At 44.0% G+C, this 72,089-nt stretch overlaps 1 protein-coding gene across 1 annotated transcript; it reads right to left on the reverse strand.

Annotated features, from left to right (window-relative positions):
• Positions 1-4,850: 4,850 nt before the first annotated feature.
• Positions 4,851-26,291, reverse strand: LOC124553468 (speckle-type POZ protein-like). Its single transcript, XM_047127326.1, has 3 exons — positions 26,270-26,291; positions 11,613-12,197; positions 4,851-5,019 (listed from the first exon to the last, which is right to left on the reverse strand). Exons 2-3 carry the CDS (start codon positions 12,176-12,178, stop codon positions 4,851-4,853), a joined length of 735 nt encoding a protein of 244 aa, XP_046983282.1. The 5' UTR covers positions 12,179-12,197; positions 26,270-26,291.
• Positions 26,292-72,089: the final 45,798 nt, after the last annotated feature.

Consider the following 72,089-nt stretch of genomic DNA (forward strand, 5'->3'; position numbering starts at 1 on the left):
GAATAAAGTATTACAGGTCGCTAAAGAATGTAATTCTAAGTTCGAGGGACGATGAAGTAGAATGATTGCAATAAGTTTCAGGTAAATAAATAAAAAGTGATCGTAGGATGCACGCAGTCAGCACATAGAAAAGCCTAAAGATCCTTCTGTGAAATTAAATGCAGGGATGACAACACTAACACCCACCCTTCCAGATGTCAGACTCTCAGATCGGTGCCAAAAGCTGTTATGTCGATGGAGTATGAACCGAAACAGGGCACGTGTAAACGGTAGTTAAAAGTATCACGAGAGCTACTGAGCACGGGAAGAGCGTATCGGTGAGTAACTGCATCCTAGATCTCGCGTGGATGAGAAGGTATAACGTTCAAATACCACTAGTGACAACTGTGTTGGCGCGAAGCTGTTACATGGGACAACATTTTCCTGACGTGTACAAACACTTTTTGGAGTTTGTAGCAATGTTCTTTTGACAGTGCTTCTTTTGCTCCGTTAGTTGAACACCATGCACTTATCATTGGTCTTGTTATGTTGTGTATTATTGATTATTGTTATTGCTGTTATTTCCACATGTGCGATGCAATTCTTTCTTTATTTTTCTGTTCTGGTTGTATATTCTGTGAAACTACTAAAGCACTCTACAGCTTTACTGCTTTCAGTGAAATGAACCGAAAGCGGACTACCAAGAGAACATTGCTGTGAACTCCAAACAGCCATTTTACATGTCATGAGCACGTCCAGTATTAGAATCAGAATATAAGAGAGCTTTGGAAGGCTTAAGATCCAATAACGCAGAACATATCATAATTTCTAAAATCATTGGGAGAAATGGCAACAAAACGACTATTCACGTTGGTGCGTAGAATGTATGTCTCTTAGGACTTCGGAAAAATACCATCAACCCAATACAAAGACTGTTAGAGCTGACAAGTGCGAGAATTACCGCACAATCAGCTCAGCAGCTCATGCAACCAAGTTCCTGACAAGAATAGTGTACAGAAGAATGGAAAAGAAAATTGAGGATGTGCTAGACGACAATTAGTTTGGCTTTAGAAAAGGTAGAGGCACTAGAGAGACAATTTTGACATTGTGGTTGATAATGGAAGCAAGACTAAAGAAAAATCAAAACACGTTCATAGGATTTGATGAGCTGGACAAAGTGTTCGACAATGTAAAGTGGTGCAAGGTGTTCGAAATTCTGAGAAAAATAGGGCTAAGCTATAGCTAGAGATGTGTGGTATACAATATGTACAAGAGCCAAGAAGGAACAATAAGAGTGAACGACCAAGAACAAAGTGCTTGGATTAAAAAGGGTGTAAGGTGGGGATGTAGTCTTCCACCCTACTGTTCAATCTGTGCAAAGAAGAAGAAATGAAATAAAGGAAAGGATTAGGAGTGGAATTAAAATTCAAGATGAAAGGATATCAAGGATATGATATGCTGCTGACATTCCTATCCTGAGTGAAAGTGAATTAGCATCAGGATTGATGGTCATGAAGCAGATGAAGTTAAAGAATTCTGCTACCTGGGCAGCAAAATAACAAAAGACGGATGGACGAAGGAGGACATCAAAAGCAGACTAGCCCTGACCAAGAAAATTATATTGATATAAAACATAGGCCTTAATTTGCGGAAGAAATTTCTAAGAATGTACATATGGAGTACAGGACTGTATGGTAGTGAAACATGGACTGTGGGAAAACTGGAATAGAGAATCTAAGCATTTGAGCTGTGGTGCTACTGGCGAATGTTGAAAATTATGTGGACTGACAAGGTAAGGAATGAAGTCATTCTGTGTAGAATCGGAGAGGAAAGGAATATATGGAAAACACTGACAACGTGAAGGGGCAGAATGATAGCACATCTGCTAAGAAATCGGCGAATGACTTCCATGGTAGCAGAGGGAGTTACAGAGGCCAAGGACTGCAGAGAAAGACAGAGACTGGGATACATACAGCGAATAATTGAGGACATAGGTTGCAAGTGCTACTCTGTCGTGAAGAGGTTGCTGGCACAACAGAGGAATTAGTGATGGACCGCATCAAACCAGTTAGAAGACTGATGACCCCAAAAAAAAAGTGCGTCGTCCCATATAGCACTTTCACACATAATACGGTAAAAATTTAGGGTCGTTGGGTTGTGAACCCATGATCTTTGATACAGGAATCTTAGACTCTATCAACTTCCACATGAAAGCAACATACGTTACATACTCACAGTTAGGCTTGTGAAGTGCTCTGTAGTCCTGGTGTTACTTTTAATAGACGATTATGTACTCTCTGCTGGACAACAGCAGACAGCACGAACTAAACCGCAGTTTTTGTTGATAAGCTATCGACCTGCAACTTTTGGTACTGATCTGAGTGTCTGACATCTGCAGGTTTGGGTGTAAGAGTTAGTAAAGAATTCCGCTACTAAGTGCAGGGGGGGGGGAGAAAGAGAGAGAGAGGGGGGAGGGGGGAGAGAAAGGGATGGCTGACAAAAGAACAATGAGCACCTCCATGAGGGAGGGACTATTGAATGACATGATGGAAGGGAAACTGAAAGTCGAGCTGGAAAACATAGCGGACTGGTCATTAGACACAGAGTTTAACAAAGCTCTGGACGATTTGTGCAAAGAGAAAGCGAATGGTTAAATAACATTCCCTTGCAGTTTATATGATGCTTGCAGGAGGCTGCAATGAAACGACTATTCAAATTCCAGAATGGCAGAAGTGAAGCTGTGAGTACCGGGCGTGAGTCGTGCTTCGGAAGCTCAGATGGTAGAGCACTTGCACGCGAAAGGCAAAGGTGCCGAGTTCGAGTCTCGGTCGGGCACGCAGTTTTAATCTGCCAGGAAGTTTTAACTATTCAAACTATTCAAATTCATCTGTAGAATCTATGGGACTATAGACATAGCAACAAATTTACAGAAAAATATCATCTACACACTCCACATGCGTGTAAGGACCACTAAATGCGAACGATTTCGCACAATCAGCTAATTAGCTTATGAATCCTAATTGCTGACACGATTAATATGTACAAGAAAGTAAGTTTGGATGTAACAAAGGTAAAATCACCAGAGAGATAGATCTAATCTTACACTTCAAAAGGGAAGCAAAGTTTAAAGAAAGTCACGCAGCCTTCATTGCATTAGGCCACCTTTAAAAAGATTGACAAAGTAAAGTAATGCGACATGTGTGAAATCTCAAAAAATACGAGTGAGATATAGAATACAAGCAGATTATATAGATTACTATATGTACAATAATCAACATGGAACAGCAAAAGCTGAAGCAAGGAATACTGTCATTAAAAAGGTGCAAAACAGGGACCCAATTAGTATCGCCAAGGGTTCAGTTTGAACATCAAGGAATCGTTCGTGTAATTTAATAAACTTCCAGAAATTTAATTAAAATTGAGGGTGAAGGCATTTCATTAATAACATTCACTGGTGTTATTACCATGTTCACTGAAAGTGAGAAAGAAGTACCTGAGTGGTTGAATACAATGAACAGTTGGATGAGCACAGAATTATGGTTTAAATTAAAGAAAGACGGAAGTATTGGGGAGTAACTGAAATAACATTAGTGTCAAACTTAATGTCAAAGTTAGGAAGCACAAAGTAAATGAATTGAAGTGATTCTGCTACCTGGGAAGCCAATTTACACTGAGGGACAGAGCGAGATTGTTATACGAAGTAATGTAACAGAGGAAAACAGATCATTCCAGGCAAAACAAGGCTACTGTTGCCAAAGATAGGCCTCAATTTTGTGATGGAATTTCTGAAAATGTACATTTGGAGCACAGTATTGTATGAAAATGAATAATGGATTATGGGAGATACAGGAAGAGAAGTGACTTGGAGCATTCAAATTGGGATGCAATAAAAAGATGTTGAGAATTAGGTGAATTGATAAGAAAGGAACTGTGGAAAGTGGGATATATCTGAAGACATCAGGGAATAATTGCCATGGTAGTGGTGGAAGCAGCAGAGAGTAAAAACTGTAGACAAAGACAAAGATTGTACTACATCCAACAAATAACTGGAGACTTTGGATGCAAATGCTGCTCTGTGGTGAAGAGTCCGACCCTGCACCCCCTCTTCCCAGAAGTAAATGATGGGATCTCAGCCCTCTAAGTGTGTTTACAGACAGAAATGTGATCTACAGTTGGCAGAGTTTCTGCTTTGCATGTCTGTTGTTACTTTGACTACCTGTTATAGCAAAATAAAGTGGTACAATCATGTTGGTCCAAACCCTGAGGAGCTTAAACTTAAGAGACCACCTCTGCCAACTACTGCTTTTGTTTTGATTCTTGAACGGAGTAATTCTTGTTACTTGCACAAGTTTAATTCAGGGGTCTAGGATGCTTTCTTCTCTTTTGTTTCTACCAACGACCCTAAATTGTCTCATAAATAAATCTGTCTTTACTCATCCCCTGCTACTGCATTCCAATACACCATGATTTTTAGATGTTTATGTCTCTTTAAATATAGTGTTACGCATCATGTGCTCTCATAATCCCTCTCTGTGACTGGATTTTCTGTATGTGAAGTCGCCTTACATGCCAGAGTTGTTGTTGGATTGGTTTACTGGTTCTGATGGGAATATATCACTGAAATGTTCACAACAGATCACTGCTTTCCCTACCAAACCATTTTTATTGACCTTTCTCTCATAATACAACTTCCTCATTCTGTGGATACTGCCCCATTATTCAGATGACCATATGTTATGATTTTCTTTTCATTTCATTTTGCTGACCCTCACTGAATGTAGACTGATCCTTTACATTTCCTTTCTCTGTTTTTCTACCTTCTGTACAATGTAGTGCTAATGTGTGTGTGCGTGTGTGTGTAGTGAGGGAACTCACCGCATGCGAGAGACAGTGGCTTCTCCAGGTGGAGGAGATGTGGGAAGTGCAGCTGCAGCAGGTGTCTGGCGGGGTGCGTTGGCAGTGGTGGTGGTGGCGGTGGTGGCGATGGTGGCGGTGGTGGTGGTGGTGGCAGTGGCGGTAGTGGCGGTGACGGCTGGTGTGCTGCACATACAGAGAGAGCAGAGTGTGAGCTGGCTGGCGTATCCATGTGAGGATGTGGGGGTGGCTCACTACAGCCAGCCCTGCTGAGGGACCATGCACACACTGGCAACTGGCAGACGACAGGTGCCGAATGCTGCGACAGCGGTCCAGTTAATACAGATGAATTGCCGTTGAGTTAATGACATTCAGATGCACGCCTGAGCTCCCTACAGCAGTTGATGACAACACCATACAACAGGTAGTTCAAAATCAAGTGCAGGATTAAGGTACATACAGAATTACTGGACAGGTCAGTTCATGTACTATCACCCTCCAAATTATCCAAACGGCCTGAATTCCACTCCACCTGATTTGTATGCACCCACTTAGTGTTACTGTCTTGCCGTCCCTCCACTCTCTTTTCTGGTATGGGCGTTTCACTGTTCAAAATGGTTACTGCACGAGACCACTTGAGAAAACTGATCTGTAAGGCTGTCAGTCCACAATCAGACTAATATCTCAATAGTGTCAATACCAGAAAAAGTGTTATTATTAGATGACAGTCTTTAGCACCTGTAAACTCAAGTTTACTGCAATAAATGACATTTTAGAAACTAACTTTCAACTTGAAATTACGTGACGAAAACGTTTGTTCACACTGACATCCAGGACTCAAATCGAACAACCGTTGTCTCTCTTAACTAAATACCAAAGGTCTTAGATATCGTTTCAGTCACAGGTAAGCAAGCGTGCACGTATCTAAACGCTGAAATCTCGAAGTTTCACTAAGTTTTGGGTTGGATGTCAATTTGAACCCAGCACTTAATACGATTGTTAACTAGGCACAATAACTCGTTATATATCCAAATTTTTCGTTGTTAGCGAGATGACAACCTGAAACGGTGAGGCAAATAATTTTGTTCCTTTACTGGGATTTGAATCAAGTACGTATCATTGTTTTCTAGCCACAAACACACGTTAAACATCTGCTCAGTTGACCTGTAGCGACATGTGTACATGTCTGAACTGGAAATAACGCGACGAAAAGTTCCGTGAGGGGCGGGAATGTAAGCCTGCTCGCAGCATCGTTGCTTACTGCAAACAAGGAGACGTTGATTGTCGAATTCTGTTCCGACAGGTGCTAGGAGTGACATGTTTTAACCTGAAATGATGCCTTGAAAACTTTGGTAAGTGATCAAGTCGAAACCAACACCAACCGTCTTTGATGACAAGACATACGCAGACGATAAAATCACAATTACTTCTGTCTTTTGGTTTGATGTGCACGTACTAGCAATTGAAATGACTCGATGAAAATCTTTGCAGCCAGCCACGATTACGAAAGATGCTAATTACTATGGGCATACTGCTTGGAAGGATTTCTTACTACAGAACACTTTCGTCACACCAGATGCGTGCTATTACATTCTGAGGACACAGATTAACCTTTGATTGTACATTTTTTCTCAGGGCCACAAAATTCCCTTTTATGAAGTTAAAGCCCAGTGGTTGAAATGTCCACCTGACCATCCTGATTTGCGTTCTGCTTTATTTCCTTAAATCGATGAACGCAAATGCTGAGACCTTTCCTTTGAAAGGGAACTGTAGATTTCCTTCCCCGCATTTGGGAGCTGTAGATTCTGCTTTGACTCTAATGGTCTTGCAGTCGATGGCACGTTTGACCCTAAGTTAATCCTTTTTTTCTCCCTCAACATTTCCTATTGAATTCAAGTATTGGACGAAGGTAAAACGGTCGTATTTCATTACATTTGCCAGTAATCGATTGGACCGTACTGGTAAACTGTCACATCAGAGGAATACTATTCGAAATGAGGAAACTGTTTCCTGATGTGAATTCTTCGCTGCACTTACCACATACACTCACAAAATGTTTAATGGACCGTTTTTGAATGTTGAAATAATCATCCTTGTAACCTTCAAATGTACAACATTCAATACATCACTGCAAAAACCACATACACTCACAAAATATTTAATGCACCGTTTTTGAATGTTGAAACAATCATCCTTGTAACCTTCAAATGTACAACATTCAACACATCACTGGAAAAAGCAGTTTATAACTTCAAATAAGGAATGACGACTGATAAATGTACTTATAGCAGCCTGTATTACAACACATCAAGCAAAATCTCTACGACCTTATACATGAACCTACTTGTTTCAGTTAATTGAGCCCTTTCAGGCTATATGCATCAATGTTGAATGCAACACTAGGAAAAGGTATGCACTTCCCTTGCACAGTTGTGTGATATGTTTTTTAGGCCTCCTTCCACTCCCCTACAGCCCTTGGTAAATTTTTCCACACAGAATTTATCCAGGGGGATCCCCTGTGCTGCATTTATTGACGACATGCCTCGTCTTTGCCAAGATCAATGGTGTGAATAATAACAGAATAATAACGAATGACTTCCTCAAAAAACTATTGTATTGGATAAACAAAGCTGCTTTGTAGCTTAATACCACCTCATGGTAAAAAATAAATTACTTTTGAAATTGCAGTGAAAGAACGATGCTTCCAGAATAAAAATGGGCCAAGTGTCTGAACACAATAATGACTATGAATGACTGCCTATGAATGACAGCAAAGGACTTGGAAGAGCAGTTGAACGGAATGGACAGTGTCTTGAAAGGAGGGTATAAGATGAACATCAACAAAAGCAAAACGAGGATAATGGAGTGTAGTCGAATTAAGTCGGGTGATGCTGAGGGAATTAGATTAGGAAATGAGACACTTAAAGTAGTAAAGGAGTTTTGCTATTTGGGGAGCAAAATAACTGATGATGGTCGAAATAGAAAGGATATAAAATGTGGACTGGCAATGGCAAGGAAAGCGTTTCTGAAGAAGAGAAATTTGTTAACATCGAGTATAGATTTAAGTGTCAGGAAGTCATTTCTGAAAGTATTTGTATGGAGTGTAGCGATGTATGGAAGTAAAACGTGGACGATAAATAGTTTAGACAAGAAGATAATAGAAGCCTTCGAAATGTGGTGCTACAGAAGAATGCTGAAGATTAGATGGGTAGATCACGTAACTAATGAGGAGGTATTGAATAGAACTGGGGAGAAGAGGAGCTTGTGCCACAACTTGACCAGAAGAAGGGATCGGTTGGTGGGAGATGTTCTGAGACATCGAGGGATCACCAATTTAGTATTGGAGAGCAGCGTGGAGGGTAAAAATCGTAGAGGGAGACCAAGAGGTGAATACACTAAGCAGATTCAGAAGGATGTAGGCTGCAGTAGGTACTGGCAGATGAAGAAGCTTGCATAGGATAGAGTAGCATGGAGAGCTGCATCAAGCCAGTCTCAGGACTGAAGACCACAACAAACAACATGAATGACATCCTCCTAAACCAAATTCATCTCTTCTTTTAGTAAAAATATAAACCTCTAGCGCAAGAAATTAAGCAGTACGAAATAATTAACTGGTCTTGACACAATGACACACTACTGCAGCAATAAATGCGACAACACTATCCGGAGAAGTTTCTGGAAATGTGATTGATACCAGTCGCCGAGTTTGTTTATTTTGTATGATCCAGTATTAGTGTAACCATAGACTCGTACAAAATCACAGCTGCTCAGCTAGGGGCCAACACTTCCTGCAGAAATTTCTGCATCATTCCATAATGTCAATAGTGTAGCTGACTGTTATGTGATTTCATTTCAGCGATTACAAAATCAAGTCGAAAGTACGCATGCCACTACTGGACCAATCGCCATGTAACGTCACAGCGTACGTATTTCAGCTTGAGATGTTGGAGAGTGTTGGTGATGAGCAGGCAGTTCAACTCGGGTATCCCTTTCCGCTGTTTTCGACCCTTTCTGGACTATACAGTTCCGTCCTTTTGTTGTTTCCCCAGCAATACAAATTCTTCAGCGTTTCCATGAAAGGAGCAGGTGTGGTTTTAAATAGTGGGTGGGTGCAAAAATTTTCATCAGGTGACTTCAAGTCGTTGCATTTGGGCTGCAAATCATCGATGAAAGGCAATAATAATTTTTTACATTTCTACATTCATTGTCAACAATAACGATTCGTGCCGGTTTCGACTCTCAATGAGGCACAGAAGTTTTTAACACATCATTTGAGGTTTATAAATTCAACTTCTAATTACTGGTGAAAAACTATTTGACAGTGAACGTCTCTTCATGTGTCGTCATTGGCAGTGACAGTATGTACGGGTTTAGAATCCCAGTCAGCACAGAACTTTTCCTCGCGTAACTTCTAGTTCAGGCACGAGCATATATCGCTAGTGGTGCAACAAACCAACTGGACAGGCACGGCACTCTTCTGGTTGTGAAGGATATCTTAATTTAATTAACAGGATACTTCGATCATCAAAGCATGTGTTAAAGACTGGGTTTTGGGAGGTACATATAATGAAAAGGTCGACAGCGTGTTTCGAATGAGTACAAGGGGAGGAGGATAAACATGAGGTAATGAGACATCCTCCCCAAAAACTGCAAAAGGACTGTATTATTGAAGTAAAAAATTATTCTGCTTATATGCAACACTTTTATACATCTTATTTTAATTCTTATTAAAATCCTAGGCATCTGTGATGTATAAAATCTGAGTGTGAGAGTAAGTATCATTTTTGAGGGGCAGTGGGGGGAGAAGAGGGGAATCATACAGTAAAAGACCGTGGTAGACCCAGAAAGGAACAGCATATCTCTGTCTGCAACTGACGCCCATAGTGTGTTCAGTATGCGGCGGTGAACTAGGTGAAGATCAGGAATTACAAGGATGTAATATAAATCATCAAGAGAATTTGTAAAATGTACACAAGGATTACTGTCAGTAAAAAGATTACTGTTAACAAAAACTTTCTCAAACTTAAGACCTTGTGTCATTTCCCATAGTGTGAAAAAGGAGTTTGGAGTAATGTAGGAAAATGTATTTAGGTGCGATGTATTAATTTTTTTTTTTCAAGAACGTAACTAATGACTGTAACATGATCGATGTTTCAAACATGAATTTTCATGTTGATGTCTATTGAACAAAAGATAAACACACTGAATGGTTTACAATACAGGCTATAAGTTCATTGCAGTTGGTTGAGGGAATGCAAGTAGCGTCATCTCAAACACAAGGTTACCAGTGTGTCAAATACCACACAAAATATTACCTAAGTATTAGAATCTAGCTGAAAAATAAATGACGGTTTATCAGTGTTAATGGCTACTAGACTTGTATGGACATATGTAACTGTAAGATGGTGCAGAAAAAAGGGAATGTTGGTCTCAGAAACTGTTTCATGTTCAGACTATGAGAGGTGGAATAGCAACAGTAATAGATGGGGTAGATAATTTCATAGGTAGTGCCACAGTGGAATGCAAGTCTGTGGTGTTCACTGGGTGGCTATAGAAATCCATAGAGCAACTGAAACAGGCAGAGAGGTGTGGGGTACCGGTTCATCAAAGACTCAGTAAAGCATGGCACAGAAGGGAATGTATCCAAGTACTGTGTGAGCTTCATGTAGCGGCTGAATAGAGCGAATAAGGAAATGAGGTGGAAAGTCTCAATTTTATGGAACGAACTGGAACCACCATGAGGACTGGTTTTGTGTTCCTGTGAGGTGGTCCCAGGGTGAGAGAGGTGTGAGCAGCCATACACTGGAGCACCAATGCTTACTTCAACAGGTTTTCTGATCATCTTCCATACAAGACCTGACAGTGAACCATTATTCTGTCATATAATGTTCCTTTAGAGAAATTCAAAATCTTCCATGTACTGCCTGGATTTGGAGAGAACAAAGAATTATGTTGGGGAGGTTACTGGCATATGGCTTGCATGAAGAATGAAAGTGACAGAGAACGAAGCTGTAGTAGTGAGGTGTGAACAGCGATTACTCTCATGGTCTGCTTCACTACACAAAGAAAGTTCCACATGTCATCAGCTGTCGAAAACTGTAAACATGTTGCCGCCCTCCTCGAACCGTTGTGCAGTACGCTTCCTTGCTCGAGGTGTCGGCCAGAAGTGACGTACTCGGTCGTCGTCTTCATGCAGCGTGACTCTGTTCAGAGGTGTCTCATTGTGATCAGCCACAGAGGCACTGAACAACTTTAAACGCTGCTCTATGCGAACAGCCTTACAGCGACCCTAAGGGCTGCCGGCTGCAAACTACGCACATCACTGTGTTTGAGGCCGGGTTGGGCAGTACAGCTTTGTGTGCACAGCGGAATGCGTCATGCTGCGCTCACACAGTGAATGTATCCTATTCTCCTGACACTTGATCCCAAAACCTAAAGAACCACTTTTCCTACACGTGTAGTTTGACAGATAAATGTGTACAAATTGGTTGTTTGATGCTTTTTGCTAGAAAACATACCTGTTAATGAAGTGGACTCAGCTTAGGGATTCAGCTAACCTGATAGAAGAGGACAATGATAGCATCGTGAGCTAGCAGGAAATGACGGTCTATGATGGTGTATCTTACAGCAGTGACACATCTAAGGAAATTCAGCAGCAAAAATTATAGTCATGCAAATGCACACACACACACACACACACACACACACACACACACACACACACACACACACACATCCAGAACTGAGAGACACGAATGAGTGGGTTGTCTCGCCCTTACCTGCTTTGTGGTGGTGGATCGTACAGCAACCGGCTCACTTTGACCAAGTCTTTTGGTTGATGAAGCATCGCATCTGTCCACCCCTGAGTGGCCATCACCTCGTGGGTACGTGCCTTAATAAATTCGATGGCGGTTCGCCTGAGGTCACTGCAGGAGTGGCGGACTGCGAGGACGGCTGCGGCCGCCGCCGTCTCAACGGTCAGCTGAGCGGCCACCTGCCGCTCGCACTCTGCCTTCAGCCGCGACACCCCGTACTTATCCGCTGCTGCCAGCAGCTGGGGGGCCATGCCGGGCAGCTGGGGGGCCCGCAGGGTGTACAGGTAGGAGACCAGCTGCCTCAGCACCGGGCCCCCCACGTCCGGGATGCTCACCGCGCCGCTGCTGGCCTCGAGGGTGTCGTGGCCGAACATGGCGGCGAACACAGGGCTCCTGTCCGCCAGGACGGCCCTGTGCGCCAACAGTCGCGTGTCGCCTGCCTCGAGTATCACCACGGCGTCGTCCCCGGCGTCCAGGAGGTCCCCCAGGTCCACGGCTGCCGTCTCCGTGATGTCCTTAACCACTTCCATTGCGGACGATTCTGAAACACTGCATCACCGGGCAGCCCTTTCAGCTTACAGGTGACTACTGATACTTCTCGAGTGACGGTTCATAAAAAGTGGTCCATCACCAGCCAGTGGCAGTATCGTCACATCTTTGCTGTGTTAGACTGATGCCATTGGTGAATACCTGCATATCTTTAATAATACCTTTTTAAATAGTTACGGTTTTCTTTCAGCACATTTTATTTGCGCGACAAGCTCCAGAAGGGGGGAGGCTTCATTTCCATAATTTTTTCTACAGCGACATTTTATTTGAACTGGCAATTGTTCGAAGTGGACATCTACCAAAATACTAAGAAGGTTGTACAGAACTATAGCAGTACTTTATTCAACGAGATATTCTGTTCACTTCTTTCCTTCAAGGAAACAACATTATTTTATGGCTGGAATCTATATTATTCGTCATTGAACCAACAATTGTGCATGTAGCCTTGTACGAGTTGTTTCACACAGGTCTACTACAACCTGGAGGGTGCTTCTGGGAAACATTGCCTATGGGAAGCAGGCCTACTCAGCCTGCAACTCATTCTCAACACTTCTCAAATAGTCCAACAGGACAACATCCGACGACCACACGCAGCACGATATGTCAGAGCCAGCTGCAGCGCATATACTTTCCCTTCAACTAACACGTATACTATTATTTTGTAGCAGAAGTCACTGAACCTCCGCATTGCAGATGGTACTGATAATAGTAGATAACCACTCGATGATACAGTTTCTGGACAACGAGGTCTAATTTTCGCTGAAGAATTTCTCAGTTCGTCCTTACACTGACTGTGTAGACTGTGTGCATTAGATGCCGAGACTGGACCTTTGAATAAAATGGGATATCACTATCTGCTTATTGGATTCACGTTGTTTCATTAGTAACAGTCGCTGAAGAATCCATTTTAAAACAGCAATTCAGAATAGTTCTGTAGAAGTCGAGAATCAACATGAGCCATGTACTGACAATGTTCCTGCTCATCTTCTCGGTGTGGGAGCAATGAATGTGAAAGGTTGGCTGTATACTCTTATGTGCTGAACAAGTGAACGAGGGAAACCGTCCACGAATCTTGAAAGAGACATTTGAATTTTCATCCACAGAAAGAAGAATGACTTAAAAAGAGAGAAAGTACTGAACATTTAAGGTAGTTGTCCAGCGGAAATAGTAACTTTATTTCCTCAAAAAGGTCAAGCCACATTTTAAGAAACTCAGTCTGGATTTATAAAAAAGTGCGGGGCTGGTGGCGGTTACATGGACCGCACACACGCACACACGCACACACACACACACCACGCTGCCATCACACTGCTCCAGTGACAGCCGAGTACCTCCAGACTGGAGAACAGCAGCCGCCACGTACACACGCAGGGGCCGCCAGAAGCGGCCACGCCCTTAACACAGCCGAAAGTGTTCATCCGCTACTGTTTAAACGTCGACGGACACGGAAAACTAGACAGAGGAGGTGCGACCAATACAGGAAGACTGCCGTCAAAGCGTCACAGAGGCACCACATCATCAGGGTACAAGAAGCTATGCGGCTGTCAATCTGCAGATTTGTTCAGGTAGATGAACAAATGTCAACTTGACAGGGGATGGTGATAAATACCTTATGTCGGTAGTTCTGCCAACTTGACTACACGATCACTGGAAAGAAAAGTGTGTGAATTTTACCCACGCAACCGCATGTCTTTGTGCCTTTGGTTTAAAACGTCGACCTGGTAACCACCTCCTATAGCTGCAGACAAAACAGAATCTCAGGAGGAATGTTAGTTCTCTTACCTGTTGAGACATAAAGGGCTCCTAGAAACCATAACTGGCGAATCTGCCCATGGGGAAAGGACCAGAGGAACACAGCGGTTGGAATGAGAGAGACATGGAGACTGGAGATCGACTGTCAAACAATCTCTGGACTGCACATTACACACACATACACACACACACATACATTAAATGGACGCTGCTTTCATCTTGCAAAATTTTACTCCTTGTTCTCCATGTGGGTAATTACCATAACAGCAAAAAAATTATAAACATAGGAAACTGTTTCTGTCTCAGTGTCAGATCACATGTTCTTCAAGACACTCATAAGGAACTTGCAAACTTGCAACCGATGATAATTTTCTGTCTCAGTATCTCACAGTTTGAAGTGACGGGCTATGCCTGTTCAGGAACTCCACTGCTGTAACGCAGGACCCAGTTCATCGACTGGACGTTAGAATATGTGGTTTAGTTTACTGGAGGTACCATTAGCTCTATTAGCATGGGACCTTGGCGTTTAATGCCATGTTGCACTAATTTCCAATTAAGATAATTGTGTCGCATAGACATAATACACAAACGAAAGTAGTTCTGAGAGATGACTAGCAGGCATTGCACCAGTTTATAACTTTGCTGTCCATCTCGTGTGACTTCCTTCACAGAGCCAAAGTCATGCTACCTGAGGGGTTTGTTTATGTCTGACATTTTCTTTTTTTTTTTCAGGACTTCGATCTAGGACTGTGATTACACCAAGACAACCCACATATGTATCTGGAACACTGGAATGTTTGCAATTGGGTAAACTGACAGAGTGATTGTGAGCTGTCTTATCGATTTGGTGTCACTTTTCGACTGTTCTACAGTGTGAGTCATTCTACAGTCCAGACTTATTTCGACAATGTGTGTAAGGCACAGTATCTAAATCAAGCATGTTTTTCTCGGGAATCCTTAAAACAATTATGCAATTGAAAAAGTTCTGTGTTTGCAGCATATGTAAGACGCTGAGACTATCACTGATTAATATCACCCCAGCCCGTATAAATCGTCAACTGTAAAACGATAAAGGTATGTAATTTTATATACAAATTTCTCGCGCATGCCTTACAATCAATTCCAGGAAATTTATGAGAATGTGCTGAAAAGCAAGACCTCCGAATTTTTTCATCTGTTCTCAACATCAGCTGAGGTATGACACGACAAAGATGTTGCTCGGTCGACTTTCCCGCCTCGCTGAGGAATGTTACAACTTGAGAACTTTTAACACTGCAGCACGTCAGCAATCGTGAACGATTTAATGATTATAAAGAATGCACCTCGAAGGCAAATACACTCCTGGAAATTGAAATAAGAACACCGTGAATTCATTGTCCCAGGAAGGGCAAACTTTATTGACACATTCCTGGGGTCATATACATCACATGATCACACTGACAGAACCACAGGCACATAGACACAGGCAACAGAGCATGCACAATGTCGGCACTAGTACAGTGTATATCCACCTTTCGCAGCAATGCAGGCTGCTATTCTCCCATGGAGACGATCGTAGAGATGCTGGATGTAGTCCTGTGGAACGGCTAGCCATGCCATTTCCACCTGGCGCCTCAGTTGGACCAGCGTTCGTGCTGGACGTGCAGACCGCGTGAGACGACGCTTCATCCAGTCCCAAACATGCTCAATGGGGGACAGATCCGGAGATCTTGCTGGCCAGGGTAGTTGACTTACACCTTCTAGAGCACGTTGGGTGGCACGGGATACATGCGGACGTGCATTGTCCTGTTGGAACAGCAAGTTCCCTTGCCGGTCTAGGAATGGTAGAACGATGGGTTCGATGACAGTTTGGGTGTACCGTGCACTATTCAGTGTCCCCTCGACGATCACCAGTGGTGTACGGCCAGTGTAGGAGATCGCTCCCCACACCATGATGCCGGGTATTGGCCCTGTGTGCCTCGGTCGTATGCAGTCCTGATTGTGGCGCTCACCTGCACGGCGCCAAACACGCATACGACCATCATTGGCACCAAGGCAGAAGCGACTCTCATCGCTGAAGACGACACGTCTCCATTCGTCCCTCCATTCACGCCTGTCGCGACACCACTGGAGGCGGGCTGCACGACGTTGGGGCGTGAGCGGAAGACGGCCTAACGGTGTGCGGGACCGTAGCACAGCTTCATGGAGACGGTTGCGAATGGTCCTGCCGATACCCCAGGAGCAACAGTGTCCCTAATTTGCTGGGAAGTGGCGGTGCGGTCCCCTACGGCACTGCGTAGGATCCTACGGTCTTGGCGTGCATACGTGCGTCGCTGCGGTCCGGTCCCAGGTCGACGGGCACGTGCACCTTCCGCCGACCACTGGCGACAACAATGATGTACTGTGGAGACCTCACGCCCCACGTGTTGAGCAATTCGGCGGTACGTCCACCCGGCCTCCCGCATGCCCACTATACGCCTTCGCTCAAAGTCCATCAACTGCACATACGGTTCACGTCCACGCTGTCGCGGCATGCTACCAGTGTTAAAGACTGCGATGGAGCTCCGTATGCCACGGCAAACTGGCTGACACTGACGGCGGCGGTGCAGAAATGCTGCGCAGCTAGCGCCATTCGACGGCCAACACCGCGGTTCCTGGTGTGTCCGCTGTGCCGTGCGTGTGATCATTGCTTGTACAGCCCTCTCGCAGTGTCCGGAGCAAGTATGGTGGGTCTGACACACCGGTGTCAATGTGTTCTTTTTTCCATTTCCAGGAGTGTAGAATCCGGTTTCTGTTTGCAATCGAGGCGGATTCTTTATAATCACTGAACGTTACAGGCCTCTGGCGCTAGAGGGCTCTGACTTGCAGCGTGTGACACGGCGCAGTGCAGCCTAGCTATGTTAGTGCCTGAGAGGCGGTGTGCTGTGGTTCAGTGTCTGACTGCAGGAGAGTCTGCCCACACGCGGAGCGAGCTCTCCTTCAGAGTGGCGACGCCAGACCTCACACGAGCCATGCCACGAGTTCACTCCGTACAGTCCCGACTTGGCGCCATCCGATTTTCAGCTGTTGGCGAAATTTAAAGAAACGGCGTCAAGATCTTTGCTCTGATAGTGGTGTCTGGTGTTGAGGTTGGGTCATCAGCGCCCGTGCAAAGTCCCAATATTTCACACAGTCCAATTCCTGTACTCAGCCGCTATCACGAATGATGTTGATTATGAAGTGACGAGGACAACACGAACACGATGTCCCCAGGCAGAGGAAATTCCCAACCCGGTCGGGAATCGAGCCCGGGTCCCCGTGATCCAGAGGCAGCAACGCTAGCCACTAGACCACGAGGTGTGGACTCTGGCAGTGGTGAGGCAGTGCGTGGAGAGGTGAGGCTGTGGGTTCGTCAACAGACTCTAACATTCTGCAGTGACGGCATCGAGAAACTGGTCTCTTGTTGGGAGAAATGTGTTCATCACAAGGGTGGCCTGGTTGACTAATAGATACGTAGACATGCATATAGATATGTAGAATGTTAATAAAGTTGTGATTTACTTAAAGCGCCTTAAGAGTTTTCAGATAAAAAAATTCTGAGGCATTACCTTTTGGCTAGCACTAATATTCGCAATCTCAAATTTTACTTTCCCATTCGTTTTCATGCGTCTTATTAAGGTATTAATAAATACAATGTCTGGAGTATTATCGCGGTCTATTTGCAGTGTAAGTGACATACAAAATCAACAAAACTAAAAACACTGCAAGTAGAGACTCGACACCAGGACCTTCGGATTATCGCTCTGATCTCTTTCTAGTGCGCCAACCGCCGGCTGGGAATTTTGCTGACATAAATGACTCACTCCTCGTCCGACCCGCGCCATAAAACCTAACGTCTGCTAAACGCTTGACGTTCTGCAGCCCCCATTTACGTCACTTTCACTTGCGGCCGAGTCCGGCAGAGACTACACATGTGGAGCGAGTCGGTGTCGACGGGCAGGCGAGCCGCCCTCGTGAGCGTGGGGTAGAGCCCTGTATGAGAGTGTTTTTTTTCCTTTATTGTTATTTTGACACCTGATACAGGTAGGCTAGCAGCGGCATACTACGCCGCTCTTCGGCCACACATATGACTAATGATACAAAAGGAGACAATTGCAGAACAGACATGGTGGATATAAAAAAGTAGACATACAAAATTAAAACACACGGAGCCGTACACGGCCACAGTGTTCAAAATAAAAATGTTCAGAAACGTGGACACGCACAGAGAAGACAGAGATGACACACGCGAAGTATGGAGCACAAACGATGAAACACTGGCATCGATCTCCGGCCCGCGAAAGTTCTCTATACGTGAACGGGTCTGGGGAGCTGCCAAAAAGGGGAAAAGGCGGGGGAGGAGGGAGAGGGGAGGGTGTAGATGCCAGTGGCAGAGGAGATGGGAGGGGGAGGAAACAAGGTAGGGAGGTAGGGGAGGCCCGGGGGAGAGGAGGGAGGGAGGGAGGAAGGGAGAGAGTGTGCCCTTGGGGAAAAAGCACGGGGGGGGGGGGGGGGGGAGTGGGCTCTGAGCACTTTGGGACTTAACACCTGAGGCCATCAGTCCCCTAGAACTTTGAACTACTTAAACCTAATTAACCTAAGGACATCACACACATCCATGCCCGACGGAGGATTCGAACCTGCGACCGTAACAGTATCGGGGTTCCAGACTGAAGCGCCTAGAACCGCTCGGCCACCCCGGCGTGCGGGGGTGGGGGGAGGATGGGAATTTTCAAAGTTGGTAGGAGGGGTAGATGGAGGGGAGGAAGGCATCATCAGGGAGGGGGAGTCGGTGGAAGCCACCTTGGGTATGCGATAGAGCGCCACCAACCTTTTATGTGCGGATTGCCGACAAATGGCGGCTGCTATTGGTCGGATGAGGCGAGCGGAGGGAGGCAGCCATTTTGAGCCTAAGCAATATGTGAGCGTAAGTGGCAAATCTGAATTAACTAGCCGATATTTTAGTATTTGCAGGTGTTGGAAATATATATACTCTTTGTGTATCAAATTAAGATCTTAACGTGGCATTTTCCACTGTTCTATAGTGAAAACGCCGCAATCCTGTGCTGTAAATTCTTATACGAAACCAGTCCGAGGTAGCAAGCTTTTCCACATTCCACAGGGCGCGAAAACAATGCGAAAAGACGCGAACTGTGGCTACGCCGTATTGGAAGAAAAGATACATTTCCATACGAAACAGCTAAATTGTGTGAGATAAGGAAACTTATCTTAGCAGCAGATAATTATGTGAATCACATATTACAAAGCACAATGGAAGAGTGCAAGTATACCTCAGCCGCCGGCATGGTAACTCAGTGTGTTCGGTCAGAGGGTTAGCTCCCCTCTGTAACAAGAAAAAACTGAGTTGATGGGTCAACGGTGAACATAAACGGGTGTTTTAGGACGTCCGCCCCGAACAGATGCACCGAACGAAGACGAACAAAAGAAAAAAGAGATTTAGTTAAAAAAAAGTCGGTATAGCATTTGATTTATGATGTGTGGTTCCTGGGTTCAGTTCCACCTAAAAACCAAAAATTTTTTTCACTTTATACATTTTTGTTGTAATAGTTATGTAGAAATAGCTCTAAATGCATTAAAAAAGTTATTGATAGTATTAATAAAGCTACATCCACATCATTTTTACAATAATGCCTACGATCACCATTGAATAAGAGACAGAACCTGAAAATCAAATCTTCAAATACGGATGTACTTCATGTATATGAAATTTGAAAAGGTTTATTTTGTTAGTTATTCATAGTGCCATCTTTACTTCTTTACAGGTATTACTTTTGAACTTTATTTAACAGTGTAATTTGGATTGTCATTATTAGCTTCACTTCACACCTGATCAGTTTGAAGCAAATCGTAAGGATGGTGTTAAAAACTGAAACCTAATGCGGTACCCACTATATTTAGCCATCGTCCTCAAATTAAGGGACGAAAGGCACCAAAGGACAGGGGTGTGCAAAGGGAACCTGAGTGCACTTACACTAGACAGAGAGAGCCAGGTACTGTTTAAATATATGTAACTAAAGACAGACTTATCTATCTTATTCACTACTAACTTTTTATGAAACTTAAATTTCTCGCGTTGTCGTTCGACAAAACATTTTTTTCTTTTCAGGCAATGAGCAAGTTTGCGCACTTCCTCAAGACGTTTTGCCGGATGTTCACAGTTCTGACGTCGGATTACCTCCTGAGAATGACACTGAAACGGAACTTGAAAGATTGAAAAGGAAAATCCACTTATTGCAGAAGCAACTACACAGTGCGAATGGTAAAATTGATACAATGGCGGCATCTGTGAAACTTTTTTTAAACGACGATCATATCTCGGCACTGCAGAAAAAAACTATGCGAGGGACAAAGTCACCACCGGAAGCTATTAAGAAGGCTTTCATAATTCGATTAGCTTGTGGATGCGTTGGATATAATGCGGTAAGAGAACTGGGACAACCATTACCAAGCGAACGAACTCTACAAAGGAAACTTGAGTCTCTGGCATTCAGCCCAGGTATTTTGGAGGATTTCGTATCCGCTCTTAAAGTGAAGGTAGACACCACGAATCCTTTTGAAAGACATGTTGCAATAATGATGGATGAGATGAGTCTCACGCCAGGCCTAAATTACGTCGTTTCATCGAAATTCGTAATTGGCTATCCAACACTTCCAGCAGCTAATGGTTCGTATGAAAAACATGCTTGTCACGTCTTGGTATTTATGCTTGGTAGTCTAAGTACCCAATGGAAACAAATAATTGGTTACCATTTCACCGGGAACTCAATTTCAGATAAAGAACTAAAGTCTTTCCTGTGGCAATTAATTGTGAAGTGTGAAGCGATTGGTCTGATGGTAGAAGTTATTGTATCAGGTGTGGGTGGACAAAATCAGGCAGTGTGGGGTGAATGTGGTATTATTGCTGGCCGTCATAATGAAACAAAGAATTTCTGCCAACACACCATTTACTCCAGAGCGGAATCTGTACTTCATGCCTGACGTAGCTCATATCTTGAAGAATGTGAGGAACACCTAACTAATTCCGACCACATTATCCTACCACGGCAAGCAATTGCAGACAATAATTTGACGGGACCGGTGGTCTCGATTGACCCTATCAAGAAACTGTACGAGTTTGACAAGGAAAAGTAATTAAATATTGTTAGGGATTTAAAAGATAGTCATAAGGCCACGGCATTATGATAAAATTAAGGTTGGTCCTGCTTACGCACTTTTAAATCACAGCGTTGCAGCATCGTTACATTATGCAATAGAGGAACATGTACTTAAAGATTCTGCCACATTAACCGCGTTTTTCATAGCCACAATTTTCCGTTGGTTTAAATTAATGACCTCAAGGAACAGGAAAACTGCCATGAGTAGAACCGTTGAGGACATACACAATGATGTCGTACAGTTCCTTAAGAGTGTCATCTCGCTGTTTGAAAATTTGAAACAGGGGTATCTGGAAACCTGTACAATCTGGAGTTATTCTAGCAACATGCACAGCTATTAATGTCCAGGATTATCTTCTGAACGAAAAACGTTTCCAGTGTGTTGTGCAGGCTGTCACAGGATGCTCTGGACAACCTCTTCAGTATGGTTCGAGCCAGTAATCCTGTTCCAGATTGTCTCAGTTTCAAGATGATACTGCGGCTTATTGCTGTGTCACAGTATTTTCGTCCCAGTCGCCATGGAAGTTATCAGACAGAAGATGGTGAATTTTTTGTCGACTACTTGGAACACAGACGGACGTACGACGAAGCAGAAGGCACAGACGATGCAGGCTTGCTTGCAAGTGCGAATTCAGACGTAAGCGATGTTGGAGAAATGCCACCTGAGGAAGCACAGTCTCTACATTATTTAGCAGGCAGAACAACAAAGCAAGTGCAGAAGAAGTATTTGCTTTGCGAAGCGTGCCGAGATTCACTTTCACCAAAGGAGAAGTCTGAGTGTGAAGCAGTACGAAGACTCACTGAACTAAAAAATTACACAACTCAAGACAGCTTGGAATGCATTTCCCAAGAAATATTTCGCATTATTGAGATGACAGATAAAGTCTTTCGTGTGGATGAAAAACTGTTCCTGGAATCTAAATTATCTCACCAAGCACTGGAGGCAGTTGCACAGAAGTCATTCGAGGAACTCGTTGAGAATATTCCTTCCTCTCACAGTGTCGTGGACAGAGTTGTAGATGAATTTCTGAAGACTCGAATTTACGTTCTTCGGAGGAAATATAACTGCCAAGTACTGAAGGAAGCCACAGCAAAGTGCAGTATTGGTATGAGAAATGCGGCAAAGGTATTTGAAGAAGAAGCAATTTATTGTCTTTCACATGTTTTAGCTAAATTGATGCACCGGTAATTTGTAATTTTGTGTATTTTTTATTTTTAATTACAAATAACTACCATCATTTGTAACAAACAAGCATTAAAAAAGGAAATATGCAAATCGAAGTATGCATTTGTAATTTAATATGTACTGTAAGTACCTTGACTGGACTCTATCGTTGAAGCATGTAATACTTTTCACAAAGCTCAGCGTGAGAAAAAAATTACTGCTAGCTATATTTATAAGCGTCTATATCTCACAGGGGAACCTCCCCATCGCACCCCCCTCAGATTTAGTTATAAGTTGGCACAGTGGATAGGCCTTGAAAAACTGAACACAGATCAATCGAGAAAACAGGTAGAAGTTGTGTGGAACTATGAAAAAAATAAGCAAAATATACAAAGTGAGTAGTGCATGGGCAAGGTAGGCAACAGCAAGGATAGTCTGAGCCCAGGAGCGCCGTGGTCGTGTGGTTAGCGTGACAAACTGCGGAACGAGAGGTTCTTAGTTCATGTCTTCCCTCGAGTGAAAAGTTTACTTTCTTTATTTTCGCAAAGTTATGATCTGTCCGTTCGTTCATTGACGTCTCTGTTCACTGTAATAAGTTTAGTGTCTGTGTTTTGCGACCGCACCGCAAAACCGTCCGATTAGTAGACGAAAGGACGTGCCTCTCCAATGGGAACCGAAAACATTTGATCGCTAGGTCATAGGTCAACCGATTCCTCCACAGGAAAACACGTCTTATTTATTCTATACGACACTGGTGACGGCATGTGCGTCACATGATAGCAATATGTTGTCGACCCACCTAACTTGCACACTTTGCGAATGGGTAGAAAGATTCTTCTACCTTGCCCGATTTAGGTTTTCATGTGGATGTGATAATCACTTCCAAAAAAGTGATGAAAACATGAGAGTGTGTCACATAAACTGCAACAAATGAATGCAACACTTTCACAGTCGCACAGTTTTCTCTGTGCTCTGTCAAAACATATGTTTTTAACGTTTTCAAATTTTTCCGTGTGTAGACCGTCAAATCCTGCATATGTCCAAGCAAAACTGAACATGTCCTGGAATTTTGGAGAGCGAAGTTGATTATGTGTGAGTGCCTGAACTCTGATAATTGTCTGAAAATAAAAAATTAAAGTTTTCACTCGAGGGAAGACTTGAACCAAGGACCTCTCGTTCCGCAGTTGCTCACGCTAACCACGGGACCACTGCGCTCCTGAGATCGCATTATCCTTGATGTTGCCTACCTTGCGCATGGACTACTCAGTTTGTATATTTTGCTTGTTTTTTCATAGTTGCACAAACATCTTCCTGTTTTCTCGATTGATGTGTGTTCAGTTTTTCAAGGCCTATCCACTGTGCCAACTTATAACTAAATCTGAGGGGGGTGCGATGGGGAGGTTCCCTTCTCAGTGACAGAGTACCAAATTTTCAGTAAATTTCACAGCAGACGCCGAGTTATCAAGGATGTAACGATTAATAACGACAGTTATTTGTTCACTTAACGCACTGTCGTATTCAGGCGAACTTTACAGTTCCGTCCACAGGGCTGCCATTGCGCAGTAGGCCCAAAACGGCGGCGGCCGGCATGTTGGCCCTACTCTCCCGTGTAGAGGGCTCCAGCGTGGCGCTGGCTGGCGCGAATGCCGGACATTTGCCACGCCGGACATTTGCCACACTCGCCCCTTCGCCAGGTAGCGAACCCTCAGGTAAGGGACGCCCTTCCTCGCACTTCTTCTGTCCGCTTTCAAACCGCCGTCTCCACATCTTACTCGATACAACCAGGCCGTAAGGGACCTTCTTCTTCGACATCTTGGCCAAATACAGAGCTTCTTTTACGAAATCGGAATATTTATAACTTAACTTTTGGGAAACGAAAGCAATACCGAGGATAGTGTCAGTATGTAATTACTTCTGCCAAGTATAAATATAGATCCCTCGCCCGTACGGTAGCTTCCTTTCACGCTTACTGATCGCGATAGAAACAGTCCATCGGCAGGGGAGCAACAAGAAAGGAACGATGTAAAGCGAATGCGAATTTATGCTAATCATTTCTTTTTGATCACTGCATTTGTGCCTACTTTAATTATTACAACTGCACGCCCAAAAGACAATAAGTAAAGAAGAAATGGGTATGTGAATGTGGGAAAAGAAGAACGACATACTCCATATTAATTTACTCTCTAAAACGCGATATCCCTTGCGGTGAAACATTAGTTAATAAAGTGTAGCGGGACAATGTTCAAAACATGACTGAAAATACGTTCACTAAATCGAGATGAGAACATCTATGATTGGCATGTCATATAAAGCCGACGTACATTTTTAAAATGTTAGAAATAAGGAAATGAGCCGGCCGGTGTGGCCGAGCGGTTCTAGGTGCGTCAGTCTGGAACCGCGAGACCGCTACGATCGCAGGTTCGAATCCTGCCTCGGGCATGGATGTGTGTGATGTCCTCAGGTTGGTTAGGTTTAAGTAGTTCTAAGTTCTAGGGGACTGATGACCTCAGATGTTAAGTCCCATAGTGCTCAGAGCCATTTGAACCATTTTTGAAGGAAATGAAGTAATACAGAACGCTATGCTTGTAACGTACATTGTTGTTCTACATTCTTTAGCTCTGGTATTTACAGGGTCACAGAGAAGCATCCTAGGTTTTCGAGGGAAAAGCTGTAATGGTAATGATCTCCACTAGAACAGAAACAAGAAGCACAACTTAAGGAAAAATAATGTAATGTGTGTTCCAGCTCACAAGCGACATTGAAGCAGGTAGTTCCTGTGACTTAGTATGGACAGAGGTTATATTCGACAATCGGAATAAATGAATAACTGGCTCCTTTTACTGACCGCCGGTCTCAGATGAAACAGTTGCTGAAGAGTTCAAAGAAAACTTGAGTCTCACCACAAACAGGTACGCTACTCATACAATTATAGTTGGCAGTGACTTCAATCTACCTTCCGTATGTTGACAAAAATACATTTCCAGACCACATTGTAGATATAAAACAACTTCCGTAATTGTTCTAAATGCTTTTTTAAAATTATTTTGAACAATTAGTTCACGAGGCCATTCAAATTGTAAATGGTTACGAAAACACACTTGAACTCTTAGCCACAAATAATCCCGAGCATCACGACGGATACAGGAATTAGTGAACACACTGTCGTAGCGAGGCTCAATTCCGTAACAAAGAAATTCACCAAAACTAAACGCGAGATATATCTATTTATAAAAGCAACTAAACATTCGGTTGACTTCTTAGAGACAGTCTCCAATCCTTCCAAACTATGTAAGTGAAGACCATATATGGCTGAAGTTGGAAAAAATAGTATCAACAGCAGTCGAGAGATTCATACCAAATAAATTAATAAGAGACGGAATTGATCCCACATGGTACACAAAACACGACAGAATGCTGCTCCAGGAGCACCGAAAAAGGCAAGCATAATTTAAACGAACGCAAAATCACCCAGATTCGCGAAGTTTTGCTGAGGCTCGAAATTTGGTGTCCATTTCAATGCGAGATGCATTTAATAGTTTGCACAACGAAACTCTCTCTAGAAATGTGGCGGAAATTACCAACAGATTCTGGTTCTGTGGTAAGTAAACCAGCGGAAAGGGTCAGTAGGCGATGGGGAGGAGGAGGAGGGGGAGACAAGAGACCAAAACCTTCGGAGCAGGTAAAATCGAGGCAAATGTCCGCCGTGGCAAACGTCCGCACACCGGCAGGCGCACCGCCGCGCGGGATTAGCCGAGCGGTCTGAGACGCTGCAGTCGTGGACTGTGCGGCTGGTCCCGGCGGATGTTCGAATTCTCCCTCGAGCGTGGGTGTGTGTGTTTGTCCTTAGGATAATTTAGGTGAAGTAGAGTGTAAGCTTATGGACTGACGACCTTAGCCGTTAAGTCCTGTAAGATTTGACACACATTTGGACATTTCTGCAGACGCGCGGCCGGCTGGCAGGCGGCAGCAGCGGCGCTACTCACCCTGCAGGCGGGGCGGAGCAGAGCGACGCGGAGCGAGGCGAGGCAGCGCAGCCGGCGGCAGCCGCTCTTATACACCTGCCGCGTGACGTCACGCCGGCCGGCTTATCTGCCGCGGGAGCACGCTTGCGCAATCCGCCCTTCGGATCCCAGAGGCACGTTCCATTCCCACGGGTTGTGATATGTCGCAATACACTCGATAACTGGATTAAACTCGACACGCTCGAGATTGAAAATTTTGTTTCGGTTTCAGTTTGAACGACGTCAAACAGAACCGTTCGGCACTCGATGTAGAAAATGGTTCAAATGGTTCTGACCACTATGGGACTTAACTTCTGAGGTCATCAGTCCACTAGAACTTAGAACTACTTAAACCTGACCGACCTAAGGACATCACACACATCCATGCCCGAGGCAGGATTCGAACCTGCGACCGGAGGAGTCGCGCAGTTCCTGACTGTAGCGTCTAGAACCGCTCAGCCATTCCGGCCGGAGACTAGATGTAGAATGGCCACAGTTGTATCACAAATGATTGTGAGTAAGTTCTGTCTGATTCCAGTGAGTATCATGCCACGAAACGGACTCCTCAAATATATTATAGTTTTTTTTACATAAGATTGAATATTTTAACACTGCCTGCTGATGGAATTTCTACAGCTGGAAGAACAGCGATTAAGGACACTTCTTGTGGATCTACTGCGTAATAACGAGGATACACGATTAAAGTTTGTAGGTGATTTGGGGTGTACAGGGCGCCACATTCAGTACACGGAGCTGCCACCTCTGCCGTCAGCAGTCGCTCTACTGTGGCTGGCCAGCAAGCTGAACCCAGCTCAGGCGGCAGGTGCAGCACGTGCCTCCAGCCAGAGGCCGCCGCAGTGGCTGCCAGGTGGTGGCGTCCCAGCCTCACAGCAACCTTATGGTACCTGGTGGACGATACATTGTCAATCACTAACCATTCCCCTCTTCCCGTTCCACTCGGGAATGCTTCAAGGGAGCAATGGCTGTGAGTAGGCCTCCATGCGTGTTCGACTCTCTCCAATTCTGCCTTCACAGTCTTTTGCGAGATGACTGTTTGTACATTCTAGGGACTTCGACAGTAAACCACACAGTGCTGTGGAGTGCGTCTCTTGCAGCGTCTGCCAGCACACCTGCCTGAGCGTCTCCGTGATGCTTGCGTAACGGAACGCGCTGCTCTTCTTTGGATCTCCGTTAATTCCTCTATCAATCCTATCTGCTCCGGATGCCAGACTGACGAGCAATAGTCAAGTATTGGTCGAACGGGTGTTTTGTGGGCTGCCTCCTTTGTGGGTGGACTACACTTCCAGACAGTCCTTCCAATTACCTTGTATGGCTTTTACCTGCCATTAGTTTCAGATCGCTCTGTACACACACATGTAGATATTTTATGGATGTAATTGCTTCCACTGGTTGTACTGCAATCCTACAATCATCCAGTAGTCAGTCATTATGGCTATTTATGCGTAATAAATTCCATCTGCTTATCTTGAGGGTCAATGGCCACTCCCTGCAAGCAAGTGTCGTTCCTCTGTCTCTTGAACAGAACAAAACAGCAATTACAACCCAAAGTAGCAGAATATCGAGCAGGATTTAGATCAAACAGATCACGTCTGGAGCAAATTTTCAACCTCAAAACCATACTCAAAAAGCGGAGTCTCAGACAAAAAGTGTAGTAAGCCCATTTGTATATTTCAAACAGCATACAATTCAGGAGACACGCCCTCAGTACTCCAGATTTTACAAGAGAGGCGATTAGATCCCAAAACACGAGAAATCATAAAACAAATACTCATTGGCACGAAATCTAAAGTAACATATATGTGGGAGATCTCAGAACGTTTCGACATTCAAACAGGTGTTCAACGTAGTTCTGGACAAAGTTATGGAAGAATGCGAGAAAGAACTCAAGAAATGTGGGGTTTGGAAGCCAATACGACTGGGCGTTGCCAAAGACAATGTCTACATACCAGATCTCGCATTTGCGGAATACCTGGCAATACTAACAGAGAATAAGCAGAGGGCAGTGAAACAGCTGGAAATACTCAAAGAATGTGCAGAAAAAGTAGGTTTACAAGTTTCATTTAAGAAAACTGAATTCTTTTGTTGAAAAACAGAAATTGCAAGCATGAAACAAAATTTTGTAAAATTAACAGGGCTCGAAATTGTAAATACCTTAGAAAATTCATTGAACCGACAGGTGTTGAAACAGTTCACATCAACATCGCCTCAACAAAATTAAGAAAGGATTAGGGTTAATCCAAAACCTCTGCAACTAAAAATCAATGTCAAGATGGGCAAAAATTCGACACTACAATACTGTCATAAAACCAGCAAACCGCTATGCAAGCGAAACACTAACTCTTAACAGGAAACAACAACTTGAAGACATCAGAAAAGAAAAGAGAAAGACAATCAGCAAAATTCTACCAGGAAGACGTAACAAAGGCGGTTACATGCTACAATCGATTAATACAACAGAAAAGTTTTCAAACATCGAAAATTATATTAGCAGAAGGCGAATGAAATTTTTTGGTCATCTCAGCCGAGTACCAGAAAATCGATTGACGAAGAGAATAATAGACTATGTAGCCACACAAGAATTCCGCACCTCGGCTAGATGAAATTCGAAAGGACCTAAATAATGGAAACATAAGACTAGCTGACTTCAAGAAAGAGACACTTTCAGACACAAAGAAGACAAATAGGAAGTTACATCAGAGAAACCAAAAGAAAAATAATACAGACCAAAGGGATCGGATGAGCGTGAACACGTCTTTTCGGAAAGAATGAATGCGTATTGGAAGAACAAGAAGAACTCAAAGAATAATTGATCGAGTTATTTGCTCAACGTTTTCCATTTCTGAAGAGAATCCTCCCAATAACAACACTATATATATATATTGTGATAAAAAAAATCGGAGTATAATGATCCATAGTGGCCGGAGTGGCCGAGCGGTTCTAGGCGCTACAGTCTGGAACCGCGCGACTGCTACGGTCGCAGGTTCGAATCCTGCCTCAGGCACGGATGTGTGTGATGTCCTTAGGTTAGTTAGGTTTAAGTAGTTCTAAGTTCTAGGGGACTGATGACCTCAGCAGTTAAGTCCCATAGTGCTCAGAGCCAATTGGAACGACCTCACGAAACAAATAGCAGGAAAAGCAGACGCCAAGCCGCGCGGGATTAGCCGAGCGGTCTGAGGCGTTGCAGTCAAGGACTGTGCCGCTGGCTCCGGCGGAGGTTCGAGTCCTCCCTCGGGCATGGGTGTGTGTGTGTTTGTCCTTAGGACAATTTAGGTTAAGTAGAGCGTAAGCTTAGGGACTGATGACTTTAGCAGTTAAGTCCCATATGATTTCACACATATTTGAACATTTTTTGAACAGCAGACGGCAGATAGAGAGGAAGAATCTTAAGGAAGTGTAACTCATACACGAAGAACCAGGCTTATAAGGCGCTTGTTTGGCCCATTGTTGAGTGTTGTTAGTCTGCTGCGCTTACGAGGTAGGTCTGAGAGACGAGAGAGGAAGTATGCAACGAACAGCGGTGTGTTTCGCCACGTGATGGTTTAGTCGGCGCCAGAGAGCTACAGATGTCATCAACAGACTCCAGGGGCAGACGCTACAGGAGAGGTGCTGTCTATCTCGCAGATGTTTACTACTGACATGTCGAGAGAGTACTTTCTGCGAAGAGTAGGACAACACCTCACTGCCTGTCACGTAGATCTCGCGATATCAGCGCGCGCGAAAATTCTGGAAATCAGAGCCAGTGCATGTGTTAGCCACGACCGCTCTTCCCATGCGGCATCCGCGACTGGTAGAGGGGAGGGGCGGGTCAGTTCGTGCGTCCAGAAATACTCTCCAGTGCACGGAGTCACGTGGCTTGCGAACTAGTGATGTACGCGCAGTTTTATAATGTATCTCTGCACGTACTATCGCATCTCATGCAAACGTGGAATTCAGCAACAGGCTAACATGACACTCTTTATCTAATTACTAGATATTATTATTGCATTGATACCTATGTAAAGAGAGGTTTCTGTTTGCAAATGAAGCGAAAAAATACGGTCACATTTGTTCCAGGTTTCCTTGCAGTCATCCTGAAGTTGCCCTTTCCTGTAGGTCACTTCATCGTCTGAGAATGCAGCCGGTGCTCTCCGCTAGAGTGTTTAGTGTGTCGAGAATATCAGCGACCTATTGTGTTTTCTTGGGGAGGACATGTGGACACTGTAGTTTCTATAGAGTTTCCGTCTTCAGCACATCGTGCTCTGTTCAGCAAGTCGAAAATTCTCCGAGACAGGCCCATGCCTGAGAAGATACACCTTACGTATTACCTTCTGATAATAAACAACCTACAATAAGCTACCTTTTTTTTTTTTTTTTTTGGTCATCAGTCTACTGAGTGGTTTGATGCGGCCCGCCACGAATTCCTCTCCTGTGCTATCCTCTTTGTCTCAGAGTAGCACTTGCAACCTACGTCCTCAATTATTTGCTTGACGTATTCCAATCTCTGTCTTCCTCTACAGTTCTTGCCCTCTATGGCTCCCTCTAGTACCATGGAAGTCATTCCCTCATGTCTTACCCAATGTCCAATCATCCTGTCCCTTCTCCTTATCACTGTTTTCCACATTGCTTTCCTCTCCGATTCTGCGTACAACCTCCTCATTCTTTACCTTATCAGTCCACCTAATTTTCAACATTCGTCTATAGCACCACATCTCAAATGCTTCGATTCTCTTCTGTTCTGGTTTTCCCACAGTCCATGTTTCTCTACCATACAATGCTGTACTCCAGACGTACATCCCCAGAAATTTCTTCCTCAAATTAAGGCCGGTATTTGATATTAGTAGACTTCTCTTGGCCAGGAATGCCTTTTTTGCCATAGCGAGTCTGCTTTTGATGTCCTCTTTGCTCCGTCCGTCATTGGTTATTTTACTGCCTAGGTAGCAGAATTCCTTAACTTCATTGACTTCGTGACCATCAATCCTGATGTTAAGCTACCCTAGCTAATACATTTCTGTAGTGTAACAAGGTGTACACGTTGACCTGCGTGTGTTATTAGCCACCCGTCGTGTGTGGTACAAGGGGACGATGTCTCACGTGACTGTTACTCTGTTGACGTTTGCCATATCTCAGAGGGGGATTTAGTCCCGCCGGAGGGTCTCCACGTCAGACTGCAGACTCCCTTGCAGAGCCTCCCCCCCGCCTCCAGTCCCCTTACCCCATATCCCACCCCCTCCCGCCCCCCAAAGCCAGGCTGCTCCACACGCAGCCCTCCTGCTCACACACACCCCTCAGCTGCTCCGTCTCCCAAACCACCCGAAATGGAGCCGTTTCTCTCCAGTTGGCCCCTCACTATTCCCGAACGGCACAGAATTGCAAATTACCAGCCCCATTGCGCAAGTGTCGATATCCGATAACGGCGACTCACTTATCAGCTTATCACAGGTCTGCAGTGTTGACTGCCAGGTGCCCACTCACGTTTCCAGATAAGTGCCGGCCGCTCAGCTTGAGATCAAGGTCTCTGCGACCTGCAAAGAATGCGCCTCTCTTTACGTATAAACAGCGTAGAACGTTTTCACACAAAGTTCGACATCTTATGTATTTACCAATTTATTGTCGCATGTCATCCCACCCACCTATCGCAGCCCTAGAGCACCTCTCGTTTCTAGGAAAGCGAAATGTCGGAAGACTTCCACTGGCCGTTCCCACGTTGGAGGTGCGAGACTGAATACGCGCCGGCCGGACTGGCCGAGCGGTTCTAGGCGCTACGGTCTGGAACCGCGAGACCGCTATGGTAGCAGGTTCGAATCCTGCCTCGGGCATGGACGTGTGTGATGTCCTTAGGTTAGGTAGGTTTAAGTAGTTCTAAGTTCTAGGGGACTAATGGCCTCAGAAGTTAAGTCCCATGGTGCTCACAGCCATTTGAACCATTTTCTCTAATAACTTTAAATTCGCTCCTCGAAGTGATCGAGAGGCAAAATTCGGAATGAAAAATGCTTGAAAGTGCTATGGATTCCCGTGTCTATCCGCTATGTAGCTCACAGCATACACCTACATCTACACAGATACTCCGCAAGCCAACGTACGGTGCGTGGCGGAGGGTACTATGTACCACTACTTGTCGTTTCCTTTCCAGTTCCACTCGCACAGAGAGAGAGGGAAACACAACTGCCTGTATGCCTCCGTGTGAGCCCTGACTTCTCGTAATTTATCTTTGTGGTCCTTAAGGGCAGTGTGTACTGGTGGCTCTAGAATCGATCGGCAGGCAGCTTCAAATACCGGTCCTCCAAATAGTATTTCTCGAAAATAACGTCGCTTTCCCTCCTGGGATTCCCATTTGTGTCCCCAGAGCATCTCCGTAACACGTGTAGTTCGAACCTAGCGGTAACAAACCTAGCAGCCCGCCTCTGAATTGCTTCGTTGTCTTCTTTCAGTCCAACCTGGTACGGATCCCAAACCCTCCAGCAGTACACAAGTGTAGGTCGCACCAGCGTCCTATTTACGACGTTGACTGTGGGTACTCAAGTCTTCACGTCTCAAAATCCAGTCGCGAAAACCCAGACAGAGGGTTTTTGTCTTCCTTTCTGACGTCTTCACAGTAACTACACAGGCCGTGAGTCTGGGTCTCGATGCTTTCGACACGGCACGCAGAATGAAACAGCCGTGCGAGGCAGGACACATTTGTATATATCATGCAAGAACTGTCAAATATAAACGTACCTCAGCGGGCCGTACATTTATTACAAATTAGAGCATTTCGAGAAATTTCGCTTTAGTATAGAGGGTGGTCCAATGATAGTGACCGAGCCAAATATCTCACGAAATACGCATCAAACGAAAAAACTACAAAGAAGGAAACTCGTGTAGCTTGAAGGCGGAAACCAGTTGGTGCTATGGTTGGCCCGCTAGATGGCGCTGCCATATGTCAAACGGATATCAACAGCGTTTTTTTAAAATAGGAACCCCCTTTTTTATTACATCTTCGTGTAGTACGTAAAGAAATATGAATGTTTTAGTTGGACCACTTTTTTCGCTCTGTGATAGGTAGCGCTCTAATAGTCACAAACGTATAAGTGGTATCACGTAACATTCCGCCAGTGCGGACGGTATTTGGTTCGTCATACATTACACTTGTTAAAATTGACCGTTTATCAATTGCGGAAAAGGGTAATACGGTGTTGATGTATGGCTATTGTGAGCAAAATGCCCAACGGGCGTGTGCTATGTATGCTGCTCGCTATCCTGGACATCATCCAGGTGTCCGGACCATTTCACCGGATAGTTACGTTATTTAAGGAAACAGGAAGTGTTCAGCCACATGTGAAACGTCCACCACGACCTGCAACAAATGATGATGCCTAAGTAGGTGTTTTAGCTGTTGTCGCGGCTAATCCGCACATCAGTAGCAGACAAATTGCGCGAGAATCGGGAATCTCAAAAACGTCGGCGTTGAGAATGCTACATCAACATCGATTGCAACCGTACCATATTTCTATGCACCAGGAATGGCATGGCGACGACTTTGAACGTCGTGTACAGTTCTGCCACTGGGCACAAGAGAAATTACAGGACGATGACAGAATTTTTGCACGTGTTCTATTTAGCGACGAAGCGTCATTTACCGACAGCGGTAACGTAAACCGGCATAATATGCACTATTCGGCAACAGAAAATCCACGATGGCTGCGACAAGTGGAACGGCAGCGACCTTGGCGGGTTAATGTATGGTGCAGCATTATGGGAGGAAGGATAATTGGCCCCCACTTTATCGATGGCAATCTAAATGGTGCAGTGTATGCTGATTTCCTATGTAATGTTCTACCGATGTTACTACAAGATGTTTCACTGTGTGACAGAATGGCGATGTACTTCCAACTTGATGTATGTCCGGCACATAGCTCGCATGCGGTTGAAGCGGTACTGATTAGCATATTTCATGACAGGTGGATTGATCGTCGAAGCACGTTCACCGGGTCTGACGTCCCCGGATTTCTTTCTGTGGGGGAAGTTGGAGGATATTTGCTATCGTGATCCACCGAAAACTCCTGACAATATGCGTCAGGGCATTGTCAATGCACGTGCGAACATTACGGAAGGATAACTACTCGCTGTTGCGAGGAATGTCGTTACACGTATTGCCAAATGCATTGAGGTTGACGGACATCATTTTGAGAATCTATTGCATTAATGTGGTATTTAAAAGTCATCAAGCTGTAACATCATGCGTTCTCAGAAATGATCACAAAGGTACATGTATCACATAGGAACAATCGAAATAAAATGTTCAAACGTACCTACGTCCGCTATTTTAATTTAAAAAGCCTACCTGTTACCAACTGTTCGTCTAAAATTGTGAGCCATATGTTTGTGACTATTACAGCGCCACCTATGACAAAGCGAAAAAAGTGGTCCAACTAAAACATTCATATTTGTTTACGTACTACACGAATATGTAATAAAAATGGGGGTTTCCATGCGCAGTTGATATCCGTTTGACCTATGCCAGCGCCATCTAGCGGGCCAACCATAGCGCCTTCTGGTTTCCCCCTTCAAGCTAGAGGAGTTTCATTCTTTGTAGTTTTTTCGTTTGATGCTTACTGCGTAAGGTATTTGGCCCGGTCACTATATCAATGGACCACTCTGTATATATAGCAGTCCCTGTGTGTGCGTACCGCCTGCAACGGAGAAGAGCGTTCGGCGAGTGGGAACTGTGAGCGGCCCAGCTGAGAACTGACGGCTGCCGGCTACGGGCCAGGAGAGTCCCCCCGTGGGTGACGCGGGGGGCAGCCCCCCCCCACCGTGTCGCTCAGGGGGGATGCTAAGTTCACCCAACCTGGATACGATGTGACGTCATTACGACGTATATACGCTTTAGTCGATTAACACACCTATCGACTTTTACGAACGTTCCAGATTCTAAACTGTCGTCAGCTAGTGGTTTGTTTTGACACGTGCGATTCTGAAAACAGCTCAGTGTGGCAGCGTATATGTGTTCCGCCAAAATAAAATTAAAAGAGCTGGATATTAATAGAAATATTCCCTGGCCGTGGCCTTGAAAACACCATGGACAACACGTTTCGTAAAAAAGTGAAGTCTTCTTATGTCCCGACCAGATTAGATTGTGTGATTGTTGTATTGATTGCTTACGCCGAAAATAATATTTATTTATCATCAACATTTTAGTATGGTTTCATACAATTGGTCTTGTCAGTACATATTAGATTGTAGCAGCATACTCTTGCTGACCTTTTTTCCTTGATTTATATAGCTGAAAGATAACTCGTGCAAGTTTGTTAGCTAACTAATTTACATGTCCTTCCCAAGAGAGTCTTTTATCAACCATAATTCCAAGTAATTTTACACTTGGACTGCAGAGACAGGTACCTTAGTGTCCAGTAATGACTGGTGTGTAGAATGATTGAATTTCGAACTTAAAAAGAAAAATATGAGGCATTGTTGAAGAAAAATCGTCGACCGGAGATGAAATACGAGGGGAAGTGGATTTCTCAATGTAATCTTAACCAAAGGTTAGTGTCTAGTACTGATTGACGTAAGAAATGATTGAATGCAGTGTCAAAGCATTCCATGGTGGTATGATAAACCAGACATACTGTATATTATGTCATGTATACAGCCACAATAGTTTTAGCATGTACCTGGCCATGTCAATGTGGTTTATGTCAGAAGTATAATTTTCTAAGACAAGATTATGCAAAATACGAATTGCATCACAACATGGGCGGATAGCCACAATAATTAGAGACGAAGAAATGAAAAACATCGCACAGGACACAAACACAGTACAATACACGATTTAAACGCAAGGAACGCAAAACACATCTAAACGAATGGCGCAAAGCACAGCGCTACCCTGTCACAACCTCTCGAAAGTTCACAAAAGTCGACATACGGTTTCTATCGTTCTAGACCAGGCAGCTCAAGCACGAAGTCACGCGCCGGCCGCGGCGGTCTAGCGGTTCTAGGCGCTCAGTCCGGAACCGCGCGACTGCTACGGTCGCAGGTTCGAATCCTGCCTCGGGCATGGATGTGTGTGATGTCCTTAGGTTAGTTAGGTTTAAGTAGTTCTAAGTTCTAGGGGACTGATGACCTCAGCAGTTAAGTCCCATAGTGCTCAGAGCCGCCACGAAGTCACGCTTCCACGTCCTCCAGCTCAGCTACGCTACGGGGAACTAAAGAACTGGTAATTTGATTACATTTTTCGGTAAGGAACGAACAGCAGTATACGATGAACGTAAATCAAAAGATATTGACTACCTTATTGCTGAACTGACTGCCATTAATTTTGCGAAAGATGTCGGCTTGTAACGCTTAAAAGAATTAAATACGCCATGCTATCACTTTGCAGTATGCCATTCGTTTTTGTTTTGCATTATACCTTACAGTCGTCAGTTACATAAATAGCTTAGAATAAAACCAAATTTTTATTTAAATAAATAACCAGAGTATTTCACATACTGGGCTTCGTTAATCATAAGTGATAATTGCGTAAACTACTTTCCATCACAATTCTTAAGCAACCTCCGATCCCAACTTTGATTCCGATAAAACCACCTGCGCCATTTATCGGCAGTGAGCTGCCGGCTGCTGGTTACGGAAGCGGCAAACGGCCAGTGGCTGTGAGCTGCGGTCGCTTCTCAGGGAGCGGTCCCCGGTTTGAATCCCACTGTGGCCACTTGTTACCTCGTTATTCTTTTTCCCCGTATCTTCGAGTTACACGTAGGAGGCATATTAACTTCAAAGAGCTAGCTAGTACTGATACTTCAACGACTTAATTCACGACTTTAAAAATTTTTGTTTTTCGTTTGATTTTGATTTGTTTAAAATCGCGCCTCATACTCATTCAACGTCATTTGCTACACAAAAAAAAATTACAATCAAACACGCTTACACAGCTAAAGAGTTTACAGCGCACAGAAGCTTCGGCAAACTTTTCCACGTGCTGCTGTCCTTGTAGCGCGAGCAAAGGTCCCTTAAGATAAAATTCCACCTTCCTGGTACTCGACATACTTGATCGATGGCCCGATAGAGTTGGCGAGCACTTGTTCTGATTGCCACAGAGAGCTGACACAAGTCACGTACAAACACTCCAGAGATGTGACGTGTACTAGGTAAATGCGTGGGAAGTCCTGGGAATAGCGTCGTATTTGTTGTACTTTAAACGAGCCAAGCGTTGAACACAGGCAACAACGCAACACTTGGTCGAGCTACGGGCCACTCATGACACTGCAATAGAAATATTTCGAGCTTGTATGAGCTACACGATTTCTTCTGTTTGTTGTGACCTGCACCAGAGTTGATGAAAAGGAAACGAGAAATGGCAGAAAATGTTTTGGCGAGCTCGCAGCAGTTCGATTTGTTGTCGAGCAATTTGTGAATAACTGCAAAGAATCGTATCGTCCAAGTGAAGTTCAGAGAAAACTGTGGGTTCATTCAGTACCGGCCGAACTCGCCTGCCAAGTGTGCCCTGAAGGTGTTTGTTTGCTTTCCGTGACGCAAAATCCTTTTACACAGGTAACGTGGGAAGGTATTGCGTATGCAGTGAGGACAGTACATTAAGGCAGGTACACAGAAATAAAGTGTACATGCATAGTTGGAAAACGTAATACAAAAAACAGATATTTCTCTTGTGAAAACTTTTACTCTAGTGCTGATTGTTTGCTGAAGCAGAAACTGACATTCAAAGTATCTGTGAATAAGAGCAAGCAAAGCTGTCCGGTTCTCCGCTTTTGGATTTCGAAATGTTATTGTTGTTGCATCCTATTTACCAAAGGATGGGAAGTGGGTTTTGCTGCTATCAACAATGTAGAGTGACGTATTTTGGATCGAGAAACACGCAGAAGTCGGACTTAATAAATTTTTTTAATACCGCCAAAGGTACCCTGGACACAGTTCTCCAGAAGCCAGTAATTATTCCATTTCCAGAAGAACCAGAAGATGGCCCTCATTTGTTTTTTCCAGATATTGAACACAGCAGGAATCAGTGATCAGGTCACATACAGTTTTCCACGTCCAGGTGTCACTCACAATTCTGAAAACCTCTGAGTTTGCGATTACTGGAGCTCAGTCTACCCTGAAGAGCCTAAATCACATGCCTACCTAGGAGTGTAAAGGAATCCTTAAGGTTTTTCACATACAAAAGAAATGTTATGTCCGTTGAAGAAACACCACGAAAAGTCAAGGTCCGGTGCTACCTTTGTGGAAGGATGAAGATTAGGGTAACGACCGTTACAGGTATTGAACGCTGGCGCAAATAAGAAGCACATTCGTTTGAAAGATTCACTGGTGAGAAGCTGGTAGCCAGTTCGTATATGGGTAGAAGTTGTTGAAGGTTTTATTCGTACGTGTGATTATTATGTGAAATTTTAATGAAATCAATCCTATGGATTATTTCACCGTAGATGGGGGTGGCGCTTGATATCATGGTGTGTTGTGGAAATGTGCATTCAATTTCACTGAATCGATGAAGGAGTACGAATTGTGGACTACTTCAACAGACTACTTCAATCTGAGACGCGAAATTTAGTCAATTTATTACGTCTTTAATTGGTAAATACGTTGTTCGACGTAGTTTTAAGATATTGCTCTGACATATTTGTGCACGTTTAGTTTAGGATGCCAAATACGCACAGCATATACTGACCCCGCCAACGCACAGAATGTTACACTTCTTATTTTGTTATATTTTGCTGATTACTAAGTGGCTGTATTCGTTAAGCTGTTGTAATTCGCGGTGCTGCTTCGATTACCTCGTTCTCTTCCTGAAACACAAGTTTCGACACGGCAGTGCTGTTGAGACGTGTGACGCGACGTTCCTTCGGAGGTGCGCGCCACTCCAGACGAACGGCCACAGCGGAGGCGCAATGGAATACACGGAGGGTACCCGCAGCTGCCGCTACGGAACACTCGTCAGCTGTGTAATAAGACTGACGACAGTGAGGATATCTGTTGCACCGGGACTCGAACCCGGGTCCGCAGCTTTACACCAGCGCCGCCGCTTTGGCCGCCCGCGCGCTGCCCACGGCCACACTCGAACTTCCGTATCATACGTCGTCGTTCCTGCGCCACAACCTGTGCTGGTAGACACGTTACATAAGTTTCCCACACAGTAGGGGAGAGGGACGTTTTAATCGAAAGTCGCTGCCTGGTGTTGGCGTGTGAATGCGATCCTGCAGCGGCTGTGTTTCCGAGGAGAACGGCGCAACGTTCTCTTTGACGTACGTGCGTCTCCCAAGGAACATTCGCTCTTCTTAACCGCACAGGCGTGTATGTATCTGCAACTGTTGTAATATTTTACGGCACGAAGAGGATGAGAATGATGTAGTCAGAATTGCAGTGTTATTTAAGCATCAAAAGATGTAAATTAGGCTGGCGAGACTGCGAAACTCGTTACGTGATGTACAAGTTGAACTTTTCACCGAGGATCGAAGCGGGACTATAAAAGGGCGGCAGCCGTCCTGCTGAAGGGCAGTGTTAGACTGTGCAGGGCAGCGCTGGTCAGAAACAGTTTCAGCCTCGAGAAGTAATTATTTCAGCAGCAGTTATTTCGTAGGATGTAATTATCGCCCACTTGACCAGGAATATCTCTGGTTAAAGGACGTACACTGTTTAAAATAAACTTCGTTGTATTTTTAATACTTTATTTACACAGCACAAATAAATAAAACTTTAACTGCAGTTTCAGTGAAAACGGCAGAAATCAAATCAGTAAACGTAAATTAGCAACAAAAGCACCAACCAGCAAGCGAGCAACAAAAGAGATCTAACAATGTCGTGTAGTAGACTACATAGACCGAAATAATCTACAGCACAACATTCTTTTATTCCTTTACTTGCTACTCTTAGAGATCACTTTGTGTTTAAATAATACTGAACCTAAAAAATAATAAAGGCACTTTAAAATATGTCACCTACAACTGACGGAAAACGAGAGGGACTACACATCTTGCAGGTTCCCGTAAGAGTTCCAGCCTGGTGTGTATTCGGACTGAAGACATCACTGGCCGTTTCGCCTTAACTGCGTATATGTGGTGTCTGTTCTTTCGGAAAACGTGTCCTGGCAAGCAGGAGACTTTGGTTCGAATATCTGCGCGGTAAAAATTTTGAACATTCTACATTGATTTAAATCAATGCCCACTCGCAGACAATACTTGCAGTTCATTTGTGGGTTTCTAAATGTAGTTGTCCTATTATTGAAGTAAGATCCAGTTGCTAAAAGCATGTTATTCGAGGCAATTATACAAAGTAAAAAGAAAAAAAGAAAAGTATTACCTTTTGGTCAAAACTCATTATAAATAAATTAATAAATATATATGCACTTCAAGTTAAAGAATAGATCGTGAAGTAAATTCAGACAGCGAAATGTTTCAGCTTCAATGCGGGTTCTTGCCAAGATGTTGGCGTTGTTGATCAGTCTGTAACCTGCGTGCGCTATGTTAGCAATGGAATCCCACAAGAACGAGCGATCAGTGTGGTTCCTGTTCGGAAACCGATAGCAGAAGCTTACCGAGTTCTTGTAACTTACGAATCAGCCCAGTTAGGCTTAAATTTTCCAGATCTAATTAGCGTATCTTTTGATGGTGCTCTAAAGATGACATCAAGTATACTGGTCTTCAGCGGCACTGAAGGAAGAAGTATCAGAATTAATTTTCGCGCCTTGTTGGGCGCATGTTTTAAATTTAGTGCTGGGAGGCGTGACTGAAAGCTGCGCTGAAGCAAAGAGTGTGTTTCGGTCCTTGAAGTCTACCAGTGTATTTATGCACGAATTATTTAAGCGCACATCTGTATGGGTGGACAAAATTTTGGAATTAACAACTGGTCAACAAAAACTGAGACGATTACAGAACATCGGAAAACGGGACTGTCGGCTCAATACAGAGCCTTGGCCACTATTAAGGAGGAAACTCGACACGTCGCGTTGGTAAAAAAACTTTTAAGTGTCACCTTCGAGAATGGAGTTCGAGTTAAAGATTTCGTTGCAAGCGCAGGCGTTGATGAATTCATTTTTGAAATCGGAAACCATCCTGACAACCTTTACATTCAACAAAATTTTTGAAATACCAACCCCGGTAAGCCAGTATCCCCAAACCGCAACAGTAGATTATCGTAAAGTTTGGGGTCTTATCAGATGTTTGGAGATAAGTTTAAAGAAACCAATTAGATAATTTTGACGACGTTTCCAGAGCTCCAACTCTGTTTGTATCCCAGTTCAAGGATTAATGCAAGCAAAAAATACTGATATCGACAAACGGAGCACGCTGCCATTACGAAGAATATCTTAAAAATCCAAAAACCACGGTGAGTTATGCTAGGACGAAGTGGCATTACTGTCTGCGGACCCAAAGAGATTCTATTCCGTTTCCGTCTACAGAGTCATTATTAACGCAGATTTAGTTAAATCAGATGCAAAGTTCAGTTGCAACTAACATTTAATGAAGACGCTCGCGTTTTTGTACCCGAAAAACTTCGATCAAATTAACAAAAATGGTTTTCCTAATGCCGCATTACAGTCTCTCGCATCAGCTGCAAATGCCGATCGAGAATTTCTGTGAAACGAATTATAATATTTCGCCAAAAGTTTTAATGAATCGTCTGAAACTCTTTGGGGTCAACTCGTTCCGCCCATGCAACAAACCGTGAATGGTTCATATTCTCAGAGGAACAAGACGCCGATCGAAAACGGCTTGGGCCAAACTGCAAAGGACGCCATTTGCTTTTCCCGAAGAGGTTCTGACGCCTGGCGAAGTTGCGTACGACGTGCATGTAAACTTTTGCCACAGTATGACACAGCACAGCGGTACGTTGTCCAACCTGTACGTTGCTTTACTGTGTAATACTGACAATTTCGTTGACGCAAGTGACTTCCGAAAGTCGATTTTCAGTGCACCGAAGCGCTTTAAGACAAGATTTAAGTCTTCACTGGGCCGAGAACTGCTGAATTCGTTGATTATTTGAAACACAGAATTAGATCTGATCAAGGATAATGGGAATCGAATCTTTCAGGATGGAGTTGTTGACAGCTTAGCTGAAACTTCTGCTCTTTTAAAAACAATTTTTTTGATTAGGTAGCTTTTCAGTTGTTAGAAGTAATTGGAAGTATATTTACGTAATAATACATATAAATCACTGAAAGTTAATATTTAGCACATGTTGTTATTATCCGATAGTATCGCACCTACCCTTATCGCAGGCTTGCGGGGAATCACCCAGGTCCTTCCAGCCCAGGATGTGATGACCAACAAGACAAAAAGAAAGATCTAAATGTGGTATGTAAGTCATTATCCAGCAATACAGATCTAATATTGTGGTAACTGCAGTGCGCCATGCAGTAAACAAGACTACATTACCGTATAACCGTCTGTGCACCACTAAGTGAGGTTGCATTGCGATGATTGTGTGGCAATAACAGTACGGTATTTCTTGATCTCAAGTTAGCGACGTACAAGTTTTACTTTCCGACCCTGAGAACCTTTTTCAACAGTGGATGCTATGAAATAATACTCATGAACATAACTGAAGCCCTACCGTGGGACGTAATATTTGCTTCACACAGAAAGGAATGAAATTAAAAAAGTAAAGTTTCTCAAACTTGAAAATAAATCGATGCGTGAGACCACCAAATTTGCCGAGGTGCAAGAGGTGGTTATAAATTTTAATGAATTGCTTTTAATAGCTGATTTCACATTTAAATGAGGGGATTGTTTATGTGGTCCAATATATTGAGGGTTATACAGATCTGAGTTAATGTGATGGAGCAAAGTTATTTGCACTTAAATTCAGCCTAATGAATAAATTAGTTATGTGGACGAAAATACGTTGTTATTACATGCGGCCGATGACAACATAATGTCGTTAAGTAATGCGGCGCGTCGCACTGGAGAGAGAATTTCCAGTTGAGGACGAGATTAGTAATATCGATGGGTGTGTTGATCTAAACACTGCAGATCAAGATAGTGGCCGGGGCTTCAGTGTCTGGAGAAAAGAGAGAACTGTAGTGAACGTAGTGAAGCCTAAAGAATTCTGCCACAGGGAGACAATTTTTAGTGCCTATAGTGCTGGGATGACAGTATAGCCGTGAGCGACGAGCACAGGAAGATGGGGGTGAGTGTAATATGGAGGGCGGCGAGAGGCAGCGGCTGCGGGAGGCACACCTCACTGCAGGCAACGTGCAGTGAAGACAAAGAAGGGAAGGGAGCGTCATTCGTGTCACGAAATTAATCTGCTTACGATTCCGGGATTCGGAAAAAACATATCGCAGAAAAACTGCTGATATTCGTAAGTCATGTATGGTTAAGGTGGCCTTTCGATCGAATATCTTACAGAAGCAACAACTTTAATAAACGACGGGTATACCAGACTTGATGTTAAGCTTTCTGAAACGTTGCTTTTTGGAATATTTAATAGACTATGCACCAATTTCTTAATTAAGGCTAAAATACACTAAGAATTTATTTTTTCAATCTAAGTAAATGTGTAAAGTAAAAAAAAGTTCACGATTTAATGTAAGGAACGTATTTTTTTTGCTGTTCTGGTAGACAAAGTTCCAGAGAAATGTTTATCTATCGAAACTGTAAAGCAAGTTGAAGGAACTGGCCGTAATTTGTTTTTGGATTACATGAAAGCAGGGCCGCGCGGGATTAGCCGAGCGGTCTGAGGCGCTGCAGTCGTGGACTGTGCGGCTGGTCCCGGCGGAGGTTCGACTCCTCCCCCGGGCATGGGTGTGTGTGTTTTGTCCTTAGGATAATTTAGGTTAAGAAGTGTGTAAGCTTAGGGACTGATGACCTTAGCAGTTAAGTCCCATAAGATTTGACACACATTTGAACATAAAAGCAGGATCTGTGAGCCCTCTATCTCTCTCGTTGGATTTCGATGGCTGTTTCGAAAATGTAAGTGTCGCTCTGTAACGTTTCGCAAATAATTACGCTAAATTAATTTCAAAAGCCGTGTTTTAATTAAGACTGTACTTGCCTTTATCATTAATTCCACTTATCAAATTATTATGCCACATTTTAGAAATCTGTGTTCTGTCGGCAACTACTTTAGAAAATTTTTATTTCAGCGTCCCAGAAATCTCTTTTACCGGTCTTACCTGTCTTTCAGTGTAATTACGCAAACTGCGTAATTTTTAGATCGATCACTGGCCCCTAAACAATGCCGTCGGTCAACGATCTCGTCGGTCTGATGCTGGTTGGCGGAATGTATAATTCCGTTATCCACAAGTAAAAATTTTCTATGCACCATTTTATCATTTTAGAAGCTTGCCACCAGTAAAAGCAATAAACTTAATATTACATTCTTTTTTAAATGCCAGTAATATTAAAATTCGATGCTGAGTTCGTTCCAGAGCCTGGGAGAACCTTTTAAAACATACACGACAAGCTTCAAGGAGCTCTCTAATTACGAGAAGTTATACGTCGCGAAACACGCGTACACAATAGGTCATCCTCTCCGAGGAATCGAAGAAAAGTTTAACAGATTTAAGGGTGGGACGTAACAGGTGGAGGGAGCAGATGTAGGAGGAATTAAAAGACTGCGAACCAGAGCAGGCGGTTTGACGACGTGCTGAATGGACAAACGGAGAACTGCGGCGACAGACTGCCGCACAGCTGTGCTGGTGTACCACGGGTACTCTGAAGTCTGGTGGCAGGTGGCTGACGTCTGCTGAGAGGGAGTTGGAGAGTGGACAGTAGGGCTGGCCAAACACGACACTCGCGCTTTGTCGATAGTCTGCAGAGAATGGTGCGACATGGAGAGCCACCCAGTGGCCACGTGACATCTGACCGGTACCGTACGAGTGTAAGCATTAGGAGAGAAACTCCGAACTGTATGAGCTTGTAACCTCCCCACAAAACTCCATTATTTCACTTTGTAACCTCCCTACAAAATTCATTGCCATTTTTACCTCCCCACAAAATTTCGTTACCATTTTAGTGTAACCTCAAAACAGAAAAATTCCTAAACCTCTGAATTAAATTGTCGCTCACTTATAACCTTTCAATAATTGACTGTGAATTTAACGTGGTAAATTTTGGACTCAGCAGTGCTGCGTCATGGCCCTGAAAGATCATTCTGAATAAAAAGAGAAAAATTCTTACCTCAATGAAGTCGCCGGATAACGCATATATATCTGCTCTTACAATAAATTTTTTTTAGCACAGCCCTGTGCAATGCTGGCCGATAGATTTGTCATTTATGAAAGGAAGCAACTGATTTTTCTTTTGCAACAATCGGAATGATCATGGATTGGAGAAATTAGTAAATTCTTTAAATTGAAATGAATGCTTGTTAAAAATTACTTTATATGAGAAAGATTATTATTAGGACATTTTTTAAAACATTTACATGGGACTTGAGATAACATCAGTACATATGCGCGAGACTGCTTTTTACCTTATACAATAATACTCATGCTCCGGCATCGCTGCACCGCGACCGGCCCAGCCAACACGATACACCAGACCAGACCAGAGCAGAGCAGACTGCAGACTAGCCACTAGCAACAACTTACAGCTACAGCTACACAGTTCCTATTCAGTCAACACTGCTCTCTGGTCGGCGATTCTCTTATACCTTGCATATCGCAGGCAGCGCACGAGCAATACATCGAAATTACATCTGCCCGGACCTCTTACAAGCTGTACGGCCACGACAAACTGACGCTCCGCTAGAAGATTTGACAGTTGCATTCTGGCCGAGCGGTTCCAGGCGCTTCAGTCGGGAACCGCGTCACCGCTACGGTCGCAAGTTCGAATCTTGCCTCGGACAAGGATGTGTGTGATGTCCTTAGGTTAGTTAGGTTTAAGTAGTTCTAAGTTCTAGGGGACTGATGGCCTCAGATGTCAAGTCCCATAGTGCTCAGAGCCATTTGAACCATTTTTGACAATTGCATGAAAGACACCAGGAAACAGTACCAAATGCTCCCGCCACAGAAACTGCTATTTTGTCTACACAAATCCGCAGTAAAAATTGTCGTAGTATATGTCTGGAAATATAAGCATTTATGTAAACTTGAGACGAAAGCGTCGCCATCTTTATTAATAGAAGATTTCATTAGCCCAAAGAATAAATTGTGTTTTCGACGTTTATTTCTAAGATTGTTTATGTCCATCAAATAATTTTAGCCGCGACACTTATGACATTTGAAGGTGGCTTAGCAAATGATAACGCTATTCGGCGTCAAATAAAGTTTTATCGGAGAGCACGGCCTACACAGCAATGAGGAGTGTCTCCTTACTGGTTTGACGGGAATCGTTCTGGTCGACACGCCGCCAGCTTCATGAAGTGACCTAAACCGCTTCCAGAAGGTCGCTGTCGAGAGAGTGACATCCACGAAGAACGTGAAGGCCACTCATGACGTCAGACTGCCACCCCGTGACGTGAATGTACTGTCTTCTGCATGACAAGGCCTTCACATTTAGTAATGACGCCATCTTCTGAGAGCTGCAGAAACCAAACTACTGTGTCCAGGGGCTTACTGACCTTACCGTGCCACTGGCCTGAGTATTTTCCATGTTTTCCACCATTAACATGATTTTCACTATTTTTTTGTGCTTTAAATGGTATCCCATGACAACACTCAGTTCTTAAGTAAGATGAAAACAATTATTTGGTCATGTTTTGGAGTTTATGGAGTGATGCTAGTTGCAGAATTTTAATGATGAACGTTATCGGAGAAAACTGGATGGAACGCCTTTTTGTTGGAGCTGAAGACAGTGTACGTGGTTCAGTGCCAGGTGGTTCTTTCTCCCTGTACGCACACTACGTGTCCACCTAAGCTGCGGCCCTCTGCCCCTGTGGCTGTGTCCAGACAAGCATCCAGCAGCTCGCGGTGGCGAAGACTCTCTGCCGCTCTGGTGTCGAGGGGATGTTTACACGAAATGAGAATAAATGAATTGACGCTGCTATTGTAACGTGGCTGCGTCAACAGCACCCTCCCTACTGCACCACCTCGCCATAACTGATTATCCAACTGTGTTTCAGTTTAATCTTGTATCTCGAGTACTAAACGATAACATGTCAGGCCCGAGATCAAAGTGTTAATCGCTATGGATTTTCATACTGATCCATTTTATATCTTGTTTACTTGTTCACGTACAGCAGAAATATGGCAGATGTCTTAACACAAAACACACTGCAGGACGATGACGTGAACTCAGGGTGTGGCCACATCCGAAGCGATCTTGAGGAGGTGGTCTTCTGAAACACGAAGATGCTGCGTACACAACACCACCCAACACCCCTCTTCCGAGAGGCACTAGAACAGTAGAGGTGGTCCAGTGGTGTGCAAGAAAACAGTGCGAGCCTTTACACTGCAAATGTCGCACCGCTTACCGCTTTTACTGACAGCAGAGATGAGTAAGACACTGGCGCCCTCCGAACAAAGAACGAATAATTGAAAAAGCGTCATGCCCATAACTATGTCGGCAAATATAACCGGATTGGTTCTACATTTGGCTCTCTCAGAGGGGCTGCCAAGGGTGTGCTAACAATGAAAAACAGAGTGTGCGGTTCCCCACGACGTGATGTCCTATGTCGGCAGTTTATGCCGCTGAAGTGCATCTGAGTTTCTGCATCTGTGTGACACAGTAATGAATTAAGGTGCATTGCCGTGCTGGAAGAACAGAAGAACATGTCCCATTGAACTTCTGATAAGTGCTGCAGAAACAGCAGGATTAATTTTCCACGGTTTAGTATTGCCTCATCAAACACCAGATGTTTCCACAGCTTACGTTTCGCCGAAACATGGTACCCAACTGGTGATGCTTGTCGCTGCACAGGAGAACTGGGGCGTGCGTAAGAGTGTGGCGCTGTGTAACCCGGCCAGAGACTGAGTGGGCGTTGTCCACCTGGGAGAACACGCCGAGTTCATGAAGTGCTGGCGGCCTCAGGACAAGTGGGTGTGTTCTACTCACTGTACAGCTCCCCGAGGGCAGTAACGTTTAGGTTAAGACTGTGCGTGGGTGCTGTCACTGCCCTGCAAGCTGAGCAGCGTCTGGCCACTTCATGATGCCTAACGAGAAAAGTGATTAAAGGAGCAGAGTTCTACTGGAAAACACGTACCCTAACCACACGACTGTAGTTGGTAGTGACTTCAATTTACCCTAGATATGTTGGCGAAAGTACATGTTTAAATCCGGAGGTAAACACAGAACATCACCCGATATTGTGCTAAACGCATTCTCTTAAAATTAATTCGAACAATTACTTCATACGCCCACTCTAATGGTACACAGTTGTGCTAATACACTTGGCCTCTTAGCAACAAATAATCCAGAGATATTAATGAGCATCAAAACTGATACTGGGATTAGGTAAAAGAAGGTTGTCATAGCGACACTGAATATCGTAGCTCCGAAGTCGCCCAAAATAAACGGAAAACATATCTATTCTGCTTGATTGAGAGACAATCTCCATTCTTCCAAATTAATATTGCAAGTGTAGTTCAGATGTGCCTTGAATTCAAAGAAATAGTGTAGCCAGAAATTGAGAGATTTGTACCAAATAAATTAACAAAAGGCGGAACTGGGATCGCCAAACGTACGCAAAACAGATCGGAAGACTGTCGCAGAAACAACGAAAAAAGCAGGTCATATTTAAACGAATGCAAAATTGCCAAGATTGGCGATCTTTTGCAGAAGCTCGAAATTTAGCACGATCTTCAGTGTGAAATCTAAAGGCCGTAAATTCAACTAAATACGTAGGACTTGCAGTTATGAACAACTTAAATTGGAAAGAACACACGAAAAACATTGTGGGGAAACCAAACCAAATAGTGTGTTTTACTGGCAGAAAACTTGGAAGATGCAACAGACCTACTAGAGACACTGCCCACACTACGCTTGTGCGTCCTCTTTTGGAGCACCGCTGCTCAGTGTGGGATCGATAGCAGGTAGGATTAACGGAGGACGTAGAAAAAGTTCAGAGAAGAGCAGCACGTTTTTTACTGCCGAGAAACAGGGCAAAGATTGTCGTGCGTGTGATACAGGATTTGGAGTGGACGTCATTAAGTTTCTTGTCAACAAAGTTGAAATTCCAGAATGAGATTTTCGCTCTGCAGTGGAGTGTGCGCTGATATGAAACTTCCTGGCAAATTAAAACTGTGTGCCCGACCGAGACTCGAACTCGGGACCATTGCCTTTTGCGTGCAAGTGCTCTACCATCTGAGCTACCGAAGCACGACTCACGCCCGGTACTCACAGCTATTACTTCTGCCAGTACCTCGTCTCCTACCTTCCAAACTTTACAGAAGCTGCGACGTTCTGGTAGAAGTAAAGCTGTGAGTACCGGGCGTGAGTCGTGCTTCGGTAGCTCAGATGGTAGAGCACTTGCCCGCGAAAGGCAAAGGTCCCGAGTTCGAGTCTCGGTCGGGCACACAGTGTTAATCTGCCAGAAAGTTTCAAAGTTGAAATTACTAATCGATTCCAGTAAAGACGCGTTCACTACTTGCAGTAATTTCTTGCCTAGCTTCTAATCGCTAAAGCCGAAGAACACGAATCGGGAGCGGCGCTGTTGCTCGCCGCCGTCGATAGATGGCAGGTCTGTACGCTGCCTTGGAAAGTGCGGTCCTCGTCTTCTCCCGCCTTTGCCGCCGTCAGCCGTTTGTTGACGGATGTCGTCAAGTCACGCGATGTTGCTTTGTGGCCGTAGAGTACTATCCCCTGTAACTTGTGAGCAACCAGCGGCGGAATTTCATATAGGCCCAATAGGCGCGGGCCTAGGGGAGGCACCTTAAAAGGGGCGCCATTTTTTGCTCTGTACTCATTTTAACCTTTTACGTTTCAAAATCACTGCACTTACAAACGACAATAATCTTCAATCTCGTTAAACAACTTGCCAGTTTCAATAAGCCTTAAGAACGAAATTAGACACCACAAGCTTGGAAATATACTTAGTGAACTTGTTGACTGAAGGGAAATTTGACATTGGTTTTCTGTATGGTAACATCTTCATGATTGTTCAAAATGTACACATGAATAAAAGCATTGCATCACCCCAGTTCCCAGAAATGCTGAAGATAGACGTTGACTGTGGATGTTGTATCACAGGCACAGTGCACAGAGATGTCACTAAACCCGCCCATAAGATGTAAACAGCCATGCATGAGCAGCGCCTATTGGACGAAGGGGGTCCGACAGCCCATTGGTTTCAGTCATTCCACCAGGAAGGAGGTACACGGTTCGAGTTGTCTGCAGCTATGCCTAGATGGTCAATACCGCGGATCGGTCGCGTCCGCATTCTTACTTTGTGCCAGGAAGGGCTCTCAGCGAGGGAAGTGTCCAGTTATCTTGGAGTGAACCAAAGCGATGTTGTTCAGACATGGAGGAGATACAGGTAGACAGAAACTGTCGATGAAATGCCTCGCTCAGGCCGCCCGAGGGCTACTACTGCAATGGATGACCGCTGCCTACGGATTATGGCTCGGAGGAACCATGACAACAACGCCACTATGTTGAATAATGCTTTTCGTGCAGCCACAGGCTGTAGTGTTACGACTCAAACTGTGCGCAATAGGCAGCTTGATGCGCAAATTCACTACCGACGCCCATCTTTGCAAGCATGACACCATGCAGCGCGGTACAGATGGACCCAACAACATGACGAGTGGTCAACTCGGGGCTGGCATCACATTCTCTTCACCGATGAGTTTCGCGTATGCCTTCAACTGGACAATCGTTGGAGACATATCTGGAGGCAACCCGGCCAGGCTGAACGCCTGACCAGCGAGTGCAGCAAGGTAGAGGTTCCCTGGTGTTTTGGGGTGGCATTATGTGGGGCCGACGTACGCCACTGGTGGTTATGGAAGGCGCCGTAACGGATGTACGATACGAGAATTCCACCGTCCGACGGATAGTGCAAGCATATCAGCAGCATATTGGCGAAGCATTCGTCTTCGTGGACGACAATTCGCGCCCCATGGTGCGCATCTTGAGAATGGCTTCCTTCAGAATAATAACATCCTTCGACTATAGTGGCCACAGTGTTCTCCAGATATGAATATCGAACGTGCCTGGGATAGACTGAAAAGGGCTGTATATGAATGACGTGACCCACCAACCACTCTGAGGAATCTATGCCAAATCGCCGCTGAGGAGTGGGACAATCTGGACCGACAGTGCCTTGATGAACTTGTGGATAGTAAGCCACGACGAATACAGGCGTGCATCAGTGAAGGAGGACGTGCTACCGGGCATTAGATGTACCGGTGTGTACAGCAGTCTGGACCACCAGCTCTGAAGTGTCACTGTATGGTGGTACAGCACCCAATGTGTGATTTTCAAAAGCAATAAAGAGGGTGGAAATTATGTTTATGTTGATGTCTATTCTAATTTTCTATACAGGATCAGGAACTCACTGAACCGGGCTGATACAAAACTTTTTTTTATGTATTTATTTTGGAGTAAGCTGTCAGGATGGCAATCTACAATACAATGTTTGAAACGTTATTATTCCGAGAATGCTGTCAGATTCTGCTTAACCCTACCATATTTTCCACATGAAAATAATGAGACCTCTGAAAGGCTGTGATAAGGTAACCAGCAGTTTCTTAAATACAGAAACATGTGTGGGCCTCAGTATGTAAAACCTGACTCTACTTCAATTCCTTGTGGAAATTGCGGGGAAGTATCAAGTCAGCTCTCCATTACTGTAATAAATGTGAAAGCTCTGTGGTCTTCAGTATCTGGGCTTTGATTTAATGGCACCCGTTTGAAAAAACATGTTTATTTATTCATTTAACCTGGCAACATGTTGATAATGGGAATGTTTTACATTATTAAACACATGTTTATACGGAAAGAACATAACAGAATATCAAATAATGTGTGAAATACACTTCACAACAGTTTAAAAATTTTATTTATTTATTTACTTAGTTACTTTTGGCAGAAAAAGAAGAAGAAACCAACTTTCGTTTGTCTCGTGCAGCCTGCACGATATCAAAATTCCCATTCTGTACAATCAAATGGGACATGAGACTGAAAATTTTATATTGAACATCTTAAGTAAGCTTTTTGTCCGCAGCTCGTGGTCGTGCGGTAGCGGTGGTGGTGGTGGTTAGTGTTTAACGTCCCGTCGACAACGAGGTCATTAGAGACGGAGCGCCAGCTCGGGTTAGGGAAGGATGGGGAAGGAAATCGGCCGTGCCCTTTCAAAGGAACCATCCCGGCATTTGCCTGAAGCGATTTAGGGAAATCACGGAAAACCTAAATGAGGATGGCCGGAGACGGGATTGAACCGTCGTCCTCTCGAATGCGAGTCCAGTGTGCTAACCACTGCGCCACCTCGCTCGGTCGTGCGGTAGCGTTCTCGCTTCCCATGCCCGGGTTCCCGGGTTCGATTTCCGGCGGGGCCATGGATTTTCTCTGCTTCGTGATGACTGGGTGTTGTGTGATGTCTTAGGTTAGTTAGGTTTAAGTAGTTCTAAGTTCTATGGGACTGATGACCATAGATGTTAAGTCCCATAGTGCTCAGAGCCATTCTTTGAACTAAGCTTTTATAACGTAAGGTGCATTTGCGTGTAGATATAACAGCAGTGTTCACACAAATTACCACACATCACATCAACTGCCCACAAGACAATATAAACTTTATGGTCTGTTTTCTCTGCCCCCAGAAACCGTAAAATGTTGTAAGAACAAGTGGGATAAGAGTCGACCCAGCACGTCTGACTGCAAGGAATTGCAAAAATTATTTGCTTTTTAAATTAGAACGACAGTGTAGAGAATATTCAGAACATATTTGCATCCCAGCTAAAATGCCGGCCACGTAGGAAACAGAAGCCAAAGGAGGGACTGCCCCGTTTTGTTTTTCCTTACGAGACGAATTCCAGTCGGCAGGTGTGCTTCTGCTGCTCACTGACAACAGAGAAAGAGGCGACAATGAAATTAAATCATTCTGCATTGTCGTTCTTTCATAGCACAGTTACGTTGAGTAATCCGAGTTGGTCAGTTCATCGCTCCGTGTTTAGAGTAAAAAGCTTTGTGCTCGTGTGCGGTGTAGTACGAGTGGAACCGAACACAGTCTTTCTTTCTTTCCCTTACAATTGTTTTTCCTTTGTTTTGACCGTTGGTTGACAATTTCGAAAGTGACTTAACATGAATAACAGTGATGAAAGCAAACGTTCAAAATTAAGTGGGGCGGCATTTCGGAAATTATGGAAGCCTTCTCCCTCACAACCTAAGCAAAGTGAACCACTTTGCGTCTCACCCCTCTGACATCTTCACCATCCCAGATGACCCCCATTCTGGTTACTCCTTATTCCTGATAGTCCACAAGAGTACCAATGCTTCCCTCCCACTATCACTCCTAATTACCAGTAACTTGACAACATCCCACCGCAGAACTCAGTACTCCAATAGCAACACAAGACATTCAACAGATGTTCCATGATAAACGCACTGTGGATCCTGAGCACTACTGCATCTCCTAAGACACTTAAGAGAAATCCCTCTCTCCTTCCTTGAAACATGTATAATCATTCACAAAGGTTTCTATCCTGGAATCCTCCTCTTCCTCAAACCTAATATACATGCCACTGACACCTCCTCCTACTGTCTCATCAGCCTCACATCCATGTTGAGCAGGGTCCTTGAGTTCGTTCAATCTTCACATATCCGTAAACACCTACCCGTACCTGTCCATCAGTGTGGCGTCCGTCCCAACGATTCTTTCAATAACCAACTCCTGTACCTTAATCATCTGCTCTCCCATCAGATCAACAATCACAGATCCGCCATTTTTGTCTCCCTAAATCTTAAGAATGCTTATGACCTTGTATGGCATTCCCATAAATTTTGTCCACCTCATCGCCTACTTTCTCTCTAAAAGCCAATCTTATGTATCCATCAAAAATGTTCATTCCCATATCTTCCATCCCATTGCAGGTGTGCCCCAAGGTTCTGTCAGCTCTCCTGTATGTTCTCTACACTGCCGACATGTCAAAGCTCCTGCCCCCCTCCCCCATTCTGTTCATCCTTCATTATGCCGATGACACTGCCTTCCTTGTCCTCTATGCTAACCTCTAGAAATTCTAGCGATCCCTCCAGCTCCATCTCAACCAGTCCATGTCCTCGTACTACCAGTGGCTCCTCAAGTCACAGGCAATAATTGTAGGCTGGACCAGCTGCAGCTTCCCTTCCTACAACTTTTACTCTACCATTTACAACTGTATTATACAGATAAATAACATGCTAAAATACCTCAGACTGACACTTTATCATAGGCTAACATGCAAGCCCCATCTGCTAACCATTCAACAGAAAGCTCACAATAGACTGAAATTACTAGAACTACTAACCAGCAAAACATGGGGGCTGCACGCTTCCACAAATCTCCAGACTTGACCTGACTCATCCTCTGCTACACAAATTTGGAATGGACTCTCCCTCCTTTTATCGTACCCTATAGATCCTCTACCAACATATAACTGTGACGTGCGTGGCTCATGTTCCTGCCATCATCTATTTTACATCCTGTTTTTTTTTTAACGGACTTCCACCTCACTACATTAATTTAAATTACTACTGTCACTGAGTTGCTGCTTTGCCTGACCATTAGGGGCGCTAGCAGCGCATATCGATATATCCCCTCTCGTAGTATATTTGCACGACTGCTATTTGTTCCCGGTCGTTGTCTGTCCTAGGGGACTTCGGACAGCCAGTTCGGGTGGCGACTTCGGCTGTCAGTCAGTTGGAACATGTCTGGACTGGAGTCCGGACCTGCCAGTCGGGAGTTCCAATGCGGCACTGGTGCAGTCGGGTTGGAGCAGCAGTGAGGTCTGCGTCGACATGCCGCCACGCATCACTTGAGCCAGCCCGCAGTCTTGGTGGATCCTCGGCCGGTCGCCATACTGGACGATGCATTTTGGCTCGCCGATCGTTCATGAGTCGGCTGTGTGTGTGAGTGTGTGCATCGGTTACCGATTTGTCTTCGTGCGTGCTTAGTTACTGTTGTGCATTATTCAGGACTTCATGCAAGTATTTGTCAGCTTTTGTGTGTACTTGGCGTTATTTCCACTGACGACGATTTTATTTGTTGTCGTGATTCTGAGGCGAGTAGGTCCGTTGTTGCGGACGAGGGAAGTTCTCCACGGGTTGCGGTCAGCTGGGGCCGCTGACAGTCCCTGCACAGTGTCGGAGCATGTGTGGAGCTGTCCAATCGCTACGAGCTTCGTGGTTCGCCGACCCCGGATGTCAAACTTGAGTGGTGGTTTCAACTACCGAAGCCATTCATGTTGTGGTGGTTCACTTCGGTGGTTTACTGTTGGGGAGGTTTTCTGGTGAGCAACACTGAGTGGTTCTACTGCTGGGATTTAGCCGCCATGCAGTGCAATTAACTACGTATTTTGGTCGACTACAATTTGAGTGCAGCAGTGGAATTTTCTGTCTTGTGGCCGTTAGAGTTCTGCTTACCTGCGCTGGGCACTGACGTAAATTCAGGTAGTGTTCTCTTGAGCGAAGTTAACTATCACCATGTTTCAAATTCAAGTGTACCAGCGGAATTTTCTGCCTAGTGGCTGTTAGTGTTCTGTGTACCTGCCCTGGCCACTAACGTAATTTCAAATGGTTCAAATGGCTCTGAGGACTATGGGACTCAACTTCTGTTGTTAGTCCCCTAGAACTTAGAACTAGTTAAACCTAACTAAGCTAAGGACATCACACACATCCATGCCCGAAGCAGGATTCGAACCTGCGACCGTAGCGGTCTTGCGGTTCCAGACTGCAGCGCCTTTAACCGTACGGCCACTTCGGCCGGCAACATAATTTCAGGCAGCGTCCTTTCCTCACCTGTTGTCGCTCTCCAACATTTTGTGTAGTCCTGACAGCTAATACGTACTCTATTGTGGATTATCACGTTTGTAAGATTGCCGGTTTGAGTTCTCATGTACTGATTGACGGGAAGCCAGTCGTTATGTCACCAAGCGAGATGGCGCAGTGGTTAGACACTGGACTCGCATTCGAGAGGACGACGGTTCAATCCCGCGTCCGACCATCCTGATTTAGGTTTTCCGTGATTTCCCTAAATCACTCCAGGCAAATACCGGGATGGTTCCTCTGAAAGGGCACGGCCGACTTCCTTCCCCATCCTTCCCTATTCCGATGAGACCGATGACCTCGCTGTCTGGTCTCCTTCCCCAAAACAACCCAACCCAACCCAGTCGTTGTGTCGGTCGGTCTGTCGCTGTCCTCTGGTTGGGCTCTCCACCTGTCTCACCTAAGTGAACGAGGGCAGACCGACCTCCCTGGAGGCCTTCCGAGTGCTACCGGTGTTTAATTATCTGTTGTCAGCTATTTTAAATTTTAGGTTTATGGTTATTTGTTACGTTTCTTTAACATTTTGCAAATTAATTTTTAAATTTATCTTTCAAGCTTAAACAATGCGGCCTTCTGCGTTTAAAGATTATGGTAATATATTTTAAAATTTTGAAGTTTGTGGCCCTCAGCCACTGGTATTGCACCTTGCATATGTTGTTTCTTTAAATTATTTTATTGCTATCTTAATTGGATTTTTATCTTGTTTATTTTTAAGATTTCTTATTGTTAAACACGCTGGCCTTCTGCCTTTCAGTGTCTATGGTAATATATTCTGAAGTTGTGAGATTTAATTGTGGCCCTCAGCCATTTGTGGTGCACCTTGTATATGTTGCCTTTTGGGTTCTGAATTATTTTATTGCTATCTTAATTGAATTTTGATTTTTTTTTAAGATTTCTTGTTGGCCTCCTGCCTTTAAAGGTCTATGGTAATATATTCTAGAAGTTTGGAAATTGATTGTGGCCCTCAGCCATTTGTATTGCACTTTGTGTATGTTGTTTTTGAATTATTTTAGTACTATCTTAATTGGATTTGTTTATATTGTTAAGATTTCTTGTTGGAGGCCTTCAGCCATCAAAGAGTTGCTAAATTTAAAAAAATGACAATTAGGAGTAGAAACTGACTTCAACCCTTGGCCCTTTCCACAATCCTAATACCGGTTCTGCCCAGCGGGTTTAGTGTGCGTTTCAGTAACATTTCGCTCCCTCCTATTCCATCCTGAACATCTCCGAATATCCTACATTGCCCACCAACTTGATTCTACTCATCCCTTAGTTCCCCACCCCCCGCAATTCTCACTGCTACTGGTTCTCTGCCGCAGCTCTACCACCACGTTCCCCCAACACTACACCTTCACACTCTCCACATCCTCTCCCAATGGAACTTTAATCGCCTTCCCTTAACTGACCATGAAGTCTGCCCTGATATACACCCATCCTATCAGATTTAACAGAACCCACTCCGCCAACTGCAGCCAGTACTCCCTTCCTCTCCAGTCACTTCCTAAGCCTTAGTCTGGAATGGCATTCGTCTTCACTCTCCTGAATTGCTCCTTTATTCATCTCCCCACACAGACACACTCTTAAGCACTACCTCAACTTCTACATCCCCATGATGCGCCTCTTCCTGGCCCACTCATTACTTCACACTGGCTTTTTACTTCTTTTAACTTATGCTCCTGTCCCTTCGTCTTTTACCTTTCGTGAAACACTCTGTTACCATTTCAGCTGTGTCAGTCTTTTAATGAATCAGCTAATATGCCTTTTACATTTTAAATTATGTAACTAAATCTATGTCTTCTTATTATGTCAAACATTTATTTTGTGAACTGCCATGTCCAATTTTATACTGTTTTACATTTTTGCTGTCATGGCTGAAGATCGGCAACTTTTATCCACTGACAGCCGACCCCCCCCCCCCCCCCCCTTCCCACAAACCATATCCGGTGAGGAAAATGCAACGACAATAAAAAAGAAGAAGAAGAGGAAGAAGGAAGAAAAGCCTACTGTCACATTGCATGTGTATCATTTGCCATGAAAATGATACTGATCAAAGCAATGGAACTTCGTGGATACATATATTACCTTATTTTCTTACAACTTCAGATACTGTTGAGAATTATTTCCCTCGAGCAGTCATCCACACACCTTGGCTATATGTACTGCCCACATCAAATACATTTCCTTTACGTAAATTTCTGGACAACATCGTTGTATGGAGTTAAACAGCGATTAATTTTCTTATAATCAATTATTCAAAATGACAGTCACAATCACATTATTTATTTTGCCGCCAACCGGTTTCAACCCGCGATGGGGTCATCTTCAGGGCAATTTACACCATTTGGTCGCTCGTTTGAGTCGTCATCCTGGCTGTGCGCAGTTGGTAACTATCTAGCTAAAGAGAATGCACAGTTTGCCTCACAGCAGGGAGCAGGCGACGGTAATTTCCACCATTCTGATACAGTACTGTCACCAAATGTGTGCATTTTGCACCTCATAGCTATCCTTTGCGACGGTAGAAATGACACACAGAAGTAAAATGAGTTCGTGAATATGCAGTGCAGATACATTCGCGTTCAGATTTTGAGCTCATTCGTAAGACATTTACTGTCACATTGCAAAGATCAGAAGTAGCTGCAATGGGCAAGAAATCTGATGATGAAAACTATACTGCGTATGAGTCAAGAAACGACAAACAATAAAAAAAATATCACTTTCGATACTCAGGATTTATTTTATCGATTGTTCAGAACACACGATTATGTATGCTTGCTTCTCTCCAGACTCGTAGTGGCGCCGCGCTATGCAGTTGTAGGGCCAGGCGAACAGTAACTCGCAGGAGGTGGCGTGGAGTTGGCTCTGTAGCTCGCGCGTGCCCTCTGTTGGCTGCAATGACTACTATGTGGGCCGGCCGCTCGCCACTGTCGGCAGCTGCTGCCATCTTGCGTCAATGTCCTACACTACGTGGAGACGACGAAGTGTAGATTCCCCGGCATTATGCATATCGCATTCTTCCGGGCGTCTGGTACTCGCCAGCTGTACGCGACGGACAACGATTTTTCCCCCTTTTATCATCATTACAACACTGGGACTAGGAAAAACTGACCCGAACCAGTTGGTATGAAAACAGAACTTGATGGCATTGAAGCAGCACTTTACATCATACGCAGCTAACTGGATCGTAGCACATAGAGTTTCACTGGGTGAAACGTAACACGGGAAAGAATTTTACGTGAAGTTGAAGTCCCTTCCCTTGGCTGCCTGCATTGTGCTGTTTTGTTCGCAGATAGTCCACATAAACTTGTACAGTCAAGGTAAGGCTCTAAGAAGAGATAGACGCACAGTGAGAGTAACCACAGTCTAACAAAACGGTCGCGACACTTCGCCCTGATTTTGTTGCCTGTTGCGTCAGCAGCGCGCCAAGCGGGCAGTAAGTAAAACTGTTGAGATCGCGCGATCGTAAAAGCGTACGCGGATAGTAGTGGCTTGTTTTGTTTTGTACAATGGCTTTCACAAACGGGAGAGTCTGTAGCGCAATAAATTGCAGCAACAACAAGAAGCAGATAACTCATCTGTCTTTTTTTTTAGGTTTCCTAAGGACCCTGAGATGTATAGACCATCCATCATGTTACTAAACTGTATCGTCAGGGTTCGCTTGCAAACTACATGTGTGTTAATGATTAATGTTTCATTTTAGGAGCATAAAAAATAGTGAATAACGGACGAGAAGATCTTATGAAAGAAGACTCCGTTTACTTCTATAATGATGTTAATTCTTGTTTGCTACAGTTCGAACAAAACCAGCTCATGAATGAATAACAAACTCTTGTGGAATGCAGTAACCCACACTGTTTGAGATCCCAAATAAGCCACATCAATTGACGATGGAGATGAACCCACCACAAAGGTTCGGCAACCTGTCTAAAAGCTGTAAAACAGTCATATGGCACAGAAGCCCGCCGGTTCAAGTCTCCATATATCAGTGGCAGATTCACCTAAATCGCCAACACAGTCCTGCTTTGACGATGAAGTGATTAGATTAAGTGCAATTATTCGCCTCTTGCAAAAGTGTGTGAAGTGTCAGAATGAGCAGATGGCTAGACTTTGGCGATACTATTACGGGACAGAGAAAGTGCCTATCATTTTAAGTACAGACAGCAAGAGAAACTGAATCAGAAGGATTAAGTGAAGAAAGACAAACAAATTTTAGAAACTATAGGTTCCCTATATTCAACAAAGATGCCCTTGACTTGTTATGAAGCCAGATTAGCATGCCGTTGAAGGAGCAAAGCAGTGCAAGATGGAAAGACGAAAATAAGCTCTTTGTTCTAAGTTTATTGTATTACAACACTCAGACATACAGGTTTTGTCATAATATTTTATGCTTGCATCAGTGCGTACATTACAGAGGTACGTGGAATGCATACAAATAAAATGTGCGGTAAGTGCCAATACATTCCACCTTTTAAAGAAGAAGGTACAGTATTTCTCCGATACTGATGAACTAGTGAATACGTCATTGGATGAAATGTCTGTAAAGGCAAATACTTGACAGTGGCTTGTCCCACTTGGAATATAAAGATGAAAGTCGTACTTGCAGCAATGGCGATAATGACTAAAACACAGTAGGCCTCTGGAATGACAAATAGGGCGTCCATCCCTTTTGAACGTTGAGGATAATGTCTGAGCTTCTTAGGTGTGAATCTATGTGTTTGTATTCAACTGATATCAACGCGGTAAGCTGTAGTTCTACCCAACGTCACAAGTATTTCTTCGCGAATGTGTTGTAGATTGCCACTGGATTCGTGATTTTTAACCCTACTTGCGCTCGTTTTAGAATCATTTTTAGAAACATCTGTGTCTTTACTTATATTACACAAATTCTTGAAGACTAAAAAAATAATTGAAATATTCGTAAATCATCTAGGATAGGGGTGCAAAACAAACATTATGGTTACGACAAATCTGGCGTTCTTCTTTCTCGCCACGTGGAGCGCCAGTGTCGCTCCAGATTTCAGACGGTAACAGTAGTGGGTGTCGCGACTGCTATGTTAGGCTAGGCGCAAATTGAGACGCGTATAGCGCGTGTGGCGCGACGCAGCGCAGCGCGCGTTTTTGTAACTTGACAGGTTCAAATGGGACCGCGCAAACTGCGACGCGACGCGACTGGGACGCGACTGCGCCAGGTCGCGCGGCGTTGTGGTTGCGGCACAGTTTCTCGCGTCGCTAGCACCGTGGGAAATTTGAGGCGGGGAGCGGAAAAGTAGCCCGGCCATATGCTCACATCGGAACGGCGCATATCAGCAGTGGTAGTATTGCCCATACGATAAATTTTGCCTTACTGTGTACTGCACTTTATTGCCTTTGAGTATGTTTCGTTTTTCGCCATTTAAACGCTCTAGCTTTCTTCGTTAGCACGTTATACTTTTCTGTTATTAATATCTGTATAGTTTTGTTTTGTTTTTCTTCTGCCAAGAAAAATGCATACTTCAGTAACTGATGAGTCATTGGCCGCTGGATTTGCACCATATGCCTCCGCGATGTTTTCAGATCGCAAGAAGGAACAGAGGGTAGTGAATAAGGAAGCAAGGAATATTATAAAATCATGTGATTAAGAATCAAGGCAGGAAAGTAAAGCAAGGTTATATTCTCGCTGCCTAGTAAGCTAGCGTATCTCTGTTACAAAAATTTAGAAAGGGATAATCTCCACAGGTGTGATCTCTTTGTTCTTGTGGTAAAAAGCGTCCTAGATCTGAAGTATAGAAGTTTCACTGTGATTACTCTGATATGTATGTAATAATGTAATACGACACACTGTACTACAAGAATGTGAACAACATATTTCCACTGCAAGCTAGAAACAGTCGAAAAGCAGTCACAAATAACAATGTTTTAATTGGTTCGCCGTGGTGAGGAAAAGCATTTCAATTGTTGCATGGACATTATCAGCATTAATAAACTAATTATACAACAACAGGCTACACAAATTAAGAAAATGGCCGGTATTATTACGAAAGTAGGAATATCCTAAAAGAGTGTTATGATTACATATATTTAATTTGATGAAATGTGCAGCTGACAAAGGCAGATCTACTTTCATGACAATGTTTTTCGAACTCCATCTCACAAGGCACACATGGCTAACTTGTGCATTCCTGTCGCTGCTGACAATACACTGACCATTGTGTTGTGCGACAGATCAGTTGCTTATTTTTCTCAATAACAACTATTTTATTCGCGATCACGCGTCAGTTTGGCAAGCCCTAGGTGAGTAAACAGTATCTGGCATGTGCCTATGATTCCGCCTGAAGGAACGCTACTCATTATTTTAATACTGCTCAGATCGAGAGAAGGAACAAAGGCCTTTGGTAAGCTTCCATTCCAGTCGCTCAGTGTTAAAAATACGATGGGTTACGGGGAGTCCACCAAAATTCCAACAGAATTGCCAATCTGTTTTTGTGTGAGTTGTTAACCTTTTCTCATTCTAAGAAGCATCACCATTTATGAGTAAAGGCCACATTTCTCTTGGTGACTGGTTTAATTGTACTTCCTGTGTCACAATGTAATTTGCCAAACTCATCTCACAGCAGCTATTGAGACAGAATTCCGAAACGTAGAGCCTCATTAAACAAGTAACTGGCAATTACAGAGCTCAATAGCTTACGAAAAACCTCATAGTATCGGTTTGCAGTAACATAAAAGAAGACATCTCATTTTTATTTTCATACTAAGAAGCTCTTGTTTCGCTAGCTGTCTTAAAAAATTACAGTCACTGGAGTGAAATAAATAAAAAAAGAAGTATAAGTAGTGATATATCGCCATAGATAACAAAGTTCCGTGTCATCCCAGGTAGGCTTTCACGGCCGGCGTCTTCATCAGTAAACACTTCCGGGCTAAGTTGCCGTGGTCGATCTGTAGAACTTCTTCTCGCGGCCCCAGCTCCTAGCAGCCAGTCGTCGACTCACCTCGGAAGATGTTCTCCGTAGCTGAGAGCGAAACGTCAGGGAGAAGAAGTTCTACAGATCGACCACGGCAACTCAGCCCAGAAGTGTTTACTGATAAAGTTCCGTGTGTTTAATAATTGGCAAAACACTCTCCTCCTTGTGTGCTATCATTCGCCAAACTTTCGTTTCGATGTCTCGAGCGGTTTAGGAGATACGGGAGATGTTGCGAGTCTTTCATTCTCGCGGGCGTGAGATCGGAAGTGAGCGCGCTACATGGGATCCATTTTCTCGAGATCGGAGGCAGATAGAGACCTCCTCCCAAGTCTGAACAAAAATTCAGCATGTTAGCTAAATTTCATACGCAGCAACATATGGTGTAATACCTACCAAACGCAAAATCATAGCGGCCCCTAATTTTCGTTGCAAAGTTTTTGAGGTTTGCGTAGTGTCTTAGTAAAATGTGTACATCACAATAAGAATGGTCATTAGCGAGGTGATGGGCACGAAGCTGACATGTAACGCCACAAGTAAGGCAGAAATCAAATATTTTGAATAAATAGTTTTTGTAAAATCGTTTGAGAAAGATAACAGGTTGCGCGCGCTTCGGTTCATTCAGCGCAGAGCGTCGCCAGTCGGCGGGTGCGAAGTACGGTGTAGGCGTCGCAATATGCGCTGGACACGCGTGACCGTGCAGCCGTGCGGCACGTGCGTGTCGCGCTGTAGGCGGGCCGCAATATGAGACGCAGGCCCGTGAGGTGAGGCAGGGGGGCCCACGCCGAATTCCTCGCGGCAGCGTCAGTCACGGCGACAGTCACCGCAAGCTGGATCGCAGTTTCAATACGCAGCTTGCTGAGGGACTTTGGCTCCGGCAGAGATGGCGACTACTTCCGCTGTGTTAACAGATGCAAGTTCAGAATCGGATTCCGATTCCGAGTTTGACTTCGAAACGGTGTGTTACATCGCTTTGATGAAAGAAAAAGCAGAAAAAAGTGCGTACATGAAAAGAAGACTAGGTCATGCGGAACTCGCTTTAACTAAGGAATCTGATGATGAAAAATTCACGAACTATTTTAGATTAAACCGTGATCAATTCCAAGAAGTGCATGGTCTCATCAAGAATGAAATTGACAGACAGGGATGCAACGCTACAAGGCCGATTGGAACCAAGGAGAAACTAGCTGTGTTTTTAATATATATATATATATATATATATATATATAGCGAGAACTGGGCAAATTTCATTATTATCAATTAACAGAAACCGTATTTTCGCATACACTCATTAGCAGAAACAGAATCCTATTAGTCATCAGGACTATCCAACAACAAATCAATTTAAACAGCGCACATAGAACTTTGTGTCATTCTCTTAAAACACACACACACACACACACACACACACACACACACACATATATATATATATATATATATATATATATAATTATGAATTTGGCCTGCTATTGACCGCATACAACTTAAAACTAATGGTGTTTCTTTTTCTTCCGTTCTTCCGAGTACTTCTTCATTTTCTCGTCAACTGTTCGTCTCTGCTTATCAATCCACACTCTCTTGGGTCGACGTTTTGGCGCATCTTCTTCATAGTTTGCGTTTTCTATAAGTAGCCTGAAGTTATTCCTGTCACATATTATTTCTTCTGTAACACCTATTTTGTTGGCGTCTTTCTTTACTGCTTCTATCCATCCTACAGTTTTTTTTTTTTCAGCTTGCCAACGTAATTAAAAATTTTCTTTGTAATCCGTGTTTCTTCCATTCTTTTTAAATGTCCGTAAAATTTTAGCCGTCTCTTCCTCACTGTATCTGTGATATTTCCTGTATTTTTGTATAGGTCTTCGTTTCTCCTTTTAATCCACATGTTTTCCTTGTTTTTCTCAGGACCTAGAATTTTTCTTAATATTTTTCTCTCTCTTTTTTCTAGTTCTCTTAATTCGCCTTTCTTATTCAATGTTAGGCACTCTGATCCGTATGCATCACTAGCAGTCGAGATGACAGGCATATTATCCGCAAGGCTGTAACGGATCGTGCAGCCACGTCTCTATCCCTGAGTCAACGTTTGCAAGACAACAATCATCTGCACGAACATTTCGACGACGTTTGCAGCAGCGTGGACAATCAGCTCGGAGACCACGGCTGCGGTTACCCTTGACGCTGCATCACAGACAGGAGCGCCTGCGATGGTGTACTCGACGACGAACCTGGGTGTACGAATGCCAAACCGTCATTTGTTCGGATGAATCCAGGTTCTGTTTACAGCATCACGATGGTCGCATCCGTGTTTGGCGACATCGCGGTGAACGCACATTGGAAGCGTGTATTCCTCATCACCATACTGGCGTATCACCCGCCGTGATGGTATGTGGTGCCATTGGTTACACGTCTCGGTCACCTCTTGTTCGCATTGACGGCACTTTGAACAGTGGACGTTACATTTCAGATGTGTTACGACCCGTGGCTCTACCCTTCATTCGATCCTTTCGAAACCCTACATTTCAGAAGGATAATGCACGACCGCATGTTGCGGGTCCTGTACGGACCTTTCTGGATACAGAAATGTTCAACTGCTGCCCTGGCCAGCACATTCTTCAGATCTCTCACCAATTGGAAACGTCTGGTCAATGGTGGGCGAGCAACTGGCTCGTCACAATACGCCAGTCACTACTCTTGATGAACTGTGGTATCGTGCTGAAGCTGCATGGGCAGCTGTACCTGTACACGCCATCGAAGCTCTGTTTGGCTGAATGCCCAGGCGTATCAAGGCCGTTATTACGGCCAGAGGTGATTGTTCTGGGTACTGATTTCTCAGGATCTATGCACCCAAATTGCGTGAAAATGTAATCACATGTCCAATGAGTACCCGTTTATCATTTGCATTTCTTCTTGGTGTAGCAATTTTAATGGCCAGTAGTGTATGTTACGCGTGGCGCGACAGGTGAACGTCACGCACGGAGCTGCACTACAAGCGGTTCGGCGAATTTGTCAGTAATGGTTCTCTCGACGCAGATTGGGGCTCGTATGTGAATGTTCACGCCGAAGCAAAAAGGTCGACTCAGTGTTCCGATAAAGTTTCGGAACACAGTCTTTCACAAGTAGATCTAAATTGCAGTTCCGGTACCGATTCCGTCTTGCGATCATAGTTGTTTTCGGTTCGTCACACTAACGTACATGGTTCAGAGATCAATGTCTGGTTTTCACACAGTCTTTGCTCACTGAAACAAGCATTTCACACAATTTACACGTAGCAATTGAATTGTTTAATGGTAGTGACACATCAAAATCAGAAAAGTAATCCGTTGCAGTTGCTACATATTTTATTACAATCAAAAGCATTATAAAATCATAATAATACAGGAGACTGCCCTACAAGGCCAGATCACTTTGACAAATAACAAATAAATTTCTTTAACCGGAACAAGACCCATAAAACTTGAAATTTCCATATGACTAGGTGAATATACTCAGGTAAAGCTTTAGTTAAATAGTACAAATGTCCATACAGTTCTCATCAGAACTGTCATTAGTTCCAGTCAGCTGAGGAACAGATTAAGGGTAAGAACACAGATCTTTTAAAGTTTGGCTAGCCAATTTTCCTAAACAAAACTTATTCTTCTTCTTGCTTTACGGACTCTGTAGGACCACGGGTAGCCCCTTCGTGGACTGCCTTTTCCTCTTCTTCTCCCAGATCCTCTTCATTCTTTCTCCTCTCCCGCTCTTCTTCCGAGATCTTCAGTTTCCGTTTCTCCTGACGGCTCCACTGGTGACATTCTAATCTTTTCCTGTATTCTTTTCTGTCATTGATCTCTGGCATATTTGTCGGTGTATATTTTTTCCTCCAAATTTCCTTTCCTTCGACCTCGATCCCCAATTCCAACCAGTCCTTCCGACGTTCAACAACCCACTTGGTTCCTGTCTTTCCCCTTGTCCTCCCTATTGTTTCCCACACTCTCTTCGTCATTCTGTCCATACTCATCCTAACTACATGCCCAGCAAACCCCGCCCTTTTGAGTCTGATTTCCCCGGATATTGTTCTCATGTTCCAGTACAATTCTGTCCTAAGTCTTCGCATCCACCTCTATCCACCTCTTTTGGGACCTAGTATTTTTCTTTGTATTTTCCTCTCTTCTTTCTCTAGTTGCTCTGCTCCATTTCTTCCTAGTGTCATCGTCTCAGCAGCATATAATACTGCATTCCTCACTGTTGCCTTGTAGTGGCTTATCTTTGTGGATATATTCTTTTTATTGTATACCTCTCTCGCCATGCAGAAGGCTGACCTCATCTTCTTTATCCTCTCTGTTATTCCCTCCTTGCTCCTGTTCCTTCCTGTTATAAATTCTCCCAGTATTTAAATTTGTCCACCATTTGCACAGTGCCTTCCGGTGTTTCCCAGTTTGCAGTGGTGTTTAATGTCTTTGTCTTGTTATAGGCGATCCTCAGTCCCACCTTTCTGGCTACCTTACTTAAGTTGTCGAGTTGTGTCTTTGCGTCTTCTTCCGTCTCACTTACTATTGCTATGTCATCTGCAAAGGCTAGACAGTCCACTTGAGCCCTGTTGTCCTTTTTGTCCCCCACATGGGTCTTTGGTATCCCCATTTCCTCGTTTACTACTCTCCACTGCCTGATCACTCCGTCCAGTGCTATATTGAACAACAATGGTGACAGTCCATCTTCCTGTTAACACCAGTCTTGATCTCAAATTCTTCTGACAGTGCTCCTCTGAATCTCACTCTTGCATTTGTGTCTGTCAGAATTTCTTTTATGAGTTCTTGTGTAGTTCCATCAAGTCCACAACAATGGTGGCAATCCATCTCCCTGTTAACACCAGTCTTGATCTCAAATTCTTCTGACAGTGCTCCTCTGAATCTCACTCTTGCATTTGTGTCTGTCAGAATTTCTTTTATGAGTTCTTGTGTAGTTCCATCAAGTCCTCAGTTCTTCAGGATCCTAACAAGAGTCTGTCTGTCGATGGAGTCATATGGCTTTGTGAAGTCCACGAAGGTTATTACTGTCTTTTGTTTTTTAAGGCCCTATGTTCTATCAGTAGCTTCAGGATAAATATCTGTTCTACACAACCTCTTCCCTTCCTGAATACCGCTTGGTAGTCGCCAACTGTACTTTCTACCTGTTCTTCTACTCTCTTGATCACTAGTTTTGACAGCACCTTGTATCCCACCTCTAGTGGCGATATTCCTCTGTAGTTGTTTGCATCTCTCTTGTCCCCCTTCTTGTGTATTGGTACTACAATTGCATTCTTCCATCCTTCTGGCAACTTAGTTGTTCTCCAGATCTGGTGAATTATGTTGGTCATGTTGTCTATTGCTTTGTTGCCTCCCCACTTTATCATCTCGGCTGCTATACCATCTTCTCCAGTTGCCTTATTATTCTTCAGATCGCTTATGGCATGTGCGACTTCATCCCTGGTTGGAGGGTGTGGCTCTCTCTCTTCTGTATCAGTCCCCAGTTCCAGCTCTTCTTCAGGCGGTTCACAGTTCAGCAGGTCGTGAAAGTGTTCTGCAAAAATCCGACGGTTCTCCTTCGCACTGACAGCCAGCTCTCCTTTCTTATCTCCTATAAACAGTTCTCTACCCTTGTATGCAATCAGACTCTTTTTGAATTTCCCGAAAAAGTGTCTGCTGTTGTTTTTCCTGAAGTTGGTCTCAATCTCTTCCAGTTCCTGCTTCATCTTCTGTTTTCTGGTCCATCTTACTATTCGGGCTGCTTCCTATCTTGCTCCTAAAAAAACTACCCATTTTTCCGGGTCCTTCTTGCTGCTCCAGTCTCTCCAAGCTTTCCTGCAAGTCTCTACCACTTCCTCACATTCCTTGTTCCACCACCACAAATGACAATTAGGGAGGTGCTTTAATTTTAACCAAAGAAATCTTCAAATTTACTTACTCAGTTGATTAATCCATTCTTAGAATGATTACAACTAGAACATGAGCATATGATAATATCACTAAAATGAGGTTCCTTCAATACTGCGTGTGAATTAGCGATAGACGCGAGCAGACCAAAGATTCAAATCAATACGAGAGATCCACGAGACGACATACAAAGGTACTCAACTTGGCACTGCAATTGAACTTCAGATGCCACGATTCTCCACCGGAAAGATGGAACCACGCAACAGTGGCGGCATAACCCATGATGTAAAGGAGAGGACAGGGCCTTAAATATCTCTCTGCCCCCATGGTGCTCTGCTCCCAGTATGCTCGCGTCGACCGCTGCCAATTATCTACAACACAACACACATGAACGGCAGACAGTATTCTGAGACAAACTACACAATTTTATCTAGAGAACAGGTGAGCAACACAACTGAATAGAAACAAATTGTTGTTGTTGTTGTGGTCTTCAGTCCTGAGACTGGTTTGATGCAGCTCTCCATGCTACTCTATCCTGTGCAAGCTTCTTCATCTCCCAGTACGTACTGCAGCCTACATCCTTCTGAATCTGCTTAGTGTATTCATCTCTTGGTCTCCCTCTACGATTTTTGCCCTCCAGGCTGCCCTCTAATACTAAATTGGTGATCCCTTGATGCCTCAGAACGTGTCCTACCAACCGATCCCTTCTTCTAGTTAAGTTGTGCCACAAACTCCTCTTATCCCCAATCCTATTCAATACCTCCTTATTAGTTCTATGATCTACCCATCTAATCTTCAGCATTCTTCTGTAGCACCACATTTCGAAGGCTTCTATTCTCTTTTTGTCTAAACTCTTTATCGTCCACGTTCCACTCCCATACATGGCTACACTCCATACAAATACTTTCAGAAAAGACTTCCTGACACTTAAATCTATACTCGATGTTAACAAATTTCTCTTCTTCAGAAACGCTTTCCTTGCCATTGCCAGTCTACATTTTATATGCTCTCTACTTCGATCATCATCAGTTATTTTGGTCCACAAATAGCAAAACTCCTTTACTACTTTAAGTGTCTCATTTCCTAATCTACCTCCCTCAGCATGACCCGATTTAATTCGACTACATTCCATTAGCATCGTTTTGCCTTTGTTGATGTTCATCTTTTATCCTCCTTTCAAGACACTGTCCATTCCGTTCAACTGCTCTTCCAAGTCCTTTGCTGTCTCTGACGGAATTACCATGTCATCAGCGGACCTTAAAGTTTTTATTTCTTCTCCACGGATTTTAATACCTACTCCGATTTTTTCTTTTATTTCCTTCACTGCTTGCTCAATATAGAGATTGAATAACATCGGGGAGAGGCAACCCTGTCTCACTCTCTTCCCAACCACTGCTTCCCTTTCATATCCCTCGTCTCTTATAACTGCCATCTAGTTTCTGTACAAATTGTAAATAGCCATTCGCTCCCTGTATTCTACCCCTGCCACCTTCAGAATTTGAAAGAGAGTATTCCAGTCAACATTGTCAAAAGCTTTCTCCTAGTCCACAAATGCTAGAAACGTAGGTTTGCCTTTTCTGAGTCTAGCTTCTAAAATAAGTAGTAGGGTCAGTATTGCCTCACGTGTTCCCATATTTCTACGGAATCCAAACTGATCTTCACCGAGGTCGGCTTCTACCAGTTTTTCCATTGGTCTGTACAGAATTCGCGTTAGAGAAACAAATTAGCCTCCGTGAATTGCTTGGCCAGTGCCAGCCAGCCCTTAAACTTTGATTAATAAGTTCTCTGAAAATCATGCCCTCAAGTTAAGATGCCAAGAATTATCTCGGCGCCCATTTACACGCCAGACTACCAAATGAACTACAAGGTAGAATAGAGGACGTCTCTCGGCGAGTCTCGAAACGCCAGAGCCGGACTTACTCACTACTCGTTGCACTTCTAGCTACGTCTTCAACCACGCCTCATGTCGGTTGGTTGGGCGTAGCCACTCTTCCTCAGCTGCTGGCAGTGTAGTTAGTCACGACACCGAGGTAAGTGATAAACAACTAAAACAATTCCAAAGGATTTTTAGTACAGTGGCATATTCAGTTAAGCCGCACGCAACCCACCGAAGCAACTCCGCGACTCCAGTTCAATCGGTCGGCGTAGCTTATCCTTCCGACCTCTAGGAGAACCGAATCACCGTGGGCGGTTGCTCTGCCCTCACGGCTCAACACGCCGTAGCCGCTGTCCCCGCTCCTCCGTTGTCCGACTCGTCCTCTCGCCGCCCTGCCTACGTACACAGTAGAGAGGGGCAAACTCGTTCATCCTTGGGAACTAGTTCACTGCTGATCGTTCTTTTTTGGGAACCGTTCATTTTTACTCGTTCACCGTTCATTCGTGCTTGGTATATGGTTCTTATGAAAAGCTGAAAACTAGTAGTGTAGTTGACTGAAGGATGGAGGGCACCAAGAGGGGGCACTTGCCTCCCCCCTGGAGTGTAGAGTTTTTATTAATTACAGAATTCTTACACAATTTTAGAAGTAATTTCTGTGATTCTGCAGAACCTCTCGTTTAGCCAACCGTAGCCTTGTGTGGCTGATAGCAGGGAAATAATATAGGGTGGCGCACGGAAAACCGGCCCCGAGTACAGACTGCTCGCCAATTACGGACGATGTGTTGCCCGTTACGAGTAGATACAACAAACAGACAAACATGTTATAATTAGGCAGCGAAGAAATAACAAGCTAATGCAAGCAACAACTGCGAAACAATCGATGACGATGTGTAGAGAGAGCTGGAGAAGAGAGCATGAAAATCTCACGCGACGCGCACGGGCTATAGCTCATGTAGTCTTGTAAACCTGTTGGTGGCTGTTTCCCACCTTAATAGATCACAAGGGTCTTGTATAAAATTCTTCGTTTCGACTTCCATTACATAGCTATGCTACGTTGTAAACAATAATCGTTTACACCCTATATATACTTCACGTTGTCACTGAGCTCGTAGGCGAAGTAGAGACTTTATGGAAGCATAAAATAAAATGTGGTTTTCTCATACTTGCGTCACACACTTAGTAAAAATTAGGTTTTTGTGTTGCATTATTCACGTTAATACAGCAATAATAATAATAATTAAGTTCGTAGTAATAAGGTTTTTGGTTTGAAAGATCCTTCTG

Source organism: Schistocerca americana, chromosome 11 (assembly GCF_021461395.2).
Source record: "Schistocerca americana isolate TAMUIC-IGC-003095 chromosome 11, iqSchAmer2.1, whole genome shotgun sequence".
Lineage (NCBI taxonomy): Eukaryota > Metazoa > Arthropoda > Insecta > Orthoptera > Acrididae > Schistocerca > Schistocerca americana.

Coding starts and splice junctions, on each gene's coding strand:
- LOC124553468 (XM_047127326.1), bottom strand. CDS start 12,178: ATGGAAGTGGTTAAGGACATCACGGAGACGGCAGCCGTGGACCTGGGG. Junction 5,020..11,612: donor GATCCACCACCACAAAGCAG/GTAAGGGCGAGA, acceptor CTGTATGTGCAG/CACACCAGCCGTCACCGCCA.